Raw genomic sequence first — 72,089 nt, 5'->3', positions numbered from 1 at the left:
TATATATATATGAATTAAATATAATCCTATTAAACTTGATTTAATCACACTTTTAAAATTTTTTATTATATAAATTAAGTTTAATGAGTAAATTTAAATTTTATATTTTAAATTTGAACTAAATTTAAAAAAAAATCGAAATATGAAATTTCGTATCAAATCAAATCTAAAAAAAATATAAATTATTAATATAAGATATGAATTTGACTCGATCTTAATTCAATCAAATTCATACAAAATTTCTATATATATATATATATATATATTCAAGTGCAATTCAATTTCAAAGGGAGAAAAAGGAAAAGTGTTGAATTTAAAATTTCATCTTTATGTACAAAAAATAATAATTTTTTAAATGTTTCATTTACGTCATATTCAACACTAGCTTAAGTCATGTCGGAAACCCTAACTTTATGAAACCTTCTTAATAGCAATGCCCAAAAAGTTGACGTGTCATGTTGTTATTGGCTAAGTTTAAAATTTTAAACACTTAATTGTTTTACGAATGGGATAGAATATCATTGTTGTGTAGATAGAATACGCACTCATTGGATCATTGATTCATTTGATTCATAATTGGAAATGGGAGACAGATACCTCCAAACGAAAACGCAATTTTTTAAATAAGAAAGTGGACGCAAAAGAGGGCCCCAAACTCCACTTAAAAAGGCCAATAGGAAACATGCGCGTGGGCCGACCGGCCTATGATTCGGTGACCGCCCCAGTGAAGAAGCCAATTTTTGGACAGAGCGTACCCTAAAAGTTCATGGTCCTAACCAGATTATACGTCTGCCGAGTGCCAACATATGTTTTTTTTTTTTTTTTCTCTCTCTCTCTCTCTCTCTCAAATAAACTATATGCCCTACCAATGGCTACATCTCAGGCTGCCGTACTTTTTCTTCCTGCCTATTCACTCTTCCACTACCCTTATCCCTTCCCCATTTGTCTAAGTTATGAGTCAGATTTGCTATGGAAGCAATCATTGTTAATGGATCATATATATATTTTTATAAAAAAACCGTAATTTAAGAATAGTTAAAAAAATCACATATATTAAGATTTAAATTTTAAATTTATTAAAATAATATTTTAATAATTATATAAATTAATTAAATAAATATTGGATTCGAATGTATATTACTTTTCACATGTGCAGTTTTTTTAGTATAGACATTTTATAAACTATCTATTTTTGAACACCTTTTGTACTCTTACTTCTCCTTTAGTTTTATATGTAACTCATCTTTCTTATTACCCTAAACATTTTATGATCCATGACGTATGATTCCCATCAGCATTAACCTTGTACATCAATCTCAAATTTTTATTTGCTTGGCTTTTTTTTTTTTTTATGAAGTCATAATTACAAGTAAAAATTATATTTAATGAAATATTTTTTATATATCACATATTATATTAATCAAACAATCTAATCAAAGAAATAAACCGAACAAAACAACATAAGATTGGAATAAATCCACATGTAATGTGGCTTAAACTTAAGATTTAAAATATTTTTCTTGTCACCAAAATTACATATACATATGTCTTTCTTGATGTTTAAATTTATTATCACCGATCCTTCGTTGAAAAAGCATTAAATATAAAAGAAATCAATAAGTAAATCAACCAAAGAATAAACCAAATAAAATCACATAAAATTAAAATAAATTTACACATGTTGGGACATGAACTTGAAGCCTTTCGAAAAATAAATTTAATTTTATTTGTTTTCATCACAAACTTAATGTTTGTACTAAGTTCGGATTGGAGAGAAAAACTAAAAGATAAGCTCCGATGTGCCAAATATTGATATTGAGCTTAGACTCGAGGGTGTCCCTATGAATATAAAAGAAAAGGACAATTAAAGGTAAAGATAGGAGGTGTTCTCTGCATTCGCATTTCGACGCACAAGTTAATAAAGATTAGGTCAACTAGAAAGTAAAAAAGCAAGAAGGAGAGAGAGAGAGAGAGAGAGAGAGAGAGGAATAGGATGAACCTAGCTTCTTAATGCCTGAATCTCTATATTTATAAGTAAGTGTAGGGGGACCCTAAAGGAACAATTAAGACAGAGCTGAGTTGAGGTAGCACTAAGAGTGTAAATGATACATTAGTACTCATAAGCTATTCGAGTTCAATTTCAATAAAACTAGAATTCAATTTCGTTATTATCGAGTTGAGCTCGAGCTTGAGTAACTTGAACTATCAATTGAGTCGAGTTCGAACATTCTTATACCTAATTTGAGTAGCTTACAAATCTAATCGAGCTTTTATATTTAAATATATTTTGTTATTTTAATTAATAAAATATCTTGAACTCAAACTCGAGCTCAAGTACAACTAATCAAGCTTTTGTTAAATAAAAGAATTGAGCTTATTTTTTTACATTAATTAAGTCTAATCGAGTGAGCTTGAGTAACTCGATTTTTATCTCAAGTCGAGTTCGAGCTAGAAAAATAAAATTTAATTGAGTTCGAATCGAGTTTTGAGCATCGAATTTTGAATTAAGCTCGAGCTCGAGCTCAAGCTTAATATTGTATTAGCTCAAGCTCAATCGATTACACCCTTAGGTGGCACTGATCATGTCAAATCAAGCCAGCACAAATGATAAAGATACCCCTAGTTATCTGTTAAAAGCTTTGAGCAGAAAAAAGATCACTATGCTATTTTGACTATCAAATATCTCTAACACTTTATCCCTACATCAAGTAGTCTGAGTATTAGATCGCTAAATTTATTACCGACATCCCCGATGTAGGACAGATTGGTTAAAGGACCAGATTGGCAGCTTGGTTCATCGAAGGCCGATGTTACAATGGGAGGTCGATTTTGGACAATAACTAACCTTGAGCCATGATCTGACCTGGTAGTTATCCGATCTCGTATGTATGTTCTGGATTAAGTGCATAATCAATCTAAAGATTATTGAGATTAGCTTTTTTGGTTGAGTTGGATTTTTTTGGTCGTATTGAGTTTTTTCAGTCAAGTTGAGCTTTTTTAGTCGAGATGGCCCAGTTAAGCCTTTGTGAAGGTAATTCACCAAGATGAGTTTTTTTATCGAGGTGACCGAGATGAGCTCTTTTGATTGAGTTGAGTTTGAGTTCTTTGGCTAAGCTATTATGTCAAGTTAAGCTTTTATGAAAGTATTTTGTAGATCTGAGCTCTTTAGCTGAGCTATTTTGTTAAATTGGGCCTTTATGAAGGTATTTGTAAATCTAAGCTCTTTTGGCCGAGCTATTTTGTTGACTTGAGTCTTTATGAAGGTATTTTATAGATCCAAGCTCTTTTGTTCTAGTTGAGTTTGAGTTTTTTGGCCAAGCTATTTTGTCGAATTGGGCCTTTATAAAGGTATTTTGTAGATTCAAGCTTTTTTGGCCAAACTGGATTCGAGCTCTTTTTTGAGTATTTTGTCTAATTGGGCTTTTATGAAGGCATTTTATAGATCTGAGCTCTTTTGGCTAAGTTGAGTCCAAGCTCTTTAGTTGAGCTATTTTGTCGAGTTGGGCTTTATGAAGGTATTTTATAGATCTGAGCTCTTTTAACCGAGTTGAGTCCAAGATCTTTGGCTAAGCTATTTTGTCGAGTTAGGCTTTTATAAAGGTATTTTATAGATCCGAACTTTTTTAGCCAAACTAAGTCTGAGCTCTTTAATCAAGCTGTTTTGTCACTTTCTCTTTGTTTTCCACCTCGGTATTGGCTAAACTGCTTATTTGGTTTCTAATCCTACATTTTATCATTGTAACATAACATTATCGTGCTGTGGATTGGTCTCCTCGAACTTTTTCGACCTTTGTAGATGTTGAAATTTTCATTTTCATTTAGGGAGCTGAGCCTATGAGCCGTATAACAGATTGGCTAGGTCAACCTAATATCATATTACAAGCAAATGGGATATTTATTACCATGAACTCCACAATCGAGGTAATCGTCTTAAGCTTTGTTTCTAAAGAGATCGAGAGCTTAATGATTTCTTTTATTGTTACCTATTCATTTTCGAATCCCACTAATGTTATGGTGATTGACTTCAACTGATCTTCATTAATTTTTATTTTCTTGAAATAGCCATAATACATAATGTCGGTTACACTTCCATTGTCAAATAGGATTTTTTTGACCACATAATTTTAGACCAAGACTATGATCACTATGGCATCATCATATAGGTGTTGGATCCCTTTCAAATCTTTTAAGTTGAACGAGATCAACTTATCTCTCTAGTTTTTTTTTTAGTTGAGCTGTCATTGCCATTACCAAGCTCAGGTTAAACTTTTTTTTTTTAATAAAGTGAAGCTGCCTCCTATGATCACATTAATTACCCCAGCAATTAGCCTACTATTGTTAGCTCAACTCTTTTTCTAATTCAATTTTTCCCCTTGTGCATCCTTTTTTCCTTGATCTGATCTTCCCTCTTTGCCTTAGGTGAACGTTCTGTGATCATTTCTATAGTTTCTTCTAAACTAGTCTTATTTCTTTGCCTTACAAATTTTTTTAGTTGATCTTGCCTTATTAGAGTTTCAATTTTATTTTTTAGATCGACACAGTCTTCTATATTATGCTGATGTCCTAGTGGAAGGTGTATCTTTTTGTTGGATCCTACCTTGTGTTCTGTCTCAATGGATTAGACCATCTGAAGTCAAGATTTTTTTTTATTTGTATCAGAATTCTCTCACAAGAGGTATTCAGTGTAGTGTAATTTTTTTCTTTGCTAGTGCTTTTAGCCCTTTATTTCCCTCTTGGGGAAGGATAGTAGAATTTCTTGCCTTTTTTATGATCGAGTAGGAAAAATGAGCTTCTTTCACATCGACTGCCGAGGAAAGGGGATGAGCCTCTTTCACTTTGGTTTGTTTTTATTGTAGCTTTAACATTGATATATTTCTCTACTATATGTTTGACCTTTACTTGGCGTGCCATTTGTTTGTACTAAGTTCAGACTGGGGGAAGAACTCAAAGATAATTTTTGACATGCTAAATGTTGGTGCCAAGCTTCGACTTGAAGGTGTCATTATGAATATAGAAGAAAAAGACAATTAAAGGCAAAGACAAAGGGTGTTCCCTATGTTTGTACTATGATGTGAAAGTCAATAAAGATTAAGTCGGTTAGAAAATACAAAAGTAAGAAAGAGAGAGAGAGAGAGAGAGAGATAAATGGAATGAACATGGCTTCTTAATGTTTGAGTCTCCATATTTATAGGTAAGCTGAAAGGGATCATAAATGAACAATTAAAACATGATCAAACTGAGATAACACTGATTATGTCATATCAGCACAAATAAAAAAGATACCTTTAATTATTTACTGAAGGCTTTAAAAAAAAAATCACTATATCCTTTTGACCATCAAATACCTTTATTACTTAAAATAGCACTCCTTCACATAATGTAAACTTTTGTTAACTTAAGTCATTCATTAATGTTGTAATTCTAAAAAATTATCCAATTAATGTATGTAAGACCACTGCATTCAAAAAGTATATTTCTTTAAACATCACTTTAACAGTGCTTTTTAAACACTCAGTAATATTTCTCTCTATGTATATATAGTTTCTTTTGTACAAATTTCGTATAAAGAAATAAAATTGATGCTGATCTAAAGCTTGATTACGACTAAAACTAACGACTTGAAATAATGTCATGATTAACGCTAACCAATCCTATCTTCGCTAATTCAAAAGTAATTGCATCGTGGATCTCTCATTTTTCTTTTGAATTCTATTTGTTTGATTCAACCTTTCTCAACTCTTCAAATCTAAGCAATATTTAAATGTACTTTTGACCTAATTCAACTTTAGTAAATCCTAACTACAAATAGTCCATAAATTTTATTAACATTGTCATATAAATGTTGGTTTTTTTTCTTTCTTTTTTTTTTTCAAATTTTAACATTAACATTGAATTTGGTTTTTAAAGTGATCATGTTGCCAAATGCAACATGGTTTAGCATTAGAAAATCTTCTATTAAAAAATTATTTTAAAAAAATTCTTTTAAAAACTATATATCATTATAATGAGTGTCGGCATAAGGATGCAAAGTTTAATCAAGCAAAAGCTAAAATCTCCAACAATATATTGAGAAATACTATTACCCCATTTAAAAGGAAAAATATTATTGGAGAAAAAAAGATACAATATAGAGAATGTGAAAAGAATTCTTTGATCTTTTGACAAATTTTTTTACTTTTTTTGAGCTAAATTTAATAAATTTTTTTATTTATACATAAGTTTAATTGGTTTTGAAGTATTCAAATGAATATATTAACATTTGTGTTTGATCAAAAAATGCTGACTCCTTTATTAATTCCTTTAATCATTTAAAAAATAATATTTAAAAAATTTATAATTTATAATTTATATTTTTTATTTATAAAATTTATTTTACGAAAAATCATCTAACAATTTTTTAAAATAAAAATAAAAAATTTTATTTATTTTAAATAAAAAATAAAAATAATTTTAAAAACATCTTTCAATTTAAGATAAAAAGAAAGAACACTTATTGATTAATAGGGTAGGAGGAGCCAATTAGGCAAAGGGCATGGCAATGATAAAGGGTATGTATGTCCAAATGACTCATTTGATTGTGATGTTAATCGGTGAGAAAGAAAATGGAAAATGAAAAACAAAAAAGATTGATGTGATCGCAACATCCAAAGTCTGTTGACTTTTATTTCCCATAGATTGATGTGACGCTGACACCCGTACTTTAGGTGATTTGCTGTCTGGTAGCTTTCCGTTTGTGTTATTGCACGCGTTTGTCGGCGATTGGACATATGATGGATCCCCACTATGAGACTTTGGTGCTTTGTTGTCAGAAAAGTCAACCAATAAAGATAAGTCAACTAATTAAACCGTTGTCACACTCAGCGCCTTTAATACGTGCCAGACTGTTGCCCAATAAAACCTTTTTTTTTTTCTAATGGACCTAATGGTTTCTGTGCATAATATCAACAAGAATTTCTTCCATGCAAGGTTAATTTTATTTTAATTATTTCAAATATTTTAATTAATTAAATTTTAAAATATATTTTTAAAATTAGATTATTTAAAATTTTTAAAAAATATTTTTTTTCATATTTTATCATTTATAATTATAAAATAAAATGTGTCAAAATTAAAAATTTTTTACAAAAACGTAACATATGACCAAGTTTAGTAAGATAGAAGGAGCAATTAAAAAAATTTTCTCCAATGAGAAAGTTGTTAGATTTAATGTAGTTCTTTTATGACAAAAATATTAACAAAGATTTTCAAGATTTTGCACGAACTCTCATTTGAAACTAATTAATTTGTATAAATTATTATTTAATTAAAGCTGCATTTAATGCAATTGAGGGCTCAGCCCCATGCGACAAGACACTTTTTTTATGCAATCGCATTGTGGTTTTCTTTGGGAAAGCAAAGTTTGGTATGACTGCACCAAAATTTTTTCAACGTGGGTCTAATTCTTACCAAACGTGGAGCATGGTGATTCACCACATTCGAATTGGATAAGTATATACTCATGTATTGATTTTTGGTTCAATCTTGTTCTTAGACCTTCGCCTCACAAATACCCTAAAAATGTGTTAACGTTTTCTATTGAATTTTTTTTTTTTTTGTACATTAAAACTATCAAATAAATGTAAAGTATACATAAAAATAATTTATTAATATAGTACACTTTTATATTAATGTCTTTAATTTTAAATACATTATTATTAATTTTTAATAAAATTATTATTTGATATAAAAATAATTATACTAAATTTCAATTAGTTATCACTCATAAATGTAAAACATATACTAAAAATTTTAGTATAATATTATTAATGATAAATTTCTTTTTACTATACTTCACTTCATTGTCATCTTTGTATTTACTTCTAAACATATATTTCGTCACTAATTTTACTCATATTGTTATAATATTTAATATCAATTCTGTAATAATTAATTTTACATTTTCATTTATATCAATTTCACCGTCCAATTCAAAAAACCAAAGTTGTTAAGTCAAATAGACAGAAAAAAAATAAAAAAGAAATGGGCCTTAGCTAACAGTAATGAAACATTGAAATGACGAGTGTTTGGTTCGACTTTGAGTTTCAACTTTCCGACATTAATTTTGGAATTTTGGAGAGAAAGCCACTTGTAACATTGTAATAAAAAAGTTGCGTAAATTATATGTGAAGGAGAATTGTAGAAATCCTTGTTGGGTGATTAAGTGATGGGGATTGAGAATGATAAGCATGATGTTGCAATATTGCATATATAGTCTAGATGTTTCTATATTGTCATCCAATCATTCCAAGGAAAATGATTGTACAATCCCTTTAGTTTGTGCGTTTCATTTTGGGATTCCTGTTTACAAGATGTATTGACTTGATCAACATATATATGATATAACTCTTACATTCAAGAAGAAATTGATGAATAAATTAAACAAATCTATATAAAGTTCCATGAAATATACATATGGTGTGTCTTCAATTTATTATCTAAAATTTTCATTGCCTCTTGATTGTAATCAAGATAAGATCTCATTCATGCATTCACTTGTTTTCTGCACAAATAATCCTTAAACTTTCAATTAGTATAAAAAAACTTATTTTATCAATCCAAATATCATTAATTCACCAATTAATCAATACGTGTTGTTTAAGTGTAACTTACGACGAATAAGTTAATGGAAGAAATAAAGGTTACAATGATAGCTTTATTTATTTATTTATTTGAGATTGTCATGATTTAGACCCTAATAATTGGAATCCAGCATTCTATCAACAATTTACGTACTTGGCAAGTTCAAATTGTGGGGATGAAAATGATAGTTGAGCAAAACTTTTGGAACGGGGATGCAATTTATCACCATATATATATATACACTTTTTGCTGTAGTATTTTTTTTTTCTGAGTTTAACATGTGTTGTTTGTTAAAACGTGAGCTTTACGAAGGTTGAATTAAGGGCATAAAAGCAATCAATAAAGAGAATCACATAGTATTTTTTTTTTCTAAGTTTAACATGCATTGTTTGTAAAACGTGAGCTTTACGAAGGTTGAATCAAGAGCATCAAAGCAATCAATAAAGAGAATCACATATTTCCTTTGCTTAATTTACACGAAGCAAATGGTGTCCATATATGATTTCTGGGACAGCTATTCAAAATATTTCACCTCAACGGCAGTTTTGGTGTGTTGCACAATTTTTTTTTTGTCATTGGAAAGATTGATACTTTGGAATCAAAACACTTTAAAATCTGCTTTTTTGTTGTCTTGGCTCAGAAAGTGTTACATTGTACAATTATTTAAATTGTGATGTGTGGAAACCAAAAATAATCCATAGAATTTTGGTTAACAAAATTAACCACAAAGGTTCAAGTAAAGGTAAAAGCTTTTTGATCCGCTTGACCAGTTGGATTTTCGTAGGGTTTTCTTAGAAAAAAAAATAACTATCATAGTGATACTAAGATGATCAGTTATTAAGGCTAATGAATTGAGAAATTAAGAAGAAAGAGTGTTGAAATATTGCCAAAATTAGAGGGAACAAAGCCATGAAAACTTTTGTGTAGCTAGTCAAAGAAAAACTGAACTCCAAAAAAGAGTGGGAATGGAATCAAATCTGTTGAAAGATTCAATTGATTCAAAAATGGTTGGGAAATTACGTTCGAGTTTTCACACTATATAATTATGTAACTTAATGATCAATTTCCTTTGAATGGTTGCATTCTCACGGCACATCGCTATCTTTGAATAGTTGCACTAATTTAATTATCAATTTCCTTAAATCAATCCCTTTCTTCTCACTCCAAAAAAAAAAAAAAAGGTCAAAAGTTTTACTTTGATTCCTGTTCAGATAATTATGTAACCGCGTTGTCTGGGTCATTCACAAGTCAAAAGTTTAGACTTAGATTTTTGTTGTTAATATTGGAAGGGATATCCTATATTTTGTTTGGTCTTTTTTTTTTTTTTTTTGACGATTTTAAAGATACGTTATTTCAATATTTCACATCGGTACGATGTATTTAAGGTTTTATTATTAAAATATTTTTATAAAAAACAAATTATAATTGGTAAAAAAAATTCCTAAAGAAAAATCTTTTAATGGGCTTTACATTATAAATAAAATATAATATCAATAATTCTTTGCATATAAGAAAACTAATAAAATTAATATATAATAGGAGAAAATTTAACAAAAAATTTTATCCGAAGCATCTTATAATTCAAGGGATATAATAGATTTTTCTCTTTAAAGTGTGAGTCATCTATTAAATGAAAATAATTTAGTCAATTTGATTCGAGTTGATGATTGAGTCGATCTCAATTTTTAAACTCCACATCATCTTGATTACTTTGACTTATCACATGATATCATGTGAAAATATTGATTTGTCACCTTTTAATTAAGTTATTAACTATCAAGTTAGCTTGGGTCAGCTACATAAGCCCTAGTCTCCTCATTTAGAACTCGAGTTACCTAAGCCTAGCATCTTTATCACGCAGAGATAAATATCCCCTCATATATTCTACTAAACCCACTTGAACTTTCCATGCATTTTGGTTTTCTCTCCTCTTTGTTCTCACACCAAGCATTGACCTGAGCATTAGAGTATAAATATTGGAGAAACCTTCAATTTTTGTTAGTAACCATCTCTTACCTTGTAATTTTAGATTTTTGCCCTTGTGAATCCGACAAGTTGTATTAAAAAAGAATTAAAATTTGAGGTTTTAAGTCGAAAACTTTGCATTTATATTTTGAGATGAGATGAAAGATGATATTTATAAAAAGAAAAAAAAAATAACTTCTATGGTGCATCTCAAGATCAAACGTATAAAAACTTAACATAAAATCAAACGAATATGATGGAAATTAATTAAATTTAAGATCTAATTTTGGGTCTAGGTCATTTCATTGTAATAGCTAATCAGCATGGAAAAAAGTGATAACTTTGATTAGGAATTTATTTAAGTTTAATTTAACAAAAAAAAAAGCTGCCGTCAAGCAAAAAAATCAAGTGTATGTCACCTAATGAAAAATTTTTCTTCTAAAAAATGAGATTAGGGTCATGATTATTCAAACATATTGCAGTGGTCTAGCACTACTAATTAAAGTGAAGAATGCACTTTAAATTTTGTCACCCACGTGTCCATCTGATATTTTGAACTTCTAGATAGGATTAAAAAAATAATAATTAATGTTGCTTCGAGAATTGATGTAATTGAGATTCTTTAATATTTTTGGATAACCGCATGGCGAGATGGTTAACTTAAAGTAAGGTTATTTTTGGTAAAATGGTGGTGGGAGTTTCTTTCATCACGTTAAGGATTTAATTATAAAACAATATTACAGTGCAGTAAAAGTTTCTCTCATAACACAATGTCAAGGGATTTTTTTTTTTTTTGAGAGACGCTGTCAAGGGATCTTAAGTGAAAATGAAAGTAAATTAGATACATGAAAAATATTATAATAAATTTAGAAAATAACAAAATCATATTTACTTAAAAACTAATAAAAAAATTATCAGTGTGATTTATTATTAAATTATTAAATTTTTAGTTAAAATGATAATGATTTAATATATGACAGACTCAAATATTAAGAAAAAAATCTAAAAAATCTCAAAGAAGAATGATATACAACTTTGTATCTAAATTCAGATTGAACAAATTTCCAGAAATAGAAAAAAATTACCTAATGAAAATGTTTTGCAAATTGCTTTTTTTTTTTTAAATAAAGAAAAACAAATATTTACTGAAAAATTTTTCATATTCAACAAATGAAATTTGGTTTTCTTTGCAGCAACTTCCAAATACGGCCACCAGGGCAAAGGATTCCTTTACTCAACATTTAGCGTCTGCAAACTCATTTAGGAGACTTATAATTTCTCAAGTCACCCTTTTATTTTCTTTTAAACTTAATTTTCTTCATTTTGTTTGCTTTTTTATTGATGTTTTTCTTCAAATAATAATTTAATTTGTATGAAGAGAAATTAATGTTTATCATTGGCCTTTTATTTGGCCTGTTTTTATAAATTTATATACTATTTAGTTAAAAAGCATTTCAAAAAAAAAAAAAAAAAAAGAAGCTATAGTTGATATATTTATATACGGTTATTTTTTACCAATATGTATACGGTTGGACCAATGTCATTGTTACTAGTAATCTACGGTTTTAGCTAACACGACAAAGCAATCTTTTGTAATATTGGTTGCCAAGTAAAGCCAAAGTGATAAATGCAAACATGAAAAAAAAATTTTTACCAACTAAACTAACATTTTTAGTAAATTTAAGAATGATATACTACTAAATAATAATAAAAAATTTCCAATTAATTTATGGATATGATGGTAACTCTATATAATTTTAAAATCAGTATTAGATTTGTCTATAAATCAGACCATCCATAAAGTTTGTGAGCTTGACTTGATTTAAGTTGACCCTGGTTGAAGATATTAAAATTCAAACTTCATAAAAAAACTATTTTATTAATTTTAATTTTAATTTATATTTAAAATATTAATATGAAATTAATTTTGAATATTTTAAATAGTAATTGAACCCGAACTGGCCTCGATGGAAAATCGGGCAACGCCTTGTGCTGGTTCTAACTGGGTTCGGTCAGACCTCTTGACAATAACTTCATGCATGAATATTATTTTTCTGAGCTAAAGGAATGCATTAATATTAATACTGTTTTACTAGTGCATTTTAATATATTTATGTTTCTTTCTAATACGTAATTAAGAGATTTTTTTTCTATCTTTTACAAATTACCTAAAGAAATAACTTTTTATCTTTCAGAAATTACTTAACAATCCCAAATAAAAAAAAATGGAAATAATGGGATTGGAGGTTACGAAATTCACTTTCCCTAATACTTACTAAGTATGAAGGTGTGTCGTTTACTAGTCAATTTTTTTGTTAATATTTAAAATTATTAAAATTTAAATATTAATCATTAAAATTAAATATTTAATATTTTATCAATAAATCACACAATAATTAATCATGTTAATAATTTAATTCCTTAAATATTTTAATGATTGAATTAGAAAATACGCACAGTTTCCACTCCATATTTTTACAAAAGTAGCTCCAATTTGCTTTGATGTTGTCTCATTTTCTCTGCTATGCATTACTAGTCAGTTGTTAACGCAAGTATTCCATTGATTTTAACAGGTGCTAACAGGCACCAGTTAGCATTTGTCATAATTAAATATTCACCCACTTTAGATTCAGACTTCTCTCCTTTGAGAGATGCAAACTTATAGTCAAATTTCTATTTTATTTTATTTTATTTTATTTTTTGAGGATAACTTGTAGTCAAAATTCTAAGAACAAGAAACTAAATTAATGATGGAAATAAACTGGCGTTTACTTATGATGGAAAAGTCATGAAAATTAAATGAAGTAAAAATCTTTGTAATTGCTTGACTCTAAATATATATATATATATATATATTGTCTCTTGTCAATATATTTTATATATGACCACCAGCACTCCATTGGAATCAATGGATGAATATCTGGTTTTTAGACTTTATTTATTTATTTATTATTATATTTTTTTATAAAACTGTGTCAATTTAAATAAAAACAAGTTGGAGGCATTTAAAAACATAATAGTAAATATTGATTACAACAATATGAAGTGTTGAACCTTTGAACATTATAATTAAAAAAAATGTAAACGATGAGAATAAGTGTGTTATGACAAAAATAGGAAATCAGTTTTGCAAATTATTAAAACTATTTTTTAACAAAGTAATATATATTTTTTTGTATTCCAAATTATAGAATGAACTTAGAGAAACTAAGAATACATCACTTATAATAGGACTTGATTCAGAGGGTTTCTTCACAAAATCCCTTTCTTATTCAAATTGAACTCAAAACACATTGAATTCTCCTCTTCAATTCAACATATGCAATTTTTTTTATTTTTTATTTTTTGGGAAAAGACTAAATAAAAGGAGAAACTAAAAATAAGTGATGCATTTTCACTCACTGATTCTCGATATCTTTTTTTTTTTTTTTTTTTTGCTTTTGTGAAAGTGAAAAGAAATGAAAATCAAATCATAAGAGGTCATACGTCCAAGAACCTTGATCAAAACCCATTCTCGGGCACTGAATTAGAGGAGATGGTAATGAACCAAGAGCTGGGTTTCTGTCACTATCATCATTAATTATCAAATCCCAACCGCCGAAATAATCATCCCAAAAGCTCAAGTTGTTGCTGATGTTGTTGCTGTTGTTGCAGCTGCTAGTGTTGTAATCAGAGGGCCATTCAAAATCAGGGAACTGCAATTCTTCCAGGAACTTGGAAGAGTCACAAGAAGATGATGAGGATGAAGTTGTTGATGGTGCACTAGGGACTAAAATCTCATGGGGTTCGATCAACGGAACTTCATCCGTGCAAAAACCATCAATATTGTTCATCATCTCCATCGGATCAAATAATCGGCTTGTCATGATCTTGTCTTCCTCCTTTGCTTCAGTTATTGTGGATTGTATGGATGTTTCAGGCTCCTTTGTTTTGTCCACTTGAGACTTGACAGCAGGTTTTGGAATTTGTTTCTTTTGCTCTTGCTGCTGCTGCTGCTGCTGTTGTTCAGTAGTGGATAGCGGCTTGTGGGTGAGAGGATCAATGCCCATTTTCCTCAGTTTTTTCTTGATGTGAGTATTCCAATGGTTCTTGATCTCATTATCAGTTCTTCCAGGAAGATGAGAAGCAATCTTAGACCATCTGCAAAAATGAAAGAAAACAAACTCAATGGAAAAGAAAATAATTAAAAAAAAAGTAATCAATATTTGCAATCCTTCTCTTTATCCTGACCTCCTTTGTAAACAAATAAAATAAAATAAAATAAAAATGAGCTAATTTGGGACCACTTCAAAGAACGATGATAATTTTTTCAGTCCTCTAAAACTACCTGGTTTTTAATTTTTGAAGAATTTTCTCTACCCTATATAAATTCTTTAGACTGACAAACTTTGACGACGGCATGATAAAGAAATGGGTAAATGGGGCTGAGTCTACAATTGTAAAATTCTGAAAGTGTTCTGGTCCCCGGAAAATACTCAATGGAACGAAGTCCATTATTTGTAATCAATGCTGCTTTGCATTAAAAAAATTCAAAGTCGGTGTTTTGGATAATAAATGTCTTGGAAATCACTTTGGAAGATGGAGTTGATTTCAAGGAAAAGCTCTACCAAGTAATAATGTCTTAGGTATGAAATGAGTTCAAAGCGGTACCCGAATCTAAAGGTGAAAACAGAGGAAATGGTGAGTAAAGAAAAATAAAAGAACAAGGATGAAAGATAAAGATGGGGAACCTGTTGCCAAGTTGTGCATGGAGATCAATGACCATTTGCTCTTCATGTTCAGATAAAAGTCCTCTTTTCAGGTCTGGTCTAAGATAGTTTGTCCATCTCAATCTGCAACTCTTCCCACATCTTAACAATCCTGCAATAACACACCCAACAAATTCATATTTCAGTGCAATGATTAAAATTATATATATAGCTTTTTCATTTGTTTTCTTTTTCAAATTGAATATTGCCTTAGTGGTCAGCTTTTCTGACTCTTGCCTTTCTTAATCATTATGCCAAGTTGCCAACCCCCCATTTTCATTTTTATATCCTCCATTAAACAAAAAAGGAAAAATGAATTCAAAACCAGCTTGAAAAATCTTTTTGCTTCATCAAAAACTTAGAAAAGAAAGTAAGAAAGATATGTTTAAATCTATTTGAGAAGCAAAAAGATTACCAAGACGGTAAAAACATATCCAAATCCATGAAAAAAACAAAGAAAAGATACCTTTCTTCCCCAACAACAACAACAAAAAGAAAAACACAAAGTTGTTATAATTCTCTGATCTCTGATAATGTGGGTGAGAGAAAAAAACTGAAAAGAATGGGAAAGAAACCTGCAAGCTTAGGAACAGCTCTCCAACAGCATTGGCCATTGGTGAGGATGAAGTTAATAAGCTTCTTGTCCTCTTCTGCAGTCCATGGCCCTTTCTTCAATCCAACTTTGTCACAGCAAGGTTGCCTTCCCATCTTTTCAGTTAAACTGAATTCCCAAGGGCTCCAACAAAGATTATACAACCAGGGAAGAAGAGAAAAATAATTGGAACAAAGACGGACAGACAGACAGACAGACAGACAGGAGAAGGAAAAGGAACTCTCTTCAAGGTGCTATGCACTGATAACAAGGGCACAAAAACAAGTTACCACCATATATATAAATGAATTAACCCCTCAAGCTCAGCTTCTTTTTTTTTTTTCTTTTTAATTGGACAAAAATTATATATTTATTTATTTTGATTAATACCATTACTTTTAGACACATGTATATACACATGTATATCATGGAGCGAACGCGTAACACACGTCCGATGTCGCTTTCAGAAAGCTCAACTTCATCAAACTTTTTCATTTACTCTTACTAACACACATTAGCGTAAGGAAAAGTAAAAGTAAAACGAAAACCAACAATCTCCCCTTGGAAGATAGTCTATTAGTAAGTTTTTATAAGATTTTTATTTATATTTAATTTTAGACTTGATTATTCATGCATGTGTTCATGTTGCATCTATATAAAATATAAAAATTATCTTATCGTAATTTATGTTGATATATTAAATAATTTATGTTGATATATTAAATGTGAAATATATTTTTTTTTGTTTTATTAAATTCATATAAAATTTTATTAAGATTTTAAATTGTGTTACTTTTTTTTTATATTATTTTCATATCGTGTAATTGTGTTATATTTAAAATTATCATACTTAATTAATTTTTATTTTTAACTTTTCATTGCTTGTAAACTAATATAAATATACAGGATTTGTTTACTTTTGTACCAAGTAAATTTGGTCCAGTTTATACGCCTACCAATGTATATATATTGTCCAGTTTCTACTCTACCAATATACATTATACTACAAATGGAAGACTAATGAATTATTAATTCTGTAGTCAACAGGTTCAACTCATTGCAATTCTTACAAACACACAAAATAATAATAATAATAATAATAATAATAATAATAAATAAAAAGATAAGGATCATCCCAGAAATTAGAATTTCAGATTTTAATTTGGAATTTTTAAATTTGACTTCTAAGATGAAAAAAAAAAAATGAAATTTATGGGTTAGAAAGGGTAACTTCCTATTGTGTAATACTTAAAAACATCTATTGCCCACAAAAAATTGCTATGATAGAAAGGGAACTAAAGATAATTTGTTTAATATTTGAAAGCAAAAATGAACAAACACAAGCAAAAATAAAGATAATTTGTTTAATATATGTATAGCAAAAAATAAAAAATAAAAAAGAGCATACAATAGTTTTTTAATTCCGTTTATAAAATTAAAAAATTCTATTGTTAAATATAATATAACTCATTTCTTTTAATTCTTAAATTGAAAAAAAAAAGCATAAAAGAGTCCCTGCTAATTCAAGGAATCCCCTTCTTGTTGCACACTATTACAACTGCTGGGACCTTCTTAACCAGTACTCTAATTAGTAATCTTGCTATGTGCTCTGATATCAATTGTAACGGTTAAATTAAGTTCAGTTTAAACATCATTGACCTATAACTTTTGGGATAATCCTACTACACTGGAACTTATTATATTTGCATGGTTTCTTAAGATTTGAGTACTGATTTCTTTAGCATTTAGTGGGAATGGTAAAAAATGCATATATAACAAACAAAAGGTATACTTTTGTATAAGTTTGTAAATTAGATGGATTATATGACCCTTAAGCTTTTAATATGTTAACTTGTTCCCTTGACCAAATTTGATCATCTAATTGTATTCTTTTACTATTTTTATTCTCAATTATATATATAGTAATGAAGGTTATTGAGCTCAAATTTTTAATTAAAAAGACAATAATCGCGCAATTTGATTTTGGCTTAAATGATGGATGCAATTGTATATTTAATCAAAATTTCAATCATTCTATTGCAATAATTAAAGGCACGATAAGGTTGAGAAGCAAAACAATAACAAAGGCATATTATGCCACAAGTCGGCTTATATATACAAATTTTTTTTATATGACATGTTTTTCTTGGAATTCTTTGCAATAGGAAAAATAAAATCGTTTATTAAAAATATTGCCTTTGTCAATACATTTATAAATTCGGATTGCTTAATGAGAGACCTTTCAAAATTTTTGTAATTATGCATATGATAAACCCTCTAGCCTTATATTGGTACTAAAATATTCCTTTTTAATTTATGATATTTATTTATATTTTTTAATGTTTGAGATGTTTAGAAATTAAACCCAAATAACTAAAATTAAAATTCGGCATGCATAGAATATATATATATATATATATATATATATATATAACAAAAAGTTTTGCAATATTAAAAATTTGATATTTAACTTAATTGATTTATATAATTATTATTAAACAATAATATTTAACAAATTTAAAATTCAAATTTTAACACTTATAATTTATTTTTTATCTCAAATTGTGACATCTTATATATATATATATATATGTACAAAATAAAAAATTTCTCAGCATTATTATTTTGTCAATTCTTTATTGGTTTTCCCTGAACTATAAATTATTAATCAAAGTTCAACAACCGGAAATTCCTCCCAATCATATACGGGTCAACGATTCGATACTTTTTTATTTGTTATGGCAGAGCCCAAAAGGAAAAGTTGGGCCATGAAATTACAGTCCTCTAGAATATTCTAGGTTTAAACAGGTTGACCTTAACGAAAAACTAAATAGCATAGAATTTTGATAATACGACTGAAGCTAAACTCATTTTTGCCCGAAAAGCTTATTTGGAAAAAGCACAAAAGCCGTTTTATTGGACTCAAGATTTCTTTAATTACAAAACAACTTTGAACCAAATATTCTCTTAAATATTTTCCAATTGTTATATTTTAATTAAATTTATATCAAAATTAAAACACAATGATAAATTTGCTTTGAAATTAAAAGTATAATAGTAAAATTACACCAGTTGAAAGTTGTGATAAATTTAAATCATTTACGTAATTGGAATAATAAACTTATATATTATTAGCCTTTATATTAAAATTTTGAAGTAAGAAAAAATATTTTTGATTGTAGAATTTAATGCTATTATATATATGATAGATTGATCTCTATTTTGAGAATAATCTACCAAACCAATAAACATTTATATCTACCCATATTATACATATATCACATTGCCTTAAATTTTTGTTTTAAAAGTAAAATACAAAATAATTTTATTCCAAGTATTAAAATTTTCTATATTATAGTTCAAAACGTTCAGATGCATGCAATGCGATTCACGTGAAAATTATTGTATCTTGTTCTTCCTTTTCCTTTTCATGATAAAAGGAAAAGGAAATGTAGGTAAGAAAATTTTTGCATTCAAATTAAGTATAGAGTGTTGGAAGTTAGGTTTTTCTTTTTACTGTTTAATTATAAAAAAGGAACAAATTTTAGTCCTGAGAGAAGGATTCGAATTTATGGGATGAGAAACCATTTTTTGTTATAAATATCTTAATATCATATATATCTATATATTTATGCAAGGACGGATTCAAGATTTATATTTAGTGGGGACAAATTATTAGGTAATATTTATTTACAAACTATTATAAGTTAAAATGATTTTCATTAAAATATAATGCCAAATATTTTTAGAAATATAAAATAATAAAAATATTTTTAAAAAATTATAAAATATTAAAAAAATTATTTTATATATAAATTAGATCTAAAAAATCATATTTGTTTGTCTTAATTGTGTCATGTTAGGAAAAAATTATTAACACTTATATATGTAAATATAAATATAACAATTGAATAAACAAATTCAAGATTTAAACATATACATCAATATATTTATTAAATGAATTATATAATACCACACGATTAACAAGTTTTTTGAACAAGTTGGATTAAACACCACATGACATAATATATTTTGTAACCCATTAAAAAGTCTTTCTAATAAGATCAATAAGTATGGTAAAGAGATAAATTTTATATTTATATTTTGAATCATTAACTTATTCAATTACTTTTTTTATTTTGTTAATATGTTCATATACATTTCAATATTATAAGAGATCCATATATATATATATATATATTTACATTTAGTGGGGGTAAAATTCAAAAAAATAAAAATTGAATTTATTTCTAATAATCCTACTTGTTATTTTGAAATTTTAGTGGGGGAAAAATACAAAAACCATTTATATTTGGGGTCTTTTATCAATAGAAATAATCAAGTTTCAAGATTTTAGTGGGGGTAGCTGCCCCCACTCTAGATCCCTCTCTCTCTCTCTCTCTCTCTCTCTCTCTATATATATATATATATATATAATGATGACGAAAGTGCACTTACGACTGAATTTTAATTTGAATAATATTAATTTAAAAAATGACATCAAGTAAATTTATAGTTTAAATATTAGTGCTTATGATTTTTTTTTTCATATGGCAACCTTCTTTATATACAAAAAAAAACTTAGTTAAAGATAATAATCATATGTCATATCTTTTTTTCATATGTCATATTTAATATATAGGATGATAAACAGGATAAGATAGTAATAATTTTATATCATATTTGATTTGTGTCTAAAAAAATTAAGATTGTAAGTAGAATTAATTATCCTTTTAGTATAAGATAATTTAATTCTCTCAAAGTAGAAAAGATTATTTTTAAGTAATTAGATTGAACTTACATATCTTATCATATCCTTATAAATTACATCAATAACTTAAATTACATAAATTTTGAGGAAGAATAATTTTAAACAATAAACAAAATTATTCTATCTTAATTTTTACATACATCAAATACAAGATAGGATAATATTATTTAATCTAATTTTATTCATAATGTTGGGCTAAAAGCCTCCAATTCAATCATACCAGCAAAAGCGAAATCAAACAATAAATCAAACACATAAGAGATAACAATTTAACGTGGTTCGATCCAACTGACCTGCATCCACGGATGAGAAATAAGATCCACTAGTTGTAGAAAATTACAAACTTACATCAAATCATCAATCTCACTCAACAATCAACAATTATAAGACACTCTCAATCTCTTCTAATCCTATAGAGTATTCTCAACCCAAACAAACACAAACCCAAACCATTGTGCACCTTTTCAACATAACCAAACACATATCTATATGCTCCCATACATCATACTTATATGGACCCTCTCAGTCTCCTCTAGTCTACTCACAAATAAACATACACACCCATAAGACGTAGAGCCTTAATACTCCTATAAGGTATCTATCCCATAAAACCTTACAACTCTTTTAAATCTTTTTCTCATACGTAACCTTATAGAGACTTCACTTATTTATAATCATACAAACTTGCTCATTAAAAATTCTTCTCCTCTAAGTTAAACTTGCTTATTAAGAATCTCTTTCCTTTTAGAATTCTTCTCTTACAAGTCAAACTTACCTATTAAAAATCTTCTTTCTCTTAGAATTCTTTTTTTGCAAGTTTTCTTGTCCATCAAATAATATTTGACAAATCTCAAACAAATCTCTAATAAATCTCAAATAAATCTCTTATGGGATTTGAGTCAATATTCCCAACATATAATACATTTTATTTTATCATAATTTTATATACCAAATATATCCTTGAATATGAAAAGTCTTTGAAAATAAAATGATTTTATTCAAACTAAAAAAAAAGGAAAAAAGAAAAACGAATGGCTATAATATGCAAAAGGTGGGCATGATCTTCAATACCCTGCCCAAGTTATACGAAAACATTTTGCCATGCAAGAAAATGTGAGATAGAAGAATCAGTTGCAAACCTGTACTCACGATTTATTCAAGCAGAAATATAAGAAATTTGAAACACGGTTTCCCTTTTTGTTTGTTGACTTTGAAGTAGAAAAAATCTCACCAGCAGATATTCCATGAATAAAAAACAAATTTATGCAAAAAAATCAAGGTTTTGATCCTATTAATTGTGACAAATTCATGTGGGCGCATTATTTGTTCGAACCCCAAGCACTAAATCAATCAAATCAATCATGCATGTGGTCCGTATAAATTTATATTCCTTCGTCATCCGATTTTATTGACTTGACTGTTCGGTTTAATTTTAGTTTTAGAATTTTTCTTTTTGTATGACAAAGCTTTATTGAATTTTGAATTACACAATAAAATGTAAACCTATTTTATCTCATAAATATGATGTCTCCAATTTAAAAAATTCTAGCCCTTCCTAATAAAGTTGGAGTGACAACTTTTAGGGTTAGTTTGACATTGAGGTTAATTGTGATCTTTGCCATTGTTAAATACTTATGTAGAATTTAATTTTTAAACATTTTTTTTATTAAAGATATTATTTTTAATTTAATTTAATTTATAATTAAATATATTTGAATTAATTCAAAATAAGATTATCTAATTACAATGAAATATGCGGCCGTTAAATCTAATTAACCATTAAATTCTTCAATTTTTATAAAAAAGGTTTAGGGTGAGAATAGCAAAGAAAAATGTTTGGTTTATCTTTAAATTTGAGAATTTTTAGGAACTTATATTGAAACCTAATCCAATAGAAATAATGAGGGGTCGAAAGTAGAAGTGACAAAATGTTGAGATGAAAAAGATATCGGCAACCAACAATCAATGATGATGTTTACTTTTACATTGAATTAAACTAAAGATGATATTCATTGATAAAACACTCAAATGTTAAATTCTAAATTGAATATTTAATATTTTGTATTTAAAAGCTACGTTTGATCCAATTTCAATGGTAGATAATAAAAAAAATGGTTTTTTAGTTTAAAAGTTTGGTTTGCATACTCAAACCAAAATAATTTTATTATCTTATATCTTTAAATTTTAATTATTTCATGCTTATATTTTAGACATTTCAGTTCATTATTATATTTTTCACATCAATACTAAACATTTAAAATTCTTAAACTGTATTTTTCTCGCCACACTTTTAAACATATTCTTTTTCCAACTAAATTTTTTTTCAACTGCAATGTTAATGCTAAACAAAACCTTAATAGCTGAGGAGCACACTAAAAATCATTGTATACTTGAGAGATTACAATTTAAGATTTTAATTTAGAGGTTTAGAGTTAAAATTATAAAATAAGAACAAAATAATTTATGACATACCAGAAGATAGAAAATTTGAAGAATCAAAATTAAGAATAGAAGAAAAAAAGACAAAAACAAAATCCAACCATCTAGAGGATAAGAAGAGAAAATAAAACGCGGTATCTGACGTAGACAAGGAAGTAAAATTGATTTGTTAGTCGTGCAAGAATCGTCTAATGTTCAACTTTTTTTTTTTTAGTTTCTAAAAATCTCCATGCAAATTCCCTGAGGGTGGATTAGTCGGGTTTCCATGTTCGTGTAAAACGACAACTTTCATTGCTTTCAGGTGTTCATGGCAGTATGTTTTGTATTCTTCTTGGCTATATTCTGTTTCATCGTCACTCTTGTCCTTTGGCTTTTGCGTGTCTCTAAATCATTTGGCACGAAGTAAAAAAAAAAAAAAGAACACAGAATTTTGAACATCTAAAGTCCACTCCTGGGGTCTTCGCATTTCTACTTCTAGATGAAGACTAAGCTAAGGCAAATCTGCTTTTAGATTCGAGGGTCGTCGCTGACTCTGACTGCTAACTATTTTCACTACACTTAATTTTAAATTAAATATTTTCAAAGAAAAGAAACGTTGACGATGTCTAGCTATATTAACAACGTAAGTTGATATTTTATAAACAATATTAATTAATATATTTTTTAATTTGATGAGAATCATACATTTTGTATCATACCAAATCAGAATGATCGGTAAAAAATTAAAATAAAACAATAGTGATAAGTGTACTGATTTTTCTTAAAAGCAATACTTATAGATCAATATGCATCAATAAAATTTGATAATTTAAAATACGATATAAAAATATAATATGAATACGATACAAAAATAAAATAAAATGTGATACGATTTAAAATTTTAATAATAATTATATATGAATATAATAAAATTAAAAATATATATTTTATATTTTTGTATAGACACAAATAGTGATGAGTAATTTTCATATAAAATATAATATAAATATATAAATTTTAAAATTTTATATGACACAAATATAAATCAACTTATTTAAATATGATATTGATAATTATGATTAAAGGCTATGCGTTTTCAAAAAGGATATAAATGAAAAATATTTTGGAGAATAGTTTAATTATCTTTAATTAAGTAGTGTCCATAAAAGGAATCCGTTAAAGAAAATGCATTTTCTTTTTATTCACTAGATTTTTTTATTTTTATTTTTTGGATAATTATGTTTAGATTTTGGATGTCATTTTATCGTGAGCATGAAGGAAGAGAGAAGCTTTGGTAATGAGAGGGTGAGCGGCACATTAGGACCGATGTTTTGGTTGAAAACGAGACCCAGGACACAGAAAGATGCATGACATTCATTCTAAAGTTGATTAAATTGTTTTGGCCAAAAAAAAAAAATTGAGTAAATTGTTACCATCAACAATTATCAAATTTCACAATCATACTTGGTAATAATAACAAAGAATACGTGGATTTACTTTAATTTTATATTAAACTGTTTCTATCTACTTCCAAACTGATTTAACAAGAAAATATCGTTGACGGTTTAATGGTAGTGGCATTTTTGGAATACAAATATTGTATTCGAAATAAACGATGTTATCATTTTCAAATTATGATATCTCCCGAAGTTTTTTAATGAAACGTCGTGAAAAGTTCATCTCTATGTAGTGAAATTTGTGTTTATATTCTCATAAAAAGGATAGTTATAGGATAAAAATGTGCAAATTCAATTTGGATAGACTATTACATAGTTGTAGATATTTGCTTTTTCTTTTGATATAAAAGGTTTATTATTAAAAAAGTTATAAATATATATATAATCTCAAAGTCTATCAAAAACTTTAAAGTTCGAAGCTTTAAGATTTTAGGCATGTAAAATCCGTTATAGTTATCATGAAATATTGACATTGTTTCCTTACAAAAACTAAATCCTAACTCATCACAAATAAATAGTGTCATAACATATAGATCCGATGACTTATCGTTAGATATTGATTTGAAAGAGTCGTCACCAATTTTTTTTTATTTATGTACGATTGGTCACCTGAAGAATATATCCTTTCAAGGAATACCTAAATTTAAGAGTCCCTAAAAGAATATGTTAAGGTCTGTTGATTAGAATAGGATTCGAGAGTATGGTTATGTGTGAAGAAGGTCATAGCACCCTTACAATGTCCATCGAAAGATGGTACCAACTTAATTTTGTGTTATCCAATAGCCTTAAAAATTTACCAAGTAATTAATTATTGAAAATTATTTTCAATTGACTCTAATACTTTTAGTAAAAAATTGAGAAAATTTTCTCACCTCAAGAGTATGCAAGGAGATTACTATTTCACTTGCAGAGGCTCCATCGTCGGATTATTTAATATTAAAAAAAATTCAAAAAAAGAAAAAAAATAAGAAAAAAGAATAGTGATTCAACTTTCGATATAAATCCCTTTTTTCAAAAAAACATGGAAGTTTTTATTTTAAGTAAAATTGATACTTTCAACTTTTCCTCAAAAATATTTTTTTTGAAATTTTTATTTTTAAGAAAAATTTATGCTTTCAACTTTTCTCCGAAAATATATTTTTTTGGTTTTTTTATTTTTAAGAAAAATTAATACTTTTAACTTTTTCTCAAAAATATTTTTTTGAAATTTTTATTTTTAAGAAAAATTGATACTTTCAACTTTCCCTCAAAAATATTTTTTTAAAAAAATTTATTTTTAAGAAAAACTGATACTTTCAACTTTTTCTCAAAAGTAATTTTTTTAGAAATTTTATCTTCAAGAAAAATTGATACTTTCAAATTTTCCTCAAAAATATATATTTTTAGAATTTTTATTGTAAGAAAATCATTTAAAAAAATAAAATAAAAATAAAATAAGGAATACCAAATAATTATAATTTAATCACTAAATAATAATAATAATAATAAATAAATAAATAAATAAAATGAAAAAAAAACCTTAACGCGGCTTGGCTTGAGCGGCTTGGCAGGAAAATGACTCGACTCGAGGAAGAAAGCTCGGGAACGCATGGCTCGACTCTGCTCGGCTCCAGGGGAAGCTTAGTAAGCGATCCGATCGGGTCGGGTCGAATCTTGACAAAAAGTGCGGATCTTGTGGGTTAACTAATGCCAAAACGATGTCGTTTACAGCACTATAAAAGGCTCCAACTTCTATTTTTTTGAAAACTGCTTATTTCCTTCTCTCTCTCCTCTCCCTTTTTTGTCCTTCTTCTCTCTAAAGAATCCAAGAACATCGGTTGAATCTCGTCGGATTCTGAAAAATATTATCAAAATCTGGGTTGTTTGTCAGAAGTTTGTCGAAAAGTTGGACGATTTCTGAAAATAGTACGTCAAAAACTGGGTAGCTAACTGAAAAATTCAATCGATGTTAGAAAAGTCACCGAAAAATTTAAATTTCGTCGAAAAATTCATCAGAATCTAAAAATTTCTGAAAAATTTTTGAAAATTTTCTAGAAAAAAATTCACCAAAAATTCTCAAAATTTTCTAAAAAACTCCTAAAATTGTTTTTGACCATTCTGAACACCTATTTTTCTTTTCTTTTTGCTCTCTCTCCGTGTGTGTGTCTCGTTCGTTTTCTGTGAACCTATTTATAAGAATTGATCAGAAGAGTTTCTGATCAATCCCAACTCCTTTTGGGATTTGGATTCAATCTTTGAATCCAATCTCAACTCTGTCAGCTCTTAAATCACGACCAAATTTATTTCAATTTTTTATCCTAATCTTAATCTCTACTGAAAATTAATCAAGATAAAAATAAAAAATAATAGATAGATATATTAATAGATAACTAAAAGAAAAGAATTAGATAAATAAAAAATATTAATACATAAATAATAATAATAATAATAATGAAAAATAATAAAATTAAAAATTAAATTAAATTAAAAAAATGAACCCACAGTACCCATTTGGACCAAGCCCAATTGATCTGGGCCTGGACCAAATTGGGTGTCTACAGCTGCCCCTCTTTGCACATTTTCTATGAAACAGGAATAGTGCAAGGATGTAAACACCGATTCAAGACTCAACTCGACACTTTTTGCTTTTTTTTCTTGTTTTTTTGTTTTTTTTTTTGTTAAAATTATGGTCAAAGCTCCTCTAAGTAGAGGCTCAACGACTTTGAGTAAAATAAATAAAGCTCTTCTAAACAGAGGTTCAACGACTTTGAAAAATAAATGGCTCTTCTAATCAGAGGCTCAACGACTTTGAAAAATAAATAAAGCCCCTCTAAACAGAGGCTTAACGACTTTGAAAAATAGAAGGCTCCCCTAATCAGAGGTTCAACGACTTTTGAAATAAACAAAACTCCTCTAATCAGAGGCTCAATGACTTGAAAGAAAATAAACAAAGCTCCTCTAATCAGAAGCTCAATGACTTTGGGAACAATAAATTACTCCTCTAAACAGAGGCAACAATAACTTTTAAAAGATAAATTGCTCCTCTAAACAGAAGCACCATAACTTTGAAAAAATAAATTGCTCCTCTAAACAGAGGCATCACAATTTTGAAAAGATAAATTGCTCCCTGACAATCATGTCCAAAGGAGTTAAAAATCGTGTTTGAAGAAATTTTAGGAGATTATGCCCAAAGATCTTACAAATCAATCATGATACCGAGAGATATCCTATTTTAAGGATTAAAAACTTACCTGATAAGCTTTTTCTCAAATTTGAAAATGTCTTCACATTTGTCTTCTCTATGTGGGATTTTGGAATACCCATGCTTCTTAAATTTATGCACTATATTTTTTTGAATGTAGTATATGTTATGCAATGCATTTGAAATTCAATGCATGCTATGCAAATGTTGACTAATTAATTCATATTCAATTATGGCACTCAAGTTTCTCAAGCTATTTTCTTGGGCCTCGATCCCTTGATTCTTCAAAGACCAAGTTACGTTATTCTTTTAAGATCGAGCTAGTGTAACTCTCAATCATCTCTTTCATTTAATTCTCACATTCTTTCTGTAAGAAATCTTTTTCCAAATTTAATTTTCTTATCAGGAACTAAACATCTCGATTCTGCCTTTATCACTCTTGACTTCTTCAATGTAATTAAAATCTTTCATGCAATTATTCATTTATCAATCATTATTTCAAACTCAAAAAGTAAGAATGCATTTGCACATTTATTCCATTGTAAGGTATTAAGAAGAAAAGGATAAGAATGGTTGGAAAACAATCAACAAAAGAGGCACACAAAGAGTGAAATAAAATGTCTTTTATTAGCAAAAATATTGGCAAACTTTGGCCAAGAAAGAATTACAAAAATAGGCATAGGGAGACAATGCCCAAAAATGAACAATCGGACAATCATGATAACACATCTCAAGGTTCTTCTGAAAACCCAATCATTTGATACACTTAATAACTTAGAGTTTCTCTGAATTTACTAGCCTCCTTACCAATGAATTTTTAGATTTGATGCTGTATTCCCCTTATCTAAGTTGCGTTTTCAGGTTTTCAACTTAGATAAACCCTCTATAACTCAAATCATTTTTTTGGGATTTTCGCCTTAAGTCCTTCTTTTTCATTTTTTTTTCTCTTTTTTTACCTTTTTTTTAAGCATAGTATTTTTTCACAGCATTAAAATTTATAGGATGGGGTAAATCATTTCCATCCATCTCAGTCAATATCAGTGCTCTACCCAAAAAAGTCTGTTTCACCATATACGACCTTTTCTAATTCAAAGTTTATTTTTCTCTATTATCGTACTGGGTTGGAAGGATTCTTTTCAAGACTAACTCTCCTTCTCGAAAGCAACGGGGTCAAACTTTTTTGTCATGAGCCCTCATCATTCTTCTTTGATATAGCTGACTATGGCACAATGCAGTCAATCTCTTTTCTTTTATGAAATTTAACTGTTCATAGCGTTCTCGAATCCATTCAGCTTCTTTCAATTCAACTTCTTTTAAAACCCTAAAGGATGGGATTTGCGCTTTCACTAGTAGTATAGCTTCCATCCCATAAACTAAAAAAAATGAGGTTGCCCTAGTAAAGGTACACATTGACGTTCGATATGCATGTAGTGCAAATGGTAACTTCTTATGCCAATCTTTATAAATCTCGATCATCTTCTCAAAAATTTTTTTTTATGTTTTTGTTAGCTGCCTCAACTGTCCCATTCATTTTTGAACGGTATGGCATCGAATTATGATGCTTGATATTGTATTGGGCACATATTTTTTGCATCATTTTGCTATTTAGATTCTTGACATTATCTAAAATGATTCTTTTTGGAAATTCGTATCTATAAATAATTTTTTTTTATGAACTTACAGACCACAGACCATGTCACACTCTCAAATGATGCTGCTTTCACCCATTTCGTGAAGTAGTCTATCATCAGAAGAATAAACCTATTCCCATTAGAAGCTTTTAGGGTGATAGGACTAATGATATCCATGTCCCATATTGAGAATGGCCAAGGTGATGCCAAAACGTGTAAAGCAGATAGCGAAGCATGGATCTTAGCAGCATATATCTGACATTTATGGCATTTATGAGCATAGTCAATGCAATCATTCTTCATTGTCAACCAATAGTACCCTGCTCTCATGATTTGTTTTGTCATCATGTGTCCACTGGCATGTGCCCCACATATTTCATCATGCACCTCTTCAATATTTTTTTTTGCTTCAGCCTTACTTACGCATCTCAGTAATACTTGATCATGGCTTTTTTTGTACATAACATCCCCATCCAGGAAGAAACTCATAGCTAATCTTCAGATGACCCTTTTATCGTTCTCTGTTGCTTAAACTGGGTATTGCTGATCTTTAATATACTGTAAGATATCATAATACCAAGGCTTCCCATTTTTTTTTCATTGAAGAATGAGCTGGCATATCCTTAACATCTAGCTTGATGGGATGAATGTCAGTGTTGTCATTAATTTGAATCATTACAGTCAGAGTAGCCAAGGCATCGACAATCAGATTCTCTTCTCGAGGTAAATGATCAAACTGGATATCTTCAAACTGCTTTATCAACTTTAAAATATACTTATAATATGAAACAAGTTTTGAATCTCTCATCTCTCATTCTCCTTTCAATTGATATATAACTAGAGCTGAGTCCCCAAATACTTTTAATGCTTTCACTTTTCTATCTATAGCAGCTTGTAAACCCATAACACATACCTCATATTCAGTGATGTTATTTGTGCAATTAAAATTTAACCTCGATGTTATCGGATAGTATTATTCTTCTGAAAAGACCAGAATTACCCCAATTCCATGTCTCAAGGCATTGGTAACTCCATCAAAATATATTTTTCAACACTTTTCTTCATGCTTCCCCTTCTCCAGTTGGGAAATAGTCATTAGATCTTCATCGAAGAATTTTAATCTCATTGGTTCATATTTTTCAGTAGTAAAATCTGTAAGAAACTCCGTTATAGTACTCTCTTTTATTACTTTTTGGCTTACATATATAATATCATATTTCAAAAGTATTACTTACCATCTAGCAATTCTTTCAGACAAAGAGGCTTCTCGAAGATGTATTTAATTGGATCCAATTTAGCTATGAGCCATGTGGTATGATAGAGCATATACTGTCTAAGTCTTTTGGCAGTCCATGCTAATACACAATACATTTTCTCTAATGAGGAATACTTAGATTCATATTTTGTGAACTTTTTACTCAAATAGTAAATAGCTCTCTCCTTTCGACTAGACTTATCTTACTGTTCTAGCACACATCTCATTGAATTCTCACACACTGTCAAGTATAGAATTAAGGGTTTTCCTGGAATAGGTGATACAACACTGAAAGATTTGATAAGTATTGTTTAATTTTTCAAAAGTCACTTGGCATTCCTCATTCTATTCTTTAAGATTATTCTTACGGAGAAGCTTAAATATGGGATCACATTTGTAGGTGAGCTGAGAGATGAATCGAGAAATGTAATTCAATCTTCTCAGAAAATCTTAAACTTCCTTTGGTGTACTCGGAGGTGACAAATTTTGAATGGTCCGTATCTTGTCTAGATCTACTTCAATCCCTTTTTCACTGATCGTAAAGCCTAGTAACTTCCCTGACTTTACCCCAAAGGTGCACTTGGCTGGGTTTAACTTGAGCTGAAACATTCTCAATCTCTCAAATAACTTTTTGAGGTTGGTGATATGATTTTTATTTTCATGAGATTTTATAATCATATCATCCACGTACACCTCAATCTTTTTGTGTATCATGTCATGGAAGAGCGTCACCATGGCCCTTTGGTATGTTGTCCCAGCATTCTTTAACCCAAAAGACATGACTTTGTAATAAAAGGTTCCTCACATAATCATGAAAATAGTTTTTTTCATATCATCTGCAGCCATTTTTATCTAATTATACCCTGAGAACCCATCTATAAAGGAGAAAATTTAATGCTTAGCCATGTTATCTACTAGTGTGTCAATGTGAGGTAAAGAAAAGTTATCTTTTAGGCTAGTTTTATTCAAATTATGATAGTCTACACACATCCGTACATTTTTATCTTTCTTAAAAACTGGTACTATATTAGCTACCCACTCTGGATACTTAGCCATTTATAGAAAACCTGTATCAAACTGTTTCCTAACCTCTTCTTTGATCTTTAGTAGCATTTCAACCTTCATTCACCTCAATTTCTGTTGAACTGGCTTACATTCTGATTTTAGGGGCAATCTGTGCTTTACTATCTCCGTGCTCAACCCTGACATATCCTGATAAGACCAAGCAAACACATTTATGAATTCTCAAAGTAGATCTGTCAAACGTTACCTATATCCTGATGGAAGTGAAGTGCTAATTCTGACATATTTTTTATTCTCTTCATCTCCCAGATTCACTAAGTCAACTATCTCTTGATGAGGCTTAATTGGCTTATTTTCTTGTTTAATCAATCTCATTAAGTCCGGAGGCATAACATATTCCTTAGAATTTTTTTCATTGTCAAGTTCATCAGTGTTAATTGAATTCTCAAAACTAACCTCTTGATTGTTATCATAATTATCTTCATGTTCATTTAAGAACATGAAATTGAATGAAATAGGATATGTTGGCCAGATGTGCTTGAAAAAATAAAAAAATAACAATAATGAAGGCACAAGAAAAAATGAATAAAAATGTATCTTTTCTAATTTTTATTAAAATAATAAAAGATAAATGGCCTAAATAAGAAAGATCATCCTAATGCATTGGGTAATAGTTATTAAGAGGTACAATTACATTGGATTGGTTTTAAGACTAAAAGGAATTTCAATGATATTCTAATTGTTCAGCTCGTGATCTGATAGACAAAAGTGGACCCATTCTTTTTGTTTAAACCCCATTTCATCTTCAATGGCATGGATGGTCAACTAGGTGAATGCCTCTTTTACACTTTGCTTATAATCTTTCTCTGCATCTGGGTACATGAATCCTTCAAGCCTGAAAATCTCATACAAGTGTGGGATGATCATTAATCTTGCTATTTTACCTACTGGTATTCTCTTGATCTCCTATTTTGCTGCTTCATACCCTAAGCCTAGCCTTTCATTGTTGTTTACCACTGTCAAAGGCTCTTTTATTCTTTGTAAGTTCTTGCCCAGCTCTAATCTTGGATATCAGCTCTTATTAATGACTTGACTCATCACTATCCTTGAAAAAGATTAATTTTTAAGTCTTTTACCTAAAGAATTAACTAGTTCAAAAGATCGATATAAGCATTCTATTACTTCTTAGACAGTCTTTACATATGGAGCATTCAACGGTTGGATCACTAACGTGTCTTTCTTTCCTAATACCACTACCAATTGACCTTCTACATTAAACTTGATCTTTTGGTACAAGGTAAAGGGCACATCACTTACCATGTGAATCCATGGCCTTTTCAATAAACAGTTGTAAGATGAAGAGATATCTATAACTTGAAACTTCACATTAAAAGTGCACGACCCAATTTGCAAGAGCATCTCGATATCTCTCAGGACTTCTTTTTTGATATGATCAAAAGTTCTCACGATCATTTAATTACCTTTTATATGAAAGTAGTCAATGGGTAGCCTTACCAAAGTTGACATAGGCATGACATTGATAGTGGAGCCATTATCAATAAGGACTTTGGCTATGATATGGCTCTTGCACTTGATCGTGATATGTAAAACCTTGGCATGTCCCCTTTCCTCCGAGGGAATCTCATCATCACTGAATGAAATGTAATTCGATATGACTAAATTTTCAGCCAGGTGGTTCACATATTCAATAGATATATTATGTACCACATATGCCTGATTCAATACTTTCAGTAGGACATTTCGATGTGACTTCGAATTTAATAGCAGTGATAATAATGAGGTTCATGCTGGCATTTTGTTTAACTGTTCAACAACTGAATATTCACTATGTTTTATCAACTTTAAAAATTCACAAGCCTCTTTTTCTGACACCGTCTTCAAGCGATCTTTCTCAGGTTCCACTTCAGGGTTATTTCATTCTTCTCCTACCTTGGCTTTCTCTCTTCTAGCCTTCTCTAATATTTCTAGAGTGTAACATCTTTCACTTTGGGTAATGCTTCTTACACCAGTTATATTAAAGGCGTCAGCTTTAGAGACATTCTCTTCTTACCTCTGAACTACTGTATCGTAGCCATATTTTTAGGGTATAGCTTTATCATCCTTATATGGGAATGGAATCGAAACTTTAAAAGTTATCGACCTAAGAATGAGTTTATCTAGGACTGACTTTGGCTTATTCCCACAATGAATCGTCATCGGCTTTAGAAACAGCTTTGCAAGCTTATCTGTCATGAACATTTCAACACTCTTTAAAATTTCTCCTTCTTTATAAACTTTCAACTGGTATAAATCTAAGAGCTTTTGCACCTCTTGACGAAATTGCTGACAAGTTTTGATAGGGTAACCAACTGCCCCATTATGATATTTACAACTAGTGCCTGTTATATATACTTCATGATAGCTGCGTAGACTCACTGGTTGTATCATATCAGCTTTTCATAAAATATCAAATAGTAAACTAAAAGGTGTCTTAATATTTGCCACTTTTCTCTTCAAATGTCAATTATGTTCTTCACTCAAAGTATTCATATTATGATTAGATAAAAGATTACTACTAACATTTAGTGCAGTTACCCTTCCTGTATCAAAATTAATCATTCCATCCTTGATTAGTCGTTGCACTTTGTGTTTTAAGGTAGTATAATTTTTAGTGGAATGTCCAGCAATCCTGTAGTGATAGTCACAATGGGCTGTAAGATTGTACCACTTAAGGTAAAACGGCTTGAATGGCTCTAATTTGTTATGAGTAATCAAATGACTATTATAAAGCTCACGATACAACTCCGTATAGGTCATAAGAATTGGGTCAAATATAGGCTTTTCGCGAGTAGTTCGTTGCTCTCGTGAACCACCTATTGGGCTAGCTGGATGAGTTTGATATTTTGAGGTAGGTTGAGCGTTAGGACTGTATATGACATTCTGGGGCCTAAAGAAAGGTTGACATGTTTGGGGGTAAGATAACTGTGAGATGGGTTGGTATGGATAAAGAGAGGTCTTATTCATAGCAGGATAATATAAAGAGGTATCCTTGTGATGCTTATCAAAGTTTACAGCTTGAGCTTCAGTCTTTTTCTTATTCGGGGCCCTTTTAGTGGATGTTTCACCTCCTTCTAGCTTACCATTCTTGATGGCACTCTCAATAATTTCTTTCAAAATTACCATATCAAAATTTTTTTTTATTGTATTCCTTATTATCTTTTCATAATAGAGAGATTTCAAAGTGCTGACAAACAGCACTGTATTAGAGAGGGTTGTACTTGAGAAGCTACATCCTTCTATCTTTGGGCATATTCTTTAAAAGACTCATTTACCTTTTTTTTCAGGTTCTATAAAGACAAACGATCATGAGCCAGATCCATAATTGACTAATGAAATTATGAGCCATATCGCTCCAAGAACGAATGCGGGTTCTATCCAGCTGGACATACCACCTGGCAGCAAGTCTGTAAGGTTGTCTTGAAAAATATGTATTAATAATTTTTCATTATGGGCATGGGCTGCCATTTTTCGACAGTATATAGTGATATGGGCTTTTGAGTACTTCGTACCATTATATTTCTCAAATTTTAGTACTTTAAATTTTGGTGGAATGACTACATCTGAGACTAAGCACAGTCCAGTAGCATCAACAGAACCATAAAATCCAATCCCTTCAACGACCCGTAATCTTTGTTTAAGCATACTAATTTTTGAATCTTTCTGAGACTCCACCATATTTTTTTTCTTTCTCTTTCAAGTCATCTAGATCAGAAACTTGAATCAATTATACTATATTTTCAGTAAAGACAGGATTCACATAACTATGGTAATGCCTTGGATTCGAAGTTAATGGCATTTCGAGATATACAGGATATATGAACTATTATGGCAGAATATCCTGTGTGGGCTGAGCTTGTTGTGGACCAAAACCTGGAAGATACAAAGGGTCGATCACTTTTTATGATGTGAAGCTTTGTTTGCTTGTATTTTCTTCTATTTTTTCCCTTATTCAACTTATTGAGAGCATCTAGAATCTTGCTCAACTCATTCTTAATCTTTTTCTGTACTTTTTCTAGCTTTTCAAATCTATGAGAGTTTTCTTTCTTCATTTGTCTAGCTCTAGCTCTTGGGTTATATCGGTGGGTGGGGTTCTTACTGGATGAAGCTATCATTGAATCTTGAATACCATATTTTAGAATTAGCAAATTTATATGACTATCTCATGGTTACTTTGTTAAGTGTAATGAATGAGAATGCAATGAATGAAAATACATGTATGCATAGAACATTTGCCTTAAGACAGTGCTCAACTAAAATATTTCATTTATTCCAAAAACCTTTCATTTACATTGAGTTTATCATCATAAAGTTATAATCATAAAATCGTTTGATCTATTCATACTGGGCCTTAACTTCCTCCATAAAGTTTAAGAAACGCTGTCCATGTTCTTCTACTGAGGCTACCACTTGTTTTAATGCCTCTGTCTCTTTTACCATCTCTCTTGCCTTGCATATCCCTTTACAAATTTGAGTCGTTAGGTGCTTAATGTACTTTTATTTTCTTAAGTTCTCTCTTTTACCATACTAGACTTGGTATGATAACTCTTCATGCTCTTTAACCAATGCAGTAATATGGTCTTCTTGTTCATTCAACCTTTGTCTCAACCTGCTTAAGTAGCTGTTCAACATGTTATTTTTTATCTGCATTTGGGTATTTTTTTTTCTCTAATTCAGCATATTCTTTCTTCAATCACTTATTCTCTTCAGTAAGCTTAACAATTGTTATCTCTTTGGCCCTCTCTCTCACACATAACCTCTTATATTCTTGGTGTAGCTCTACTAGGTCTTCAACAGTTGTATCACGTTCTCTAGCAATCTTGCAAACTCTAGCTTCATGTCTTTCAGCTCTGTCTTTCCACTGATTTTTTTTTCTCGAAGCTTCTGGATTTCTTGCTTTAACTTATCTTTTTCAGACTCAAATTCTTTTGTTGCAAGCTTTAATTCTGATGGTGTCTCTTCAAGCTTTCTTTCTGTTGGCAGTTGAAAGCTTTCATAAGTGAATATCATTTTCTGTCTTCGTCTTGCTCTCCAAAGCAAATACCTTAGAGTGACTTTATTAGTGAACGATCTAAGACTCACTCTACGAGGATTTTTTCATGCTTTAATCATCTCATTCATCCTATGAAATGCTTTTGGCTCACTGTAAGAGAAATCTAATTGATGAAGCCCATGCATCATAAGAATGAACTGTTTTGCCCCAAACTATTTTTTCACTAGAAGTGATGCATAACTTATTGCTTCCCATAAACCTAAAAGCATGACCACAGTATTATCTCCACACTGATACAGTATAGGTTCATGATTCATCCATGAAACCAACCATCTTACTTCGACACAGGTCAATTTTTATAAAAAAACAACCCACTCTTTTTTAGACTTTTGGTCTGACCACCTACTTTCATAGAATTCTTTGATCGGAGCTCGATTATGGATATAAAGTTTTGAGAAAGCATATTTTCTCCACTTGAAATGACTTTTCATCTATAAGTACAATAACTGTATGCAGCCTATGAAATGCCCTTCCTTTCACTGACAGTAACTCAAAGATCTAACAGTCTCTGCTAATATTACCATTGAAGGGTTACAACCATTGATCACACTCTCGAAAAAGTCAATCACTGCTATTTTAATATAACCCAAAACCTTTGGAAATATCACCATTCCGGATATAGCTAAGGTAAATACATCTAACCTCTGTTCTCCGTTGGTATGTTGCACTAGAAACTCATGAAAAAACTTCCAAGGTAGGTAAACCTGTTCTTGTTTCTTCTTTGTATGAGAATTCATAATTTCTTTGTCTATCCCCATGAGTCGAGCCAAATCCTTACGAAATTTTGACTTGTGTTTTTTGACATATATCTTATCAGAAGCCTTGAGATGCAAACCTAATAAAGTCGAATATTCTTCGATGGTTGGTGTTATATCAACTTCATCGAAGATGAAACACTTGTATGCAGGATCCTAGAATTATGCTACAGCTCTAACTAGTTGATCGTCGACATCTACTACGAGAAGGTGTGCTATATGCCCATGTCTCTGACAAAATTTCTCTTGTTTAGCTGGCTCATCTTCTTTCATATATCAACCAAATTTTTTAGATTATTTTGTTTGAGGAGGATAGATATTTCTTAAGACCAGGTAGAATCGTGGTTGATTGGTAAACAATCTTCCATTTTTAGTTGAATATTTTTTTATTGTACTTTTACTTCGTTGGGTAGCTCACAAGGAGCTAATACAGATGAAGAGCAAACTAATCGTTCTATGAAGTCCATGAAAAACTTTTTGTTGAAGATCGTCTTTCAAGCAAATGTTCTTTATGTAACTTTATGAAATGAGCATAAACCAATGCAAAAGAATGAAAGAAAAGGTTAGTATGCAAAAAAAAAAAAGAATAAATAAATAACTAAGTAAATTAAAACATCACATAGAATAAGAGGAATGAACCCTATGCTTTTGGTCAATTCTAAAAGGGAAGGATGATGGCTCTATCTATAGGTTAGGCACTCTTAAGGTTCATTATATGTGGTTTGAGGTTAAAGTCTAAAGGTTTCCAAATTGCTCCTTACATCATTATCCATCACAGACTAGTAAGGCACCATAATCCTCACTTATTACAGGCTACAAGCGAAAAAGGTTCAATTTGAGTGAGAGTATTTTGCTAGTCATTACGGAGGCATTAAACCTCATGAAAGTAATAGGTACTTTACTCCCTCTTAAAAGGATGGAGCTCGGGTATATAACTCATGTTATGCATATGCATATGAATGACATAATTAATAAAGTAAATAAACATAAATGAATAAACAATCTATATAAAAGGTTCAATTTTATTAGGCTTTTGGATAACACAAATTTATTTGTTGGCCTGACTCTCAGACTTCCCCAGTGGAGTCACCAAACTGTCATAACATATAGATCCGAAGACTTATCGCTAGACATTGACTTGAAGGAGTCGCCACTAATCTTTTTTATTTAGGTGCGATTGACCACCTAAAGAATCTATCCTTTCAAAGAACACCTAAATTTAAGGGTCTCTAAAAGAATAAGTTCTAGTCTGTTGATTAGAATAGGGCTCAGGATTACGATTACGTGTGAAGAAGGTTATAGCATCTTCACAACGCCCATCGAAAGATGGTACCAGCTTAATTTTATGTTATCCAATAAGCCTTAAAAATTTATCAAGTAATTAATTATTGAAAATTATTCTCAATTGACTCTAATACTTTTAGTAGAAAATTGAAAAAATTTTCTCACCTCAAGAGTATATAAGGAGACTACTGTTTCACTTACAGAGGCTCTATCGTCGAATTATTTAATATTAAAAAAATTTAAGAAAAAAATAAGAAAAAAGAATAGTGATTCAACTTTCGATATAAATCCCTTTTTTCAAAAAAACATGGAAGTTTTTATTTTAAGAAAAATTGATACTTTCAACTTTTTTCTGAAAGTATTTTTTTTTGAAATTTTTATTTTTAAGAAAAATTGATAATTTCAACTTTTCCTCAAAAATATTATTTTAAAAATTTTTATTTTAAGAAAATCATTTAAAAAAATAAAATAAGGAATACCAAATAATTCTAATATAATAATAATAATAATAATAATAATAATAATAATAATAATAATAATAATAATAATAATAATAATAATATTAATATAAATAAAATGAAAAAAAAAAAACCTTAACGCGACTCGGCTTGAGCTGCTTGACAAGAAAACGACTCGACTCAAGGAAGAAAAACGGCTTGAAGAACACGGCTCGGGAACGCACGGCTCGGCTCGGCTCGACTCGGCTCTAAGGGAAACTTAGTACGTAGGTTGCTAGATCGGGTTACGATCGGGTCAGATCGGATCTTGGTAAAGCGTGCAGATCCTGTGGGTTCACTAACACTAAAACGATATCATTTTACGGCACTATAAAAGGCTCCAACTTTTATATTTTTTGCAAACTGCTTCTTTTCCTCTCTCTCTACTCTTTTTTTTTCTCCTCTTTCTCTCTAAAGAACCTAAGAACACCGATTGAATCTCGTCAGATTTTGAAAAATATTGTCAGAATCTGGGTTGTTAGCCGAAAGTTCACCAGAAATTTGATCGATTTCTGAAAATAGTACGTCGAAAACTAGGTAGCTGACCGAAAAATTTGATCGATGCTAAAAAAATCATTGAAAAATTCAAATTTCGTAGAAAAATTCACCAAAATCTGAAAAATTTTCAAAAATTTTCAGAAAAAAATTTACCAAAAATTCTCCAAATTTTCTAAAAAACTCTTAAAATTGCTTCTAACCCTTCTAAACACCCATTTTTCTTTTCTTTTTGCTTTCTCTCCGTGTGTGTGTATCTCGTTCATTTTCTGTAAACCTATTTATAGGGATTGATCAGAAGAGTTTCTGATCAATCTCAACTCCTTCTGCCAATCCCAACTCTGTCAGCTCTCAAATCACGGTCAAATTCATTCTAATTTCTGATCCTAATCCTAATCTCTACCGAAAATTAATAAAAAAAAAGATAAAAAAAGATAAAAATAAAAAATAATAGATAGATATATTAATAGATAACTAAAAGAAAATAATTAGATAAATAAAAAATATTAATAGGTAAATAATAATAATAATAATAATAATAATAATAATAATAATAATGAAATATAATAAAATTAAAAATTAAATAAAAAAAAATGAACCTATAGTACCCATTTGGATCAGGCTCAATTGCTCCGAGCTTAGATCAAATTGAATGTCTACAAATAAATTTTATTTAAATATATTAATTTTATTAATATATTTGATTTCAGATGAAATTTTGTGATTATAACTAAATCACGTTAAATTTCCGTTGAAATTATTATGAACTTAATACTTGGGATCATAACTTGATTGATTTTTGTACTTTTTTATGTATTGGTAGGGTTGGGAAAAACAGGTTTTGGATTTTATTCTTAATTTTTTTTTATGGTATGTAAAGGCATATTGGCTGCATTTTGTTGCTTTTGATGCCCCAAAAGTGCGTATCTAGATTTGTGCTTTGAGCTGTTGCTCATAAGAAAATGACATAATAGTTCATATATACATAACAATAGTTGAATTAGCAACAATTTGCCAATTTATTTTTTTTTTGGTTTTTTTTTTTTCACAAAAGAATCATAATATGAAAATAACAAAAAAAAATTCAAGTGTTGAAATTTCAACTTTAAACTTATTAAATGCTCTCTAATAATGATTGCATAAACCGACTAATTTAAGCTCCGAATTCATATTGCCAAATTTTGCTTTCCTTTTGCTCTAACCATAACTAGATTCAACCTATAACCTTTTGTTGGATCACCTATAACCTTTTGTTGGATCCAAGATACATAAGATTTTTTTTTTTCCAAAAACAAGAACAAATTTCCATTTTTAATTAAATTAGTATTACATAAATAAAACTATCAACTGTTTCAGTAACCAAAACGCAGCATTTGGGCAAATATCCTTTCTTTGATATGATCCTCTCAAAAAAATGAAGTTACCATGCCAACACCACAATTGAAAAATTGACAAGCTGAGGACAGATCAAAATCCTTGCATCTCTGGAGCAAGAACCACTTACTCGCCAAGAAATTTACAAGATTGGAAGCTTCTTCGCCACTGCTTACCTTTCTGACTTAACTATTATAATTTATCTCTAATCAAAATCTAGTAGCAGCAGCAGATTGATCCAGCCTGTAAAAAGTTTGCAAAAAGTGCTGTATTCCATTCCATACTGTAACTTTCATGCTATATTTAATCTATCTGGAACATCCAAACCCAGGTTTCCTAAACATTATAGCCCCCATCTTGAATAAGACATTCACACGATGTTTTCCCACGTGATCTACTTGCCTTGGGAGAATATTTGTTTACACTGCAATGTCGTTCATGATCTCTTTACAACTTAAGAAGAAATACTCTAATAGTACAAAATGTGCAAGAAACAGGTTAATCCATGACATATACAATATGTCTATCTAAAACTAGCACCTGTCGTATAATGAACCCCCCTCAGTTTGTAGTAACAATGATTGAGGAATCCTTTTACCAGCATTTTAAGATGGCCTACAATGTTAAGCTCATGATCTTCAAATTTTCAGAAGCTCTCTCAACGTCCAGCAACAATGATTCACGAAGCCTCCCAGTTTCATATTTTACTATAGTCAATGTCTCAAGGACAGGAGAATGAGCAAGTATTAGCTTTAAAAATTCCCATTCAGGTTTGGTGCCATGGAGGCCTCTGATCCTCACCACTTTAAGTTGGCTGAAGAAGAAATCATATCGGGACTGTTCTTTCAGAAAACCAAGAACACGTCTGCAGGCCTGATTTGAATAGACAACCTAAGAGGGCAACAAGATATTAAGTCAATGGTAATATAAATAGTTCATCAAAAAAGAAGGAACAATGTAGTAAATTGAACTAAGGGTGTAATATACTAATAAAATACGAGTGTATATTGGGAAATGACTAACTGATATAACGAGTTCCTCTAACTTTGGGGAGCTTCTAAGTATGGAAAAGAAAGCTGCAACATCCTTAAAACTGCTAAATGTTATTTTTTTAAGGTCCAGAAATAAAAGATTCAAGAGCGGTGTTGGAAATCTCTCTGGTAAACTGCCATTAGCTAGAAACTGTGAACAAATGAAAAATCTATATCATGTCAGTAACAGAAATAGACTGATAAGCTGTCAAAGCAGAAGAAACAGAAAAGAAAATTTTTACCTTAATAAAGTCAGAGGACAAAGAAAGCTTCTTGATACCATGTAGACAGCCCAAAACTCTGATTAAATTAGAAGGATTCCCTTTCTCTAATTTCCGAGGGACAGTTCTTCCATCCATGGGGATCATGTGAATATCAACACTAGCCAAAAGTGGACAGCTTTCAAGAGAGATATCTTCAAATTCAGAATCTACTTTCAAGTACTTCAGGTTCTGATTATGGATCCTAAGAATTGCTAAATGATCAATGTTCAATAGGGTCAGTCTCTCAAGAATAGGGCAGCTATGAATCAAACGTTCTAATGTCTCACTAATAATGGAAACCTGAGTGAGCGTAAGGCTTTTGAGACAATTAAAACCTCCAAATGTGGAAGGGAGCTTGAAAATGCAGCCATGAAGCTCTAAGCAAATTAGTTGAGGACAAGAAAAAAGGCATGGAGGCAATTTAAAACGCCTAATAACACTGAAGTCCTGTAGAATTAACTCCTTGATACCATTAAATGTCAGAAAAATTATCCACTCATCTAAATCCGAATGGTCTGGATAGCAATAAGCAGCAAGTTTGAACTTCTCTATTGGCCCACTGTGATTTGATCGAACCTGGTTAAAGATTCTCCTAACCTCTCCCCATCTGGCTTTGTCTGGCAAAGAATTGGGGAAGCATTTATCATCGATAACAAACTGTGAGAGGTTAGTCCACTTATATTTCCATGTCCTTGATAAGAGACTAGTCCTAGCTGCATCTCTTAGTGGCAGGTGCATAAGGATGCTGTTCAATACATCCCATGGCAGATTACTAATCCTATCTGACTCCACTGGCTTTTCCATTTTCAGTCCCTTTGAATCCCAGAAGCTTACTGATCTGCTTGTTTAACAATTCGTCAGCTGAAATAAATCCATTCAAAATATTGACTATAAATTTAATGCAGAGATAAATGAAAAGAGAAAGCCTACATCTGACATGTCCTTAAGGCAACACTGAATAATTGATAAATAGATACACCATCAGGTGGGAAAACAAGATCCAATCAATAACAAAACTAAAATGAATATTTGTAGTTGGGGTTCACCCACAAGAGATTATCCCTACAGAGAATTAACATATTCGCCCAATCTTTATTAGTATTAATGTCAGCTTCAAGTGCCTATTATAAATCCCATCTTCTCTAACTTGTTCCTATAACATAAAATCATTAAATTGAATATACATTTCATCAAAGACAACCAAACAAAAAAGAATGAAAATAAAATAGGATGTGCAAGCCAGATACACCTAAGAGTCCAACAGCTCATATTTGGAACCATCTATGACTATGAGTTCACAATTGCCGTAGTGTTCCTCAATCCTGATCCTACAATCAGATGATGTATTATCAGCTTTTCATCTTTTTTTTCTCTTTCCTTTCATTTTTTGAGCACCCAAATCCTTAAAAAAGTAAAGCCCATAGCTTTGCTTGTCATCATGATTTAACAAAATGCATCCAGATATAGACATCTTTAGCCATGATTCTGTAGCTCAAACCGAGCTCATTTGCCACAATCAAAATTAACAATATACTAATTTACCATCTACCAATGTATACGTCCTAACAAAGCTTACAACAAAATGTCATGCGTCAACCTCGTTTCAAATTTCTCACATGGCATAACAACAATATTCTGATCCTTACTGTAACTACATGACCCAAGAGGCATGCACACACACGTAAACACATACAAAAACAAAAAGATAGTTACAACCAATCAACTACACATCCCAACCATCCCTATATAGCGCAAGTTGCTTTTCAAACATAAACCCCTATTTCTTAGGCTATTAGCATAGTTGAAACATCCTTTTTTTGGATAAAAGGCAAATTTATTTATTGGTTGAAACATCATCAACGAGGGTTTTGCACAAGCCATACATCTCTACACCTCTATCACAATTTCAACAAAAAACACAAAAACAGAAAAACAAAGATCAAGTAAATATGATTAATTCTTTTACTGATATCCACACATAAAATAACCTTGATTTCATCTTAGAAAAACAAAGTCACTAAATTTAAAAAAAAAAAGGTTGAATAAGTAATCAAAATCTTCCTTTTAACCAAAAATTCATAAACTTTAAACCACTCCATTGCAAAATTCGTCAAATTTTACAATTTCGGGGAAAAAGCAATTTTTAATTCAATTAATGAAAGAAAAGAAAAGAAAACAAATGTTAACAAAATTCTCTAAACCAATTCAATTTCCCATACTTTACCAGCAACCAACAGTGTAATTTTCTTGATACAATCCAAAGTAAAAAAAAAAACCAGATACCCTAAAAAATTTTAAAATATAATCTACACATGGAATATAAACACAAGATCAATGATTAAAAAAACAAATTTTACGCATAAAAAAGGAAAAGAAAAAAACCCATTAATGAAAATACAAATAGATTGGTATTGAATTATTAAGAAGTATGAGAAGAGTTACCAGTGCATCAGGAATCGATCGAGTTGACCCTTTTTTGCGAGTAAAAATTTTAAAAAAAAAATTATTCTTGCTCGTCGTATTTCAGTTTCTCCTATGATGGAAAGCTTCTTCCTTTCACAAAAGAAAACCCGTGCTCTTGTGTGAGCTGAATACTTGAGTCTGTTTAAAGATAGGTTTCCTTTATTATTATTATTATTATTATTTTTTGGTTCATTCTATTTGGGCTGTAAAGATGGAAACTTTGAGCTTCCTTATTGAAATTGTCACAGCCTAATAACAAAAAATTCCTTATTGGAAAGTCGGTTTTAAAGTCTAACCACATATGTACAAAATCAAGAGTAAATTACAAAAAAAAAAAAAAAAAAACTTACGCTATTAATCATTCAATTTTGCGTATTTTTTATTTGATCACCTGATTATTAAAATTTAAGTTTTAATCACTAACATTTAACTAAATGGTTTTTTGTGATTCAATTGTTAATGTTTAATAAAATATTCACAATACATGATAGATACAATGTCAAAAATCATGTGGCATGCCTACATTAGAAAAATGTTATGCTAGAATTGCTGACATGGCAAAGAGGAACACAATTACCTAAAAACTCGTAAGACAAAAGAGTTAATAATTATTTGGATGTTATCATAATTTTAATAGGAAGTGAATCAATTTATTGTATTTTTCATTGAATTTAAGTGTTAATTTCAGTAAAATCAAGTTAACATAAATTTTTTTAAATTTTTTTTTAATTATAATTATAATAATTTTTTTCAATCGTAATTATAATAAATATTATTATTATTTTTAATATTATCATAATCAATCTCATCGTCCATGTAAACGAAGCTTTAGTTAAACTTATAAAAAGGAAGAATTGTTAGACGGCATTAGCTCTCACTTTCTTTTTTTACATTTTTTTCTTATTTTTTCTTGCTAATTACTCCCGTTTGTTTTCTTATTTTATTATTCTTTAAATTTTTTATATGCCGAAATTCTATTTTGTCATCGTCCATTGTCAGTTGATTTGGGGATTTTTTTTATTAATTAATAATCTTGAAACAAGAATTTTGGATTGCCAAAATTATAAATCTTCCTTCATACGCCGTTTCTTCACCAATGTAGTGTTTTGTCTTGTTGTTTGATTTATGCTTTAATTAAAGAATGAAAATGATTTAGTTTATGCTTTGGGTTATGGATGTTTAGTGTGTGGTGATGTATTATAGGTAACTTGGTAGCAGTTGGACAATGAATGATTATGGACGTTTTTATGGATGTTTAAAAAAATTATCAATTAAGAAAATTTTACTTTAATAAGGATTTCAAAGTTAATAGATAAATAAATAATAAATATTAGACAAGCATTTTAATTTAATAAAAAACCATCAATTAAGTAAAATAATTAATTAAAAAAATTAAAGTAGTTATATGTTCATTTTTTGTACTTTTAAAAATAGTACATTCATATATAGAATTGCTTTTAATATATAGGATTGATATTAATATTAATTAACATGGCTCATCGCTTCCTGCTTCTAAAAAGATTAAGCAGCGGGAGTTGCTGTGGCAGGGTTGGAGCATGTAGATGGGTTCTGTTTGCCAGTTAGTTTGGGGCTGACATTCGAACATTGGGATAATATTGCAAGGCCTTCAGGCCCTTTGTATGTATGGTCAATGTCTGCAAGTTCCACAACCTCGCATGGCAAACCGCTGCTGCAAATAAGCTTGACAATCTGATCGCCCGACGTGAATTCCATCAGTGTTTAGGCTGTTTTCAGGTTTAGAGACGGTGAAATGTTGGAAAGTGATGTTTTTGCATCCCAAAACATTAACGTGAAACTGTGTTTTGTCTTTGGTAGTTATATCTTGTATCATAGCATTGGTCAGAAAATTCAACCTTAAATTCTATTTAGTCTGAGAGTGGAACAAAGTAACACAAGAAGAAGAACGTTGTACAACAAAAACTTAGTTATTCATGGCTCCTTATCTACAATAAAAACATCTAGATTTGATAGTTGTTCAATATTATGTTATGAAAAAAATCAATACGTCTTTAATTGAGGAATTTTATATAAAGTTTTACAAAATTTTCAAATTCTTAATAAAAGTAAGAAACCTTGCACTGGGGAGTGCAGCACAATATTTATTTTTAGCACAATCATTCTTGCCCCAAGCAGCGGCTCCTTGATCGTCAAAAACTCCACTGCCAGGCATTGTAAATTGTTCGTATGGTTGAAGACAACCCAATTAGGTTCCTTGAAAGCGCTACGACCTGTTGGAGCCTTCACATTGCCTTGAATCTGAAGCTCAATAGGACGCTTGCAAGGTCCTCCTAGGATTACTTAATAAGTATATCCCTTCAGGAATCACAATTTTAGTTGGAGTTGTCGAAGCACAGGCTTCTATCCAAGGATCCAACCATGGTTAAGGCAAAAAATAAATAAATAAATAAAATAAAGAAATCACTTGAAAATAAAATTTTATATATTTCACGGTTGGATAAGAAAATTAGGTGCATTTTTTTTTTATGCGACTCAAATCCGTCTTCTCATTAGCCTTTGTCCCATACTTGGCAACTATATCAAAAATCCCTAATCGAACTTTAACGGTTGAAGTGGAAAAAACAATAGTATTGATGTAACTGTAACACTCAATTGTACACCCATGTTTTTCCTTTTCCAAGTATTTGGATTTCGTGTTTTCTGTCTTTAAATGACGAATTTTTGTGGAGGAATAGTGAGTTTGCTTTTTGTTTTGTTTCAAAACCTTTCATATAGAGTGCTTGGGGAAGCTACAACCAACCAAATTTTCAACCAAGCATTCTAATTTTATGTAAAATATGGCCATGCTTTACTTGCTATTATTAGCTCTTTCCTTTTATATCTATCGAGGCACGAGTAATTGCAGTTTGCCACACACTTATACTCAAATTACTCTCTTTTCTTTGGGTGGGACTGTTTGCACTTCAAAAATTTTCAATATACCTCATAAAATTAATTAAATAAAAAATTATTTAAATATTCATTAGTTAATTTTTTTTCATTTACATTCATTCTCAGTGAGTTATCGAAAATGAATTTTTAAAAATTTTTTTAATGTACTGAAAATATATTTTTAAAATTTTTTTAATTATACTAAAAATTCAATTTCAAAAAACATTATAGTTATTCTAAAATGTATTTTCGAAAGGCATTACAATTATCTAAAAATACATTTTTGAAAGTAATTTTACTTCAATTTATTTGTTGCAATCTCCAAATGAGTCTATGGTGATTTCTTCGACGCATGCGATGTTTAATTCCCACAATAAAAATCTATAATCTTTTAACCAACTTATCCATTCAATAACTTTAAAAATATTTATCAATTCTAATAAATGTGCATTTGAAAGAAGTCGCTTAATGTGAAAAGCATTATGTAAGTGACTGCTATACCATGTGCAATGAGACAGTCATGTTCCATCGCACAAGGTGTAATAGTTAATTTGCATATGTCTTTTCACACTAAGTGATTTTTCTCATATGTATGTTTATCAAAATTGTAAAATGTTACAAATGTTATTGAACGTATAATAGTTGGTGACCAAAAGATTAAAGCTCCCTATTGGTGGAATTACCAATCTACTAATGACATAATGAGATAAATTTTTGTATACTGAAAAGTTATTTGTGTTTATTGGTGGTCGAAAGTTATTATGTACCGAAAATTCATTTCTAAAATTTTTTGAATGATTTTGGAAATAAATGTCTGAAAGCTATTAAGAAATTTTGGAAATATACTTATGAAAATTCTTAAAGGTTTTTAGAATTGAATTTTCAAAAAGGATTTTGAAAAAGAATTTTTGGTATGTTGAAAAAGTTTTTGGACATGTATTGTGGAGATTTGCACTCAACCTGCTAGATATTATTCATTTTGATATGAAAGCTTTATGGTTTTGTCCCACATAGGGATGGCAAACTAACCCGTCTTCGACGGGTTTCGGCCCAACCTGACCTTATGGGATTGGTTTTTTTTTTTTAATTTCGAATTTCGGGTCGGGTCGGGTAAAATTAAGAAACAATCGGGATCGGGTCGGATTCGGGTTTGCCTAAAATCGATCCGACCTGATCCAATATTATATAAAAAAATATTTTTTAATTTTTTAATTATATTTATATATTTATATAATGATATTTTTAAATATTTATATTTAAAAAATAATATTTTATATTTAAAAAATAATATTTTATTAATTCGGGTCGGGTCGTGTACAGTTTATATAGTATCGGTGTCGGGTCGGGTTCGAGTATGAAAAAATAAAAAAAAATTTTCGAGTAAGGTCGGGTTCGGGTTTAATAAAGGATAAAATCGGGTCGGATTCGGGACGAGCAAAACCCGCCCCGAACCTAACCTTATGCCAACCCTAGTCCCACAAAAAAAGACCTCATAAGTTTGGATTTAAGTTTCTACTTATATATCATATCATATCCACATATTCTTTTAATATAAGATTGAGAGCAGCACAATCTCTTCACTTAAAACGCTTGATGTTCTTGTCAAGTCGAGTTCAATCACAGGACCAATATCACATCAAACGTTGAGATTTTAAAGGTGACTACTTATTATGTAGTACTTAGTGACTCCCACAATATAACATTTAGTTTTTGTTATTAGTGATAGCTTTGACATAATTTGTGAAGACTCGCATCTAATTTATGAGGTATTGTTTACTTTGACTCAAAAGTTTTATGATTTTATCACAGAAAAAACGTCTCATAAGTTTGGATTTAAGTCTTATTTATATATCATATCATATCTATATATTCTTCTAATGTGAGATTAAAGACGTCATATCCATTTATGAAAATCTTCAATGCATTCTAAAAATTATTTCTGAAGGTTTAAATTGTCGTCTCAAATAACACTCATAAATTTAAAATTTAAAATTTTTAAAAATTAAACATAAAATTAAACAAAAAATAGAAAAAAATAATTTACTTATAATTCTAAGTTGTCTAGCATTAAAATCAAAATTAAGGCTTGACTTGGGGCTCCTAAAGAGTTTAGAGTTTGGTGAAAAAAAAAAAAAAGAGGTGTGGGGTGTTTGGCCTTTTAAGAAATTAATGTTTTAATTTGGAGTGTAAAGAGAAGAATGGATGGATGTTAATAGCAATGGGACATGAAGAGAGGAAATGAGAGGGTAAATAATCCATTTTCTTTTCTTTTTATATTTAGTATTGAGAAAAATATGAAAAATATAAATTCGAAACTTCCAATGAAGTTTTTAAATATATAACTTATAAAATTTACTTATAAATATCAAATATAATAAAAGTCAAAGTTAAAACTATTTTATCATGAAAAGAATCAACTGGGATGAGTTAACAAATTTAGGCATAATTAATAGAAAGTAGTAGAATATAATTTTACTTACTAACAAAGTACAATAATAAAAATTATTGTACATTTCAATGTAAAAATCAATCAAGATTGTTTCCGATTTTATAAGTGATTCATTAGCTAATTTTTAAGTAATAAACATTAACCTCTTTAGAGACCACTAAATATATAAATTCTTTTATAACTTATAAAAAAATCTTAAATCAAATTTTTTTTTTGTTATTTTAGATGAAATTAATGATGTAACCACCCCAGGTTGGAATTAGTAAAACCACAAAAAATAAATGAGCAAGAAATATTGCAAGTTGTTATGTAATTTATCATAAAATAAATAATAAAATATAATATTTACTTAATATGTAAAAAGGAAAAAAAAAATTCTCCGTTCCAATGGAATTAAAATAAAAATAAATGAGTTAAGATGTAATTAAAACAAGACTTTATTGCTAAAAAAAAAATCAATAACAACAATAATAAACCGATCTTATATGCCAATAATCGTGTGTTCCATTGATAAAAATACTAAAATTTTAATTTCAATAATTAGAACTCAAATCTTTATATTTTTAAATATATTAAAAAAAATCTTAAATATGCTCTCATACATAAAACGGATTTTTTTTTCTGTAATTTACCTTAAATTCAGTACTTGAATTTCGTTGGGATGTCTTAGAATTATTCCTTGTCCTCAAGCAATGTGACAAACATATAGTAATATGCTAGAGATTTCCATCCCCTTTGTACAAAATTGATTGATATGCTCACACCTTATCCAAATTCGTTGGCAGCTATTTTTTTTTTCACTTTTTTTTTTGGATATACCAAGAAATAATTGCTTCCAAAAAATAGTTAGCTCCAGAAAAATCCCAGACTTTGTGGTTATCTTTTACTCATGTTCAATGCCATAGAAAAATATCATATTGGCATAAATTTATTTGTTCAGATTGAAATATTTTAGCCATTGTGAGTATCAAATAGTATATAAGGATCCATAAATTCGAGTCTACGGAAGAATTTTCCTTTTTGTTTTGTTTCAATCATAATTTAGTTTTTGTGAAAAAAAATTAAGTAAAATCCTAAATGTATCATATCAACGTGAGAGATATCATTTTTAGAATGAATTAAATATAACCAAAACCAGAAAATATTTATGAATATGAAATTTAATTAATTTTATTCATTCATATAATTATTTTTACAAAATAACATTTAATAAATCTAAAATTTAAATTTCAATCACTTCTAATTTCTTTTATTATCGCTACACTATGATCGCATTACTTAAAAAAATAAAAAAGTTTGTAAGAATTTATAATATCATCCGTATATCTCAATTTGATATATAATATTTATTTTAAATTTCAACACGAACTTTTTTTTATTAAAATAAGTGATTATTTTTTAAAATTATATTTTAAATGAATAAATTTTAACTTTTAAAACTTATTTATTGAGTTGAAAAAATATATAATTAATTTATACAAACTAAGTGGACTCAGTCAAAATAATAATCCATTAACTTTTTAAATTTTGGGGCAAAAAATTTTTTTTTAATTTATTTTGTTTCAAATCTTTTCCATACATGTATATTAACTAACTAAATAAAAATAGGAAATGAAAATGAAAAGTTACATCTTTGAATGATCTTATTTCTCTTTTAAAGATTAAACAACTCAATCTTGCCGACAATCATAAAATAATGGATTGTATGAAATTTGTAACTGATTTCATATTAAAATGAGAATTAATATGCAAAGGAGAAAATGAAAATTTGTTGATGACATACTAGAAAAAGGCATGATATAGGATGTAAAAAAGGGTTGGAAGAACTATTAATTAGGACCACATATTTATATTTTGTTGAATATACTGATCAAAGTGATTAAGACAAGGCAAAAAAGCTGTGTACACTTTCAACTTTTTCAAGCATTGATGGTTGGGGGCAAAAGACCACAGCAAATTGCACATCAGAAAGCTTAAGTGATAATGACCCTTTTGGTTGGAACCAAGAGACCAATTGAGGGGATCAGCTCAGCACTCTACTGTCCCAAAATTTGTGGTGTAGGTGCATCCTAATCTAGTAGCCTTCCATCTGGCGGTTTTTCATTGGTTGGATGAATTTCTCTACGGTTTTCCTAGTCAGCATCTGTGTCACAGGTGAAAGATGCTGATTTATATCCATGTAAGGACTGTTCTGACAAGAACCCAGACTGAAATACAAGTCAGCAAAGACATGTCTTCTTGTGGTTTGGACCACTTCAATTACTGCAATTAAAGCGAAGTTAGTGTGATTGTGTAAACGAACCCTTGATTTCTAACCATCAATTGAATTATACAGCATGTTTGTTTTATCAAAGTAGAGAAAATTTAAACTTTTAATCATTCAGTATTTGATTAATCTGACGACGACGGAGTTTTGATAATTTTTGCTTGACAAGAAGGCAGAGAATAAAGTGCTTCATTTCTTTACGCCCTTTCTTACAGTTTCCTGTGAATGCATGCATGTGAATGAGGTTAGCTTATACGGTTAAATGACAGCAACAGTCATTAATGCTCATCAAATTAGCGTGGCAGTTATACGTCTGTATTTCAAACTCTCATGACAGATTTTGATCACTCACCATGAACGAGAAACAGGTTTGTGGAGAGATTCATCAATAACAGAGACTGAAAAGAACCATTGTGCATCTAATAATCAAAGAACAAGATTGCTGGAAATGCAGACTAAGACTACTGAGTAGTGTTCTTCCATTGAAAACGAAAAGGGATTAGTAACCTGTTTCACCCAACACAGCAAAATCCCAGGAAGACAAAAACCTGATATACATGATCAGGTCGTGCTCACATGTCTCAAAGACTGTTTCAATACAGAATCTTAGCAATTTAACAGTGGACCCAGAAGCCACGCTTGATAGCCAAGTGTCATCACCCAAAATGGCGAGTACAATCTTTTCCTTCACTCGAATAAGTAGCTCACAACTTCCTTACATTCCAAAAGCCTAAGCAGACGCCTTGGGTCCCGGGCCCACCCCAAAACTAAGGTAGCCACAAGATATGTAACGACTTTTTGCAGCCACTAACTTGTTGACATGGATTCTCTCCTCCCCGCTGGGGTTTTCCATACAGTGAGACCTCCTCACTGTGCTCACACTCAAAAGTTGGCTGAATTTTCAAAGCTTGTGTGCAAGAGATGTTGAAAGAGGAGACAAGCGATGCATGTGGTGTTGATGCCGGTAGCAACAATTGGGCACGTGTGTGCGACACATGCCGCTCTGCAGCCTGTACAGTGTACTGTCGAGCAGACTCTGCCTACCTCTGTGACGGATGTGATGCCCGTGTGCATGCGGCAAACCGGCTAGCCTCGCGCCATGAACGTGTGTGGGTGTGTGAGGCATGTGAGCGTGCTCCTGCCGCCTTCTTGTGCAAGGCAGACGCTGCATCCTTATGCACTACATGTGATGCTGAAATTCACTCTGCCAATTCACTAGCACGTCGCCACCAACGTGTCCCAATTCTTCCAATTTCTGGGTGCATATATGGCCCCTCGGCCACCGATCAAAGTGGACGAAAAATGGCATCAGCAACTGGAACTGAAGATGGTTTTATGCCAACGGAGGGAGATGAGACAATTGCAGAGGAGGACGAGGATGAGGCAGCTTCATGGTTACTGCTGAATCCCGGGAAAAATAGCACCAACCAGAATAACGGGTTCTTGTTCAATGGGGAGGTTGATGAGTATCTGGATCTTGTGGAATATAATTCAAGTGTTGACAATCAATTCACTGATCAGTATAACCAGCAACAACATTATGGTGTTCCACACAAGAGTTATAGGGGTGATAGTGTTGTACCAGTTCAGTCTGGAGAAGCCAAAGATCACTTGCAGCACCTGCAACATCAGAGTTTTCACTATGACCTGGATTATGATTCCTCAAAAGCTGCATACAGCTACAATGGTTCCATTAGTCACAATGTAAGTTTACTTGCCAAAAACAACTTGCTAGGATGGTTCAAACTATTGAACATAAGAAGTGATTTCAGATTGAAGTTTTTGATACATGTGGTATACAAGCCCGGTGATAGAATTTACTTCCCCAACCTAGAAGATTTTCATTCATAGCCTGCTTTTATCAGCTTAAACATGGAATTCTCACAACTAGTAGTTTTGGAAATCTTGAATATGTTTTTTGAGCTCTTATAGAGGTTACTACAATAATTACTTTTGTGAAATTAACCATGCCACATTCTCTACAAAGATGTAATTATTTTATACTTGGGAGTTTTCTTGCTTATTCTGCTAGCTTTTAAAGGTCTTTTTCCATTGTTGTTTCATGAGTACAGGAAACATGACTAACCCTGGTGAAGCTAGTTCCCAAATCTCTAAAATTCTGTCATCTTTGTGTACAATTTGAAGGAATTGCTCTTCATTCTATGTTATGTTTGCTGAGGTAGAGGATCCAAAACATATCTTATCTTCTACAAATTAAAATCTAAGGATATTTTTTTCTTTGTTTTTTTTTTTTTGTTCTGAACTTTATTACCTTATTCTTCTTTAGTTTACCTTTCTTCCATAAAGAGCAGAATCAAATGGATAAATATCTTGACACTTTTTTTTTCTTTTACCCGTATGTTCCAGGTCAGATATTTGACATAATAATGGTTTATATTAACAGGAAAGCTGCATCTGTTTAGCTTAGTTCGAAATCAAGTTTTACTGATAAAAAAATTGAATCTGAAATCATTTATCTTGTACTCAAAACTTAAACTCTGTTTTAAGCTCCTAATAGTCAACAATAAAAATTTTCAGTAAGACTTGTGAAGAAAGCCCTTTTCCTTCATGGTGAAGCCACAAAGGAAAGAAAAAGAACTTGGAAAGTTTGTTTTGAGTCTAAAAGTTTTGTTCCCTAATATTTGGATAAAACCATGCAAATTTCTTTTAAATGATATGGCATTCATACATGTTTCTTCGTAGATGGTTTGACAGATGAATTAAAATTTCTTTCCAGAAAATGTTATAGAGATCATATATTCATTAAATGTAGAATTTATCGTTTCATGTTCACTTCTTAAGCTAAGAAGGTCTACCTAGACTAGGAAATTTTCTAACTCAAAACTGTCATAAATCCTTCTACTAAGCTGCTTTTGATTTATATTATGAAAAACAAAAAACATATGAAGATTGTGCTTGTATTTTCCAGTGATTGTGAAAATATTGTAATGATAAATGGTTCTATTTTCCTGACAGTCTGACACGCATTGCTTTCTCTTTCAGCTTCATCTCAGAATTGCACATTGCATATATGATAAATCCTATCTAGTTTGTAAATTAAAGGGTTAATATTACAAATGGCTCCTGAATTATAATAAAATTTTCAATGCATTTTCTGAATTTTAGAAATCTCTAATGTGATACTTAAACTATGAATCTATCAACTAGTTTCGTATTTAGAGGGTTTTTTGTTTGCGATGTATCATCATTTAAAGCTAACCATGTTAGGAATGCATACCACATTAGTTAACAAATTTATAGTTCAAGTACCACATTAGAGATCTTTTAAAGTTTAAGTATCATATTGACTATTCACTATAATTAAGGGGCTTTTCATCAAATTAACCCTAAATTAAATAATGTTTCTAACTTTCCTGAACCATGCTAGGTATCCCTTTCCTCTGTTGATGTTAGCGTTGTGCCAGAATCAACTATGAGTGACATCTCAATCTCGCACACAAGGCCGCCTAAAGGTACAATTAACCTCTTCTCTGGACCTCCCATTCAGATGCCACCCCAGCTTACACCAATGGACAGGAAGGCCAGGGTCCTGAGATACAGAGAGAAGAAGAAGACAAGAAAGTTTGAAAAGACAATAAGGTATGCTTCAAGGAAGGCTTATGCAGAAACAAGACCTCGGATCAAGGGTCGGTTTGCAAAGAGAACACGTGGAAGTTGAAGTGGACCAGATGTTCTCCACAACACTATGACAGAAACTGGATATGGCATTGTCCCTTCATTCTAAATGCAGTCATTAGATGAGAAGTGTACGAGTTAATTGCAAAGCTCTAATGCTGATACTGTATCTTTCTCAATCTACTTGGTCTGAATCAATTAGATAGTATATGTTTAGTAATTTTGACGATTGTCTAGATCATGCTACTACTATCTTGTAAATGCATGTATATCTATAATTTTGAAATTTAATTCTTTGCAATTACAAATATCCCTTTCTTGGTGTTCCACCTTTTGTTATAGTTTCAAATATTAAGTTGATATGAAAGAAATAAAAAATCAAAGACTTGCAATACTAAATGGATGTCCTACTACTGACCTTTTAAGAAAAGAGAATTCACTATGATACCTTTTCTGGGAGAAAAAAGAGCAAAGTTCAGCAAGAAGATGGTGAATGATGAGTGGATCCAATAACAAAATTCTGGTCAGCGTCTTATTGCAACATTATTCATAAAGAGCAGTCCTTTGGCTAGCCCCATTCTTTTTCTCTGGCTGAAGATTCCTTGTTCACCACGTTAGATAAGCAGAAGAGTATCTCTGTTCAAAATGGAAAACGCAACTTGGTTCTGCAATTTTTTCCCCTTTTCTTGGATAATCATGTAATTCATAAATCATACCACAAATAGATAGAGATATTAATTTAAGTTAAAAAGCAGCATTGAGTGAAGTCACAAATAAAAGGGTACTTTGGTTATGACAGTGAAAGAGATACAGAGATAAGAAAAATATTGGAATGAAAGCAGCATGTTCCACTGCTATTCCTCTTGCTCACACGGTTTAACCATAATGTCCTCATGTTAAACTACTAAACAAGTGACTCATTGATGCCTAATGCAAACTTAATAATATCATTTAATCCATCCATTAGGGTAGAGGAAACTGAGATAGCTATTAAAACAACATTAAAGACAGGTCAGAAATTGAAGTGTTTCCATAAAAAAAAAGGTTTAGCTTTAATACAGAAGAATCTTGGCTTTTCGAGGAAAGTTCCACCGGTCAGAAAGGCAATATCATATAAGTCCAGCCATATATATTCCCCCACCGGATTGGACGTAACCTGTAGATAATTTGCTTATCATCATGGATCAAACTAAAGATTACAGGAAAATTCCCTTGTTCATTAATAAGACCAATCATCATATTCCTTTTACCTTAAATTAGTAAAAATATGAAAGCATCTACTGATGCCTCTAATAGAATATTTAGATGGCTTTTTTCTAGACAAATGTACATCACAGACTGAGATTCCTTGGTTTCACTGACCAATATTTCAGAACAGTATAAAGCTTGTGGCAATTCATCCTTCCTTACGACTAGGAAGTTTACATTTAAAAAGCTTTAGGTTTGCTACACATCCATACCGTATGATTGATATTGCACACCTTGGAAATTGGATTAAAAGTTATAAAAGCAAGATTTCAGACAACAGAAGCAAATACTGAACTTTTTGGCCTTTCTAGCTCTGCTTGTTACAGTGTTTAGAGAAAAATTGGACCAAGACAATCATTCTAGAAAAGGGTTAATGTATACAGAATTATTATCATTTTCATGCCAATATTCATGGTAATGATCATGTAGGCACCATCTTGCGAAGTTAACAACTTCTAACATGTAGATGGGACAAGGGCGGAAAAGTTACCACCTCCTCCAAAATGGCATATATACTATGAAATATTAAAAGTTCTAAGAAAGTAGAATTCTCCTTTTCTTGTCATGTACAAATGAAAAAAAAAAAAAAAAAAGACAACATTACAGCAGAGTGAAGATTAAAGGGTTACTGGAGGACCTTAAATCATGGCTGCAATGGATCATACCTGTTGCATTCTGTGAATATCATCAGCCCTTGTTGAGCCTTTTTACTTTAAAGTTGCGGTCCTCCTTGATCCAAGAGGTTTGAAATATCCATTTCTGCAATGCCATTTGTAAAGTATAAGAGATTTTTTTTTTTTTCACACAGTCAGCATTTCCGGCAAAATTCCAATTTGCTAATGATCCAGCCTTCATTGAAGGTGTTGGGGGTGTTGGTATTGAGTAGAATGAGAAGCCAACATCAAGGAACTACTCAACAAAAGAAAGTTAGGCTCTTAGTAATCATTAATAAATGATGCTGTGCTTTTTTCACTTTCCATGGGATATGCATACAGGAAACAAAGTTCAGCCACATGTAAAGAAACATATAACATTGTGAAGGCAGTTACCACTTTACTCGCAACAGTGGTACCCTCTCAACATACAATTTGTAGTATTCTACCTTGAGCAGGCTACGGTTCTGTCGGTTGAAGTTGTGCATCTTTTGTCAATTTCTCTACTAAGCAAGCATTGGCTTTAGCTTCAGCTTTATTTGTTCACAAATATCTTGCCACCAAAGATATCCACATGGTTAAATATATGTCAAAATATCTGTCATCAACAAAAATATGAAGTGGATGTCCTAATACTACTAAAATTTTCGTTATCATATCCTTCAAATAAACACAAGTTGAATCACAGCATGCACTAAGAAAAGTAGCAAAACTTAGTAGGTCAATTAAATTTTCACAGATTTTTCTATGTTGGATTAATGTTACAGCCTCTCAACCAACAATACTCTTCAGCTCTTGAACAGGTGAGACATTTCTCCCATGTGTTCACACATGCTAAAAATAGAAAAGAGCAAGGGTAAAATTCGGAAGTGAAGTGTGCACTGACAGTAGAACCTTATAGAAAAAGCAGATTGCACTTTGCGCTTTTCACAAAGGAAAAGATATGCAAGAACAAAGTTCAGCCATGTAAAGTGGAAAGATTTGTGGAGGTCATTGTTCGATAGCTAAAAATTCAGTCCCTACTCAAGCTTATTTTTTCACAAGCTCCAACCTGATCCTTGGGCCCTCAAAATATCAATTTCTGGTCTGCCATACATTCAGCATCATTGCTTCTCCTTCGCCTCATTTACACATAGATTCCTCAATCCTCATTGTTTATTTTGAGGCCGATATAATCCCTATAATTAACCAGGAGCAGCCAATGCTTTTATAAATTTCATGCACTTCTGCATTTAAGCTACTAAGTTTAGGTAATAGCAGTTCAACAGATATCTGCCAGTTTTTGAGACTGATACTCCTCTGACACTGCAGTCAACTATGCCGAGAAAATAAGTTCCAGGTCTACTTTTGTGGAAATACTTGCCAACCAATGGCTCTTCCTGGAATTCACTTTCTAAGGGCTAAATTGGTTAACCTCTTTCTATCTTGGTCTTGCTACAGCTGCACCTTAGCATTCAAATTTATACAATAATTTTCTACATCAGTTAATGTTGGCTGATGTTCAGCAAAGCACCTCAAGCAAAACATCTCAAAGTTAAAGAAATCATGTGAGACAGAAATTGTACTATGACATGGACATGAATGACAGCATAGATCTTTCTCAAACTTGCATATTAAATTCAACTCATCACCATTCAACATCAATAAGTCTTGTAGCACAAAAGCAAAAAGCCTGTCTATTGCATTTCTGTACCCCATGCTAAAAAATAGCCTTTTGGTTCTTAGGAAAGAGCACTAGATTGAACCTAGTTCAATATAGGTCAGATTTTTTTTCTTTTTTTATGAAACAGAATCTGTTGCATATATAGAAAGTACCCAAGTATTGAATTATTTTTGTTAAATAAAGAAAAAGGCATGTTTGTTTGGGATATTGAAAATTATTTTTGTGCATCCTATTCCTAGATAAATGATGTTTGGGAATGGGATACCTAAACATCTTTAATATCTTACATGATACCAGCTTACAAGATTTGTAGTAAGTCTGTGATTTACGATTTTTTTGGTAAATATATTTCTCTTCAAAATAACAAATTAATATGATCTTTAATTAATTGAGAATCTTGTATACCACTTTTTATAAAGTGGAAGTGAGATTCCTAACTGAAGAAGGTATGTGAGGTTACTAGATACTAGACACTCACAATCAAAAACATCTCTCAAGCCAAAAGCATTGCCACAAATTATCTTCATGCCATCTAGGATTAAAGTTGCAGATAGTTCCCAAAAAGAACAATAATATCTAAGGTATAATAGGCTTCTTAAGAATGAATGTTCCATAACTTATATCTTCCTAAGTAGAGCTTTATTCAGATTCCTAATCCACTAGCAACGTTACTTCATTGTATCCATGTACCAGTAAATTGGAATCTTGCAAAATCCTCCAAAACATTATCCCTTGCTTGAATATCTATAATTCACTTTTGCTCCATATAGTATGATACTTAGTATTATATTTTTCTTGTAGAAGATATTATTTGGGAGCATACAGTAACGTAGCACATGAGAAGCTTGTTCTTATGAAGTAAATGATGTGTCTAATCTGCCTTGAAGATGTACTCAAAAGCTATGCCACATTAAAAGCAATTAATGCTACTAAACTACCACATACACCAAAGTAATTCTAGAATTGGCTTAGCCTAAAGGATTCTTTTGGCAGTTTAACTAGCAACAAGAATGAAGAAACCTGATGATGGATTCTTAAATTTGGTCCATCCACATATCTCATTTCAATTATTTGTTGCAACTGCAAAGTCCCTTAAGTGCCAATTTTCCATTCAGTGTACAATGAATTTTATAAAGTAGCAATGTTATTTTGGTTTCCCCTTGTCAAAGTTTTCTCAAATTTCCCTTGTAACCAAAGTTCTCAAAGTATTTCATACAGCCATCTCCACTAAGTATTATTAAGTTTGGTCCATCTCTTTGATGGTTTTAAAGTGATCTTACAGACTGGGATAAGCAGTGTGTATCTCATTTTCCACTAAGTTGCAGCCATATATTCTGCCAAGACAAGCTATCATATTATTTTGAATGCTTATGAACAAAACTCATTCTTCTGGTTGTATGTCTACTATCCTCTAGTCACTAGGTCATTGATATTCAACCCCAAAGTCAGCTTCTTCAATGCCACCAAACTACAGTAGCAAAAATCTATATGGACTAGGTTGGGCATTTCCATCGGCTATGACACCATATCTGGTAACCACAGTCCTTACCAAAAAAGCTTAGGCAAGTTACTGACAATAGATTCAGCATACTCATTTCTGGAATTGCATTGCAACATTCTCACTCACAGCCAAACAAATCAAGACCATAGCTTGCCACAAGGCAGATCCTCTTCCTATCTCATCTCCATTAACCATCCCCTTCCATCCTTATCTCTGATCAGTTGGCCCAGATTGTACGTTGGCAGACTCCAACAAGCAGGAAAGTAGATTATGATGAAAGCATGATCCTCTATAATTAGTTCACTTGATCTAGGATTCCAATTTAAGGTTTAAAATTTTCTAATTAGAGCACTACAAGTAAAATTTCCGAAATCAAAGACCTAACTTCAGCATATACTACTTAGAAAATCAAAATAAGATGCTCTATGTAGCACCTAAAACATTTTCCAGAAAAAGAGATTTGCAAAGAAATCTATCTAGAACTTGAAATCTTTTTTTGTGATAAATGAATACAGCATTGCTTGTCAAAAAAAGTATCTAAAAGAAAAAGCATACCACATTGCCAATGAACTCACTGCCAAAGTGGATCATTAATTTATGATGGTTGTACTAAAAACTAAACCAGTAACTACAAGCATGCATTTTATAGAGCACAAAAATTGAATAAAAAGGATGAAAAACTAATGTTTCAAAATGCATATCTGCATGAAAAGCAATATATATTTTGGAACTTAACCTCTAAGAACATTGCTATGAGTTGGTATACCTAGTAACAAATACATTATCAACAGGTTTGGCCTTTGCTGCCCAATACTCTCACTTAGCTTGTGTGGGTTTTGTACTGATACACACCATCGGCATCACAATAGATTGATTTCCAACAATAAGCTAAGCATAAACATCTCAGTTCTATAGTTTAGTTGTTAGTTTATGTAACTAGCAAAGGATCCTGTAAAAAACATAACTTTTCTACACGGAAAAAGGTAATTGGAAGTAGAACAAATCTACTAATGTTAAAGAGTTTCAATCACTTGTGATGTCAACTCGGAGCTCAACGACATTCAAGTACAAAATCCCAATAACATAATGTTGACAATCATTCTAAAAATTGTTCAAGCCATCAAAAAGCCCCTAATTCTATGGCCTCACTGATTTCCATTGCTGATGTTAGCTGATGCTGTTCCATCACCACCACTGGTTTGTTCATTTATCATATCCTTAAGAATATTGAACTTAAAGAAAAGTATCACACTTTACTTCAACAACGCAAATTAATGAACTAATACCAGAAACACAATAGTTATAATAAGGAATAATCAAAAAACTTCTCCACATATAATTCTCTTCGTTAGTGAATTCTAGTTTGTTACTTTGATTTCCACCAAAGTTGCACTCCAAAATGGTCCATGTCGAGAGTTCTCCTCACACAATCCCAACTCTACCTGTCTGGAAAATTGCAAAAGCCAATTCTAACTTTCCTTGAACTTAACATCCAACAATTTGTGGACATGCATACATGCCTTAATATAAAACAGTTATGGTTTTATACATACATAAATTCATATAAGCATTGAACTATTGATGACTAATTTGACTTTAAAAGCACAATATAAAAACTATAAGAGTTACAAAGAGTATTTTACATCCATACTGTTCCCTGAAGGCCATAATGTTATCGCATCACAATCACAGAATATCAATAATTGCATATATCAAGAGTAAAGAGAATAGCACCCTAATGTCCAACAAGGTAAATGATTTTAAATAAAGGAAGAAGATAGTAATAGCTGACAAACGAAAAGAGAATCCGTCAACGTTATGGGAATTACCTTAACTTGGAATCCTCCTTAAACCCCCACAAATGCAGCATTTAAAAAGCAAGGGAAATTTTAATGTAATCTGCCCCCTCCCCCCAACAAAAAAATTTTTTTTTGATTCTTCACTTTACAGCTAATGAACAGCAATGAGAGTTAAAAATGAAAAACCCAAAGTGATTTTTCAAAAATATGACATGAGTTCAACTTATGCAAATCAAATTATAGAATCAATTTATGCGTTCAACTTATGGAGTATATAAAGCTATAAAGATCAGATTTTCTCTTTTCTTAAGACCCAAAAGGAAATAAAGAGCGAAAATTTAGTGTAGAAATGAAGAAGCTATGGATTTCATAATTAATATATAATAAAAAAAATAGAGAAACAGAACCTTAGTAGGAATGTGACAAAGATACCCAGAACCAGAATCTTTTGGAAAAGCACGCAACTGAAACAAACTGTAATTGTATCCTTAGTTTTCTAAATTTTTGCGGTGATTTTTTTTTTTTTTAATTTTTGCTTAAACTATTGTTTGTTTTCAGGCGATGGCTGAGGCAATTTGCGCGCAAAAGCACACCTTTAATGGGCCCTATTATTAGATAAGTAAAAAATGCCTTTCATGAGACGTATTCACATTCATTTTCCTATCTTTTTCTTTGTTGATTGTTTCATTCTTGCTACATGAATTTCCAGCCTAGTAAATTTACCCATTTTCCTTTTTGCAATGTATGATTTTGTTGATTACAAGACCTAATTCCATAACCCGAGACAAGATATTGTAAACATTCATTTATTATTATTTTTTTTTTTTTCATTTTTTTTGGTCTTTTTGACAAAAATTTTGGTGCATTAAATACATACACCCCAAGTCTACTATCCCAGTCATTGCCAATCATCTGATACCACATTCCTAACTTGACAGCGTGGAATCCGCCAACAAAAAGTCCAATGACTTTGAAAAAAATAGCAAAACCTTTAAACATTTGGGATCTCATTATCAAAAAATCTAAGATTTGAATCACGAAAAAGTTTTATAAATAGAGTTTCCTCCTTGGAAATCAAAGAGAAGGGGAAAAAAGAAAGAACCCATAAAAAGAAAAAACCCTGCAAAAAAATGAAAAAACTTAGATAAAAAAAATTCTGTCAAATCTAAAAAAAATCTTTTTGAAAAAAACCAAAAATACCAAAAAAAAAAAAAAGACACAAACACAAGAAAACACAACCCCCGGTAGTAAGGATATCAGAGCAAAAAAAAAAATTGATTGAAACTTCAAAGCTCAATCTACGTTGATTGAGATTTTTTTTCATAAAATGAGGGTCAGATTTATGTTTAAGGCGAATAAAAGAATCAACATGATTTTTTTGAAATTTTTTTGGTCACCAATGATCAACAATAGCGATCAGCACGACACTGACCGACTGAATATTGAAATTACAAAGTTTTTTTGGTGAGGCTTTAAGTTTTAAAGAGACAAGCTCTCTCTTGGAAAGAGAAAATCCAAAAAAATGAAATAAAAAATATTTAGGTTTTTTATAGTGCTGTAAAAAAAAAAAGGTTGCAAAACAACATCGTTTAAGACCAAGAAGATCTGCACGTCGACCTAGATCCAACGTAAAATCCATGCACCTAACAAGCTTGCTATTGACTTTGATCATTTCATTTGAACCCATGCTTGATTGCTAAACCACTAAAGAACTGCTGTTGACTAGCATTGATTAAACTATTGATCGGTCTGGTTCAAGTAAAAAGTTTTTTTTTGAATTTTTTGAATTATTTTTAAATATTATTTTTGTTATTTATGCAAGTTAAAATGTTTAAGTTTGTTAGAATAAATTTTTGTTATTTAAAAAAATAATAATAAAATAATTAATAAAATTAATAAGAAATTAGTAAAAATGTAAGAAAGAAATTCGACGATGAGATTTAAAGGTATTCCGAGTAGTAATACCTATGAAATTTTTCGGTAAAAAGATTTTTTTTTTAAATACTACCAATGTATTAGAGTTTTTATAAAAAGTTTTCAATACAATAAATTTTTTTTTTTGCTATAAAATAGTAAATAAAAATTAACTAATTTGTTAAAAAAATAATAAAAAATGAGCAAAAAAAATTTATCTGATGATAAAAATCTAAAAGTATTCCAAATAAAGATGCTTTACAAAATCTCTATGTGAAAATTTTTTTTAAATATCACCAATGTATTGGAGTATTTATAAAAAATCTTCAAAATGATAAAAATTTCTCTTTTATTCAAAAATTAAAATAAAAACTAATAAATTTTTTTAAGAAAAATGAAATGTGTGCATCAACATGTTGTCATTTATATTGCATACATGTGTTCATTTTTATAAAAAGTAAATACAAACCCCTAATGATAAGATTCTAAGATATTTCGATAAATGATACCTAAAAAATTTTTAGGTGAAAAAGAGTTTTCTAATATTATCAACGTACTGAAACATTTTAAAAATTATTCCAATAAAAAGGTTCTAATTTATTTTTCTTGAATAAAAATAGAACAATAAATATGGAATAAAGATAAAAGGAAAAACCAAAACTATGATAAAAAAAAAAAAAAGGAAGTAAAGAAAATTACTTTTTGAACATCGAAATTAAAACTATTTTTCTTAGGATTAATGAATAACATGTAATTAATTTGTACCATTTTAAACAGGCGTTGTGAGAGCGCTAATCATTCTCCATGCATAATCGACTATCAAACTCAAACTATTTAGTATACCCTAAAATTATCTTTTTAATAAATTTTAAGATTTTATTAAAATGATAAATTTTAATAGGTAACTAATCACACATAAACAAAAAAGATTAATAATGATTTCATTTTTTATTTTTTTAATTTTATTTTTAAATTCATCGGGCAGCTCAAAAATCATTATGACAGATATGCAACTAAGTTTACATATAATAATTAATTAATATCATCAATGTCATAAAATACAAGTTTAGAAAATTGTAAGCCATCATTAAATTGATTCTCTTTGACAAAATTTATCTTAAAAAATAAATAATGGTATACGAATTCTTAAATCAATTACTGTTGACATTCATGATTTAAAAAACTCTTAAAGATATTCTCGATATGGATAGTCCTTGTTAAATAATTTTGCTTAAACTACATTGAAACAGCTAAAAAAAAAGTACGAAGCATTATAATATGTAATTTAAGCTTATAAAAGAGGGCATTTTGGCTGCCTAATTGACCAACAAGGTTTTCAAATAGTCAATACTCTAGTATCAATGGAGCATAAGAAAGAACCTCATTTGAAAATTGGGGGCAAATTTGGTACCTTCCTAAAAGCAACCTCATTTTTCTTGGAGTAAGACTATTTGCACTTCCAAAATTTTTCAATACATCTCACACAATTAATTAAATAAAAAATAACTTAAATATCTATTAGTTAATTATTTTTGTGTTTTTAACATTCTTTCTCAATAAGTTATCAAAAATAAATTTTTGAAAACTTTTTCAATGTACCAAAAAAGTATTTTTGAAAACTTCTTAATTAGACCAAAAATTCATTTTTCAGAAAGTATTGCAATTATTCGGAAATGCATTTCTAGAAAACATTGCAATTATCCAAAAATACATTTTTGAAAGTAATTTTTTACTTTAGTTTTTTGTTATGATCTCCAAAAGAATCTGTAATGATTTCTCCAATGTATGCGATATTTAATTTCGATAATAAATATCTCTAATTTCAATCAAGCACTATCTGTTCAATAACGTTAAAAATATTTATCAATTCTAATAAATGTGCATTTGAAAGGAATCGCTAATTGTGAAGAGCGTTCGTGCAAGTGGTTACTGTACCATGCACAATGAGGCAATCACGCTCCGTTGTATATGGTGCAGTAATCAATTTGCACGAGCATATTTTCACACTTAATAATTCCTCTTAGATGCACGTTTATTAGAATTGTAAAATGTTGCAAACATTATTGAACTTATAATGCCTGGTGGCCAAAATATTAGAGGTCCTTATTGAAAGATTTGCCATTCTACTAATGACATAATGAGGTTAATTTTTTTGTACTAAAAAGTTATCCAATCTTTATTGATGGCCAAAGGTTATTGTGTACTGAAAATTTATTTTCGAAAGTTTTGAAAGATTCCGAAAATGAATGTCCAAAAACTATTGAAAAATTTTGAGAAAACACTTTTATAAATTCTCAAAGGTTTTCGAAATTGGATAACCGAAAAGGGATTCCAAAAATAAATTTTTGATATGTTGAAAAAGTTTTCGAACATTCATTTTTAGAAACCTACAACAATTTTCAAAAATTCATTTCCAAAGTGATCGAATCATCGTCCCAAATCCCACCCCTAAATTTAAAATCTTAAATTTTTGGAAACTAAACACAAAATAAAATAGAAAAATAGAAAAAAAAAACAAACGATTTACTTATGATTCTAAGTTATCTAACATCAGAATCAAGATTAAAGCTTGATTTGAGGCTAAATCCCTAAAGGGTTTAGGGTTTTGATGAAGGAAAAAAGAGGAGGTGTAGGGTGTTTTGTTTTTTTAGAAAATTAGTGTTTTGGTTTAAGGTGTGAAAAGAAGAAGGAATTGGTGTTAATAGTAGTAGGGTGTAAAGAGGGAAAATAAGGGTGTAAATAGTCTTTTTCTTTTCCTTGTCCTAAGGGTGCTTCTAAATATATCACAAAAATTTTTTTATACACTCCTAAAATTTTCTTTCAAAATACCCATATAGCAAATACCAATTTTAACTTTTAATAAATAATAAAAATACCCTCAATAGCTTATACACCCCAAAACCACCTTCATAAATCTCTCTCAAAAATCTATTTTCGAGAATACAATATGACTCTTAGAACTCCATTTCTGAGAATGCAATACAACTCTTAGAAATTATTTTCAAAAAATTATATTGCATTCTCGAAAATAGATTTTCGAGAGTCATATTGTATTTTTAACAATTTATTTTTGAAAATACATATATTTTTATTTAAATATTATTTAATTATAAACTCTTGATAACGTTTAATTTTAATTTAAAATAAAATAAATGCATTTAATTTGAAAATAAATAATACTAAAATAAATTAATCTCTTAATGTGCTAAGATCTCTAAACGTCTCTAATGATTTCTCTAATGTATGGCTCAATTTTGACATTAAAGATCTCTAATCTTTAGGCTATCAGTACCTTATTGGCCAAAAAATTAAAGGTCCTTGCTGCTAAATTTGCCAATTTACTGATGATATTGTCAAGGTTAATGTTTTATAAGGTGTTCGAGATCGAATTAGCATGCATGCACACACATAAGTTATCGATATGCTTATACTTGATCATATGTACGAATGGAACAGACTTGTTGGCTCTCAAGCACGCATGGGCATAAAAATGTTTTTATCTTGAGACCAAAAAGCCAAGAACACCTTTTTACCTATGCAAAACCAAAAAATGGCAGTTTTAGGTTTCTAGAGTCTCAAGAAAAAGAACAAGTTTGTGTCATGCATGTTTGAAAATATCTATTTTAGTTTCATTCGTACATATGATCAAGTAAATTGGTTCATAAGCGCATGATTAAAAGTGAAATCGAGTTTCTAAAAAATGAATATCTAAAAAATTTTAAGGTTTTTCAAAAATAGATTTTCTAGAATACTTAAGATTTCTCAAAAATGAATACCCGAAATGCCTTAAAACTTATCGGATATCTATTTTTAAGAAACTCAATTTTAGTAAGTGAAAAGAGAAGAGAGAAGGGAGAAAAGGTAGGAATGAAAAATAGAAAGTGAATGGTGGAGGTAAATTTAGTAAAAATAAAAAATTGAGTTTTGAATTTAAAGTATATTTAAAAGTGGGGTTTATAGAATAGAAAATAGAGTGTGAATAGAATTCCTATTTTCCCTATCCAAGCACTGTGAAACTGAATGGGATGGTCCCATTAACCTCCATTACACTGCATCATCAAAACCAGTAGGAAAAAAAAGAAACAAGGAATAAAAAAATTTGCATATCAAAATAAAGATGAGGCCTGCAAGATTTCGGCATTGGAACTCTCCCATTCCTTACCTCTTTGGTGGCCTAGCAGTGATGCTAGGACTCGTTACTATGGCATTAGTTTATCTAGCTTGTTCATACAAAAAGCCTCCCTCCAATTTGGCCCCCAGGGAAGCCGAAGAAAAGCCTGCCAAGCAATTTGGAGGTGAAGCCTTAAAACTCAGGCATTGCATAGAAGATAGAACAAATAAAAGAAGGTCCTTTAATGTATGAACAAAATAGGATGGAACAAGTATAATATAGAGATCTTTTGTATAAACAAACTATAAGATTTTTCTAAGAACTAATAAGAATTTTTGTCTTCCATATATGTATATATATGGACTGTATTTTGAGAAAGTTTACTGAAGAAGTTACAATTTCGTCAATAATTAAATTCGTTGTATGGATTAATTAATCCCTTAATAATTTATGTAGACACCGGTTTTGTCCGGGTCTACTATTTTATTTTTTTAATAATAATAATATTTAACAAAACAAACAAAAAAACAAACAAAAAAAAATAAAACGGAAATAAGACAGAAGTCAAGGGGTTGGTACGACGTCGAACTGTCCCGACCAATTACCCAACCAACTCTCCGATCAATTACCTTACCAACTACCTGACCAGTCACCCTATAACCACCAACTAACAACCTTGCAGCCCTAGATCCCCCTAAGTCGAAACCCTTTAAAATCCCCAGCCATTTTCGAAAATCGAGAGATCTGAGCTCTCGAAAAAAAAAAACCATTCTTCCTTTTCAACACCCTCAGACAGACCCCATTTTCGACGTAAAAAAAAAACCAAAACAAAAAAAAAACCAAAATAGAAACAAAAATAAAAAAAATACACAGTCCTCGCCTACGGTGAGGAACCTCAGCGCCGAGCCATCTGCAAAAGCCAAGAAATTGTTAGTTTCACCAAAAAAAATAAAAGAAAGGGAAGAAAAACCAAAAACTTCGAAACTTGATCTACGTGAATCAAGGAAGTTTTTGGTGAAAGGGACCTCAGATCCGGACTCAGGAGGTCGAGGGAAACATTTTGGTGTTTTCAGAGAATTTTTCGACCACCATCAACGGTGACCGTCGACCGACGACCGGCGGCAGCAACGGCAGAGGATCGGTCGGCCACCTGTGTTGGTCGGAGAGAGAAAAAAAGAAACGGGAGAAAAAAAAAGGAGAGAAAGCTGTTTTTTTTCTGAAAGATTGAAAATATGACAAAAAAAATATTTTTGACTTTTATATAAATTATCAATAGCCAAAACAATGTCGTTTCAATAAAACCCAAAACGACACCGTTTTAACCAAAGAAGGATCCGCTCGTTGACCAGAACCCGATCCGAGATCCAAAAACCCGACCTAATGACCCGTTCCAGCCAGCCTTGAATCGGTTCATACGAATCGTCAGTGGACCGGATTGAACCGATCAGATCGCCGGGATCGTCGAACTAGTCAGATCGCCCGAACCGTCGATCCAACCACCGAATCGGTCAGACCGCCCGGACCAGCGTTGACTGGACCGTTGACCGGTCCGGTTCAAGTAAAAAAAATTTTTTTTTTTTGAATTTTCTAATTTTTTTTATTATTATTATTTTTTGTTATTTTAAATATATTTTTATATTTATGCATGATAAATTTATAAATTTGTTAGAATAAATGTTTAATCGTTTTAATAATAATAAAATTAAGAACAAATAATAATAAAAAATATATTAAAATGCTTGAAAAATAATAATAATAATCTTCCCTGCCTAGATGTTGGAGGGAATAAAAATATTTTTCTAAAACAATAATTCCGCCTAGATGTTGGGGAATTATTGCTAATTATTTTTCATAAATAAACATAAGAAATTTTTAATTAATCTTCAAAAATTATTAAAATCGAACTTGCTTAAAAAATTCGCCTAGATGTTAGAGATTTTTAGAGATATTCGTATTTTCTTAAAAAACGAAACCTTAAGCACTATTTCCTAATCCTAGGATTCTAAAACCCCTAAAAATCCAAGATCCATTAAATCCAAAAACCCCTAAAAATCCAAGATCCATTAAATCCAAAACCCCTCGAAATTCAAAATCCTTAAAATCCAAAGTCCTAAAAAAAAATCCTAAGGACACGTGTGAAAATTCTATTTGAAGCAATTTATTCCCGAATGCCGCCTAGATGATGGGGTATTTAGGAAATTTTACTTCATGAAGTCTTTTCACATGAATTTTTAATTCGTATTAATAATAAGATTAATAAAATTGAGATCTTAAATATAAACAGTCGCACCTAAGCTCTGCCTAGATGTTGAAGAGTCGGGGTGGTCTCATTATATTTAAGAATCCAACTCTTAAATTGCATTTCATTTTACATGACATTCATTAGCATGATATACGTTAGCATGTTGTCATCAATAATTGATTGCATTACTCTCTCTTTAATTTACTGATAAAATATTTTTTAATAAAAAAGAATAATACTAAAAAAAAATCTTTTTGTGATATTATAAAATAAAAAAATAACATTCCGAGAGAAATAATTCTTAGTACTCTGCCTAGATGTTGGAGAGTCACTAACAATTATTTCCTATAAAGATTGTTATTTTATTTTAATGATTATTGTGTTAAATCTTAGGCGAAAAGAGTTATTTTAAATTCTGCCTAGACGATGGAGAATTTTAAGATAATTCTTTAACTTAAAGATTTTCTCAATATTTCTAAATAAATATTTTAGCAATTTTTTTTTAGTGAAGGGAATTAGTGTTAAATTTCAAATTAAAATCATTTTTATCCGACACCGAAAATAGCGTATAGTTGAATGGTACCAATTTATGGGCGTTATGGGGGTGCTAATCCTTCCCCACGCGCAACCAATTCCCGGACCCAACCTGATTTTTCGTAGACCAAAATATATCTTTTTTATAAACTTTAAACCCGTTTTTATAGTTTTATTAAAAAGATAAACTTTTGGGTGGCCAATCACATCCTAATAAAGATTGGTGATGAC

General features: G+C 30.3%; 2 protein-coding genes, 1 long non-coding RNA gene and 2 pseudogenes across 15 annotated transcripts; 1 reads left to right on the top strand and 4 right to left on the bottom strand.

Moving 5' to 3' along the window:
• Window positions 1–13,742: 13,742 nt before the first annotated feature.
• Window positions 13,743–16,356, bottom strand: LOC111313579 (transcription factor MYB20-like). 2 transcript variants are annotated; one of them, XM_089752702.1, is made up of 3 exons: window positions 15,799–16,356; window positions 15,315–15,444; window positions 13,743–14,724 (listed from the first exon to the last, which is right to left on the bottom strand). In XM_089752702.1, the coding sequence occupies exons 1-3, from the start codon at window positions 15,944–15,946 to the stop codon at window positions 14,055–14,057; spliced, it is 948 nt and encodes a 315-aa protein (XP_089608828.1). In that variant the 5' UTR covers window positions 15,947–16,356; the 3' UTR covers window positions 13,743–14,054. The 2 variants fall into 2 exon arrangements, with proteins under 2 accessions (XP_089608828.1, XP_022769989.1); XM_022914254.2 differs by having other exon boundaries at window positions 13,745–14,724; window positions 15,908–16,340.
• A 25,072-nt stretch (window positions 16,357–41,428) lies between these two features.
• LOC111314624 (F-box/FBD/LRR-repeat protein At1g13570-like) lies at window positions 41,429–45,082 on the bottom strand. 5 transcript variants are annotated; one of them, XM_022916168.2, is made up of 4 exons: window positions 44,912–45,082; window positions 42,449–43,307; window positions 42,199–42,357; window positions 41,429–42,066 (listed from the first exon to the last, which is right to left on the bottom strand). In XM_022916168.2, the coding sequence occupies exons 2-4, from the start codon at window positions 43,271–43,273 to the stop codon at window positions 41,791–41,793; spliced, it is 1,260 nt and encodes a 419-aa protein (XP_022771903.2). In that variant the 5' UTR covers window positions 43,274–43,307; window positions 44,912–45,082; the 3' UTR covers window positions 41,429–41,790. The 5 variants fall into 5 exon arrangements, with proteins under 5 accessions (XP_022771903.2, XP_022771902.2, XP_089609001.1 ...); XM_022916167.2 differs by having other exon boundaries at window positions 42,449–43,330; window positions 44,912–45,076; XM_089752875.1 differs by having other exon boundaries at window positions 41,590–42,066; window positions 42,449–43,797; window positions 44,912–45,048.
• Window positions 45,083–46,580: 1,498 nt separating this feature from the next.
• LOC111313177 (polygalacturonase-like) lies at window positions 46,581–53,379 on the bottom strand (annotated as a pseudogene).
• A 99-nt stretch (window positions 53,380–53,478) lies between these two features.
• On the top strand, window positions 53,479–56,317 carry LOC111314622 (zinc finger protein CONSTANS-LIKE 2-like; annotated as a pseudogene). Its single transcript, XR_016332405.1, has 2 exons — window positions 53,479–54,261; window positions 55,946–56,317. The product of XR_016332405.1 is annotated as a zinc finger protein CONSTANS-LIKE 2-like (transcript).
• On the bottom strand, window positions 53,894–63,631 carry LOC111314623 (uncharacterized). 7 transcript variants are annotated; one of them, XR_016332410.1, is made up of 6 exons: window positions 63,088–63,631; window positions 58,491–58,647; window positions 58,107–58,200; window positions 56,642–57,349; window positions 54,140–54,236; window positions 53,894–54,033 (listed from the first exon to the last, which is right to left on the bottom strand). It is a non-coding gene; the product is annotated as an uncharacterized LOC111314623 (long non-coding RNA). The 7 variants fall into 7 exon arrangements; XR_016332407.1 differs by having other exon boundaries at window positions 58,544–58,647; window positions 63,088–63,630; XR_002693228.2 differs by lacking the exon at window positions 63,088–63,631 and having other exon boundaries at window positions 56,642–56,829; window positions 57,253–57,349; window positions 58,544–63,081.
• Window positions 63,632–72,089: the final 8,458 nt, after the last annotated feature.

This window comes from Durio zibethinus, chromosome 23, assembly GCF_047325235.1.
Source record: "Durio zibethinus cultivar Kanyao isolate XHJ-2024 chromosome 23, ASM4732523v1, whole genome shotgun sequence".
NCBI classification, from domain to species: Eukaryota; Viridiplantae; Streptophyta; class Magnoliopsida; order Malvales; family Malvaceae; genus Durio; species Durio zibethinus.
Note: the sequence above shows the minus strand (reverse complement) of the source record. Positions and strands in the feature narration are given on the sequence as shown.

Bases quoted from the DNA above. Each gene is read 5' to 3' on its own strand.
- LOC111313579 (XM_089752702.1), bottom strand. From the start codon at position 15,946: ATGGCCAATGCTGTTGGAGAGCTGTTCCTAAGCTTGCAGGTTTCTTTC. The intron at 15,445-15,798 runs GTATCTTTTCTT...GTGTTATTGCAG, and splicing joins GTTGTTGTTGGGGAAGAAAG to GATTGTTAAGATGTGGGAAG. The intron at 14,725-15,314 runs GTTCCCCATCTT...TCATTTTTGCAG, and splicing joins CATGCACAACTTGGCAACAG to ATGGTCTAAGATTGCTTCTC.
- LOC111314624 (XM_022916168.2), bottom strand. From the start codon at position 43,273: ATGGAAAAGCCAGTGGAGTCAGATAGGATTAGTAATCTGCCATGGGAT. The intron at 42,358-42,448 runs GTAAAAATTTTC...ATTTGTTCACAG, and splicing joins TGTCCTCTGACTTTATTAAG to TTTCTAGCTAATGGCAGTTT. The intron at 42,067-42,198 runs GTTAGTCATTTC...TTGCCCTCTTAG, and splicing joins TAGAGGAACTCGTTATATCA to GTTGTCTATTCAAATCAGGC.